The sequence below is a fragment of the Nomascus leucogenys genome, chromosome 4, assembly GCF_006542625.1.
Source record: "Nomascus leucogenys isolate Asia chromosome 4, Asia_NLE_v1, whole genome shotgun sequence".
Taxonomy (NCBI): Eukaryota; Metazoa; Chordata; class Mammalia; order Primates; family Hylobatidae; genus Nomascus; species Nomascus leucogenys.
Genome location: NC_044384.1, coordinates 53,872,641 through 53,944,729, shown reverse-complemented (window position 1 = coordinate 53,944,729; position 72,089 = coordinate 53,872,641).

Here is a 72,089-nt window from a genome sequence, read left to right as displayed (position 1 = left end):
TCTAATATAAGCATTTGATTTAACTCTAAGCACTATATTAGTTTTATTCCATAAATATCGACATGCTATATTTTATCTGTATTCATTTCAAAATACTTTAAATTTCCTTTTGTGGGCTTCTCTGAATCATGAGTGATTTAGATGTTTTGCTTAACTTCTAAGTAATTCAAAATTTTCTGTTTTTCTGTTACTGATATCTAATTTAATTATATTATAATTCTAAACTTTTTGGTATATTAATTTTTTTAATGTTTTATGGGAGAAAATATGGTATATCGATATGGGTGCCTTATCAGTATTTGACACAAATATGTATTATTCTGTTGTGGGGTTAAATTGCTGAAAAATGTAGATTGAGTCAAGTAGGTCAAAAAAAAAAAAAAAGAATTTCTTGGAACACGAGGCCTCCAGGAGCTCAACCTCTGTCCTTCTTTCAGATCTGTCTTACTGGGCATCCAAGACCCCAACCTTTCCTTACAATTGCAAGACTTCACTTTGCCTTTTCTATCTGTTTTGTTTAGGCTACTTAATCTCAGTCTTTTCTTAAGGAAATTTTCTTCCTCACAAAATGAATCCTAATCAGAATGATTTTTTTTCACTCTCCCACTGTTACTATTCCTATTTCTAAATCAAAGCCTGCTATTAAACCTACTCAGTTTTTCCTGGAGAGTCTCAGCAAACCTGATTCCTAGAGTACTACATAAAGCTTTTTAATTTCTTTTATTATATTAAAAAGATGGAATTACAGTAATTCCACTGAGGTTTTCCTCCACCTAACTTAAGAGGATGACATCTTTGTATTGTAAGGGCCCATTCCCCTTTAGAGATTTACTACCAAAAATCTGCCTGCATCTGAACCCTGCTTGGGTCCTTGAAATCTACAACCATAATAGATTATATAATTAACAAGAGAAAGTCAATTTGAGACCATGTTGGGTGAAGAAGGGCATTGGCTTCAATAGCACACGAACAAACCACATGATACCAAGAAAGTGGTCTCACCATTGTTACCTCTTTGACCTGAGAACTGGTTACAAGTCAAAACAAGTTAAAGAACAGGATTTGAAGCAGCCGACCAATAACTGCTACCAATCCCTTTATAATTTAAAGGCTGGAACCATACATACCAGTATTTCTAAGTCCTGGCCTGCAGAGAAACATGTAAAGAGAACAAAATATTTCCACTTACCAAAGCCAAAAAAACTGTACAACAAAAGATACTTTTATTTTATACCCAGTGCACCTGCTAAGGTCAAAAACACAACCCCCCTCTCATAGCTTGTGCCTGATAAAAATAGCCACACACCTGTGACTACCAGCAATAAAGATGTCACAGATTGTAAAGAAAAATCTGACAGACCCACCTTTTCCAAAGCCTTTTTCCAAACCATATCACCAGCACAATGTCTAGGTCCCAGAATGGATGTCTAAACTTGAGACTTTATATCATTTATATAGGAGTTTGAGAAGGCTTCTAAATTGCACATACGCTCCATTCCAAGTTCTGAATCAATATAAGAGTCAAATAAAGATCAAAATACTGATTTAATTACCAGTATAAAGAATGAGGCTGCTTGATATTTACTGAAAAGGAACAAACTCCACGATGCATAGTTAAATTTTAAAAATTGGTGCATAACTATGTGGGGTATATGTCATCTTTATGTGTGCATGTATGTAGACATGACCAGAGATCAAAACAGTCTTTTTACACCATCCCATTACTTCTGGATTTTAGAATATACATGTGGGAAATATGGGACAACAGAGTAGATAATTAACTAGACAGTCACTTAAAAGATTATGGCTCGACTCACCCCCTGTTGAGAAAAATATTAAATAAAGAAAGCCCATACATATGTGGCCACCTGTAAGCCATTATTAACCCCTTTCACTAGAGAAACAATGGATATCCCATCCTTACTGTCTCATCAATCACATTCATCTCCAACTCCCATGGAAACCCAGCAGTGAGAGAGGTGGGGAGGAGAGAAGGTTACTTCTCAATGCTACCGTGATGCTACATAGGAGAGCTAAACAGGTACATAGTAACAGATTTGAACTTAGTTGGCACAAACTAATCTTTGACACAATTAACCAAGTTACAGGTATCTTGAACATGTTACCAGGGTTCAACTAATCCTTATCTGTACAATTTGGCAAACTTTTTCTTAAAAGGACAGATTAGTAAATATTTTAGGCTTTGGGGGCCACATAGCTCCTGTTGCAATTATTTGACTCTGTCCATGTCTTGTGAAAGCAGCCATAGATGACACATAAGCAAAAGGGTGCAGCTTCATTGCAACAGAGTTTTGTTTACAAAAACAGGTGAGCAGGAGTTTGCCATCCTCACCTGCTGAGTGAGGCAACTTTCCTTTTTTACCTAAGAAATTTGACTGATGCAAAAATACAAAGAATATTTCCGTAGCCTAGGCCCTCACTATCTCTTACCCAGCCTATTGCAGTAACCTCTAATTTATCCCTGGCCTCAGGGTGCCCCCACTCCAACTCATTCTATGCACTCCATCATAGTTTTATCTCCAAAATTTAATTCTGATTACCTGACTACCCTGCATAAAAACCTCCCATGCCTTCCAGTTGTTTCAAGAATAAAATGCATCTCTTTACCACGGCTTAGAGAATTCCTATTTGGTTCCAACCAAGCTGTAAATTCTTTCCTTCACATGCTAGCCTCCAGCTCTATTGAGGTGTTGAACATTCCACAGATATGCCACACTCTCCTATGTCTTCAAATATTTCACATGCTGTATCAGAGTAATTAATGAAAACTGCCGCAATAGACACACACAACACAATAAAATTCTATTACTCTTTCACACAAAGTACCATGCAGGTCAAGGAGGGCTCTCTTCTTTCCAGTGACTTAGGGATCCAGGTTCCCTGCTTCTTGTGACTCAGCTGGCTCAACACATTTCTACCAAGTATGTGGCAGCAGGAGAAGGGAGAAATGGATGAAGCATGCCAATGCTTGAGTGCCTAGGATACTAAGTCATGCATCATTTCTGTTCACAACCCTATTCACTAAGGATCCAATTCAACCCTATTCAGTCACAAGGATCCAGTTCAACTACAAAAAATCTAAAAAATACATGGGAGCACATTGACAATTTCTATGCACAAATTTTCTCTGCCACATAAGCTATGACCTTTGCTTGAAATATCTTTCCACTTCTCTTCCTAGAAAACATCTTCTCATTTTCCAGATCCTAATCCAGTATCACCTTCTTAACCTCTTCCGACAATTATCTCCCCCTCCACTATGTCCCTGTAAGTCTCCATACAAATCTGTGCATATAGATCATCCCACTTTACCATTATTTGTCTGCACAACTAACTCCAAGTCAGAAGACAAGACATTATCTTTCTCAGTGACTCACTTCCCAGCACCATGCCAGGCACCTATAAAGGCAGAATATGTATTTTTCTATATGAACAAATGAGCCGCCAAAGTGAGCTATAGAAGGATTTGCCCATGGAAACAAAATAAGCAAAGAGGATTGATTCCTCATGAGTCCTCATGAGTCCTTGTCATGGGTCTGAGTTACCAGTTAAGACTGAAACTACCTATGGTAAGTGAGCTCTCAGAAAGGGTGAGTTCTGGACCAAATATGTTAAGTTTAAAACAGCTAAAAGAGCCACATAATTATAGTGTGACCTGTAAAGTTTAAAACAATATAACCCTTTGATTCTGGAACCGGAAGACTTGGGGCGTTTCCAGTTGGGAGCAGGAGTTATTGCTGAGACCCCGTGTCCTAGGGCTTTCCTCTGAGAAAATGAGAGGGGTAGACGGTGGTACTAATATTTCCAGGCAACCGGCCAAATTAGCGATCCCAGGCATGTGTGTGGGTTGTGAGACCCACTGTCCTTCTCTCATGCTGGCATTTTAGTCCCTTCCCATACCTAGTCATGCTTTTTTTTATCTTTAAAATAAAGATCAAATTCGGAAAAAGTCAGTGGACTCCATCCCATTTCCAAAGCAGAGAAATGTTAGAAACTGGAAGTTTCCAGATGGCTGCCTCACATTTTTTGGTAGCCTGCTGCATTCTGACTGAGGTTAGGTAACCATAACAAAAAGCAAAACGAATGACTTCAGTGAAAAGTTTGCCCGGGGCAAAGCCAAGAGGTACGATATTTCTGTTGGATTACAATCAACAGAAGCAACTTTAACTGATGTCGGTTTTGTTCAGAATTCTGGAGATACGTATAATATATCCAAGGACTTTTAAAGATTTTCAAGCTTTTGATATTGCAGCTGAACAGCTTGGTTGGCCAATTTTTATCCCCCCTGCCCCAAAGCATTTATTAATGAATCTAAGTCATGAATTTGTAGCTAGTGCAAAATAGCTACCTTTATATCAATGTCCTGTAGTTTATAAGTTCACCACTTTCCTGGAAGAATCTAGAATCATATTAGCTGTGACTCTCCTAAGCATGTCTCTCAATGAAACCCTGCCATTAGCACCAAATATTCCAGCAGTCTAACTAGCTGTGGGCAACATCTCATCTCACTGACAAAATCTGCCATCAGCCTCGATTAATTTGGAGAACTTGTCTCATCAGAAAAGCTCCATGACAAATCTACTTCTGGTGCTAATGTTAACATGCTGCCATCAGGGCAACAGTCAAAATACATTTGAGTTCTGGACTCCTGTGAAAACTTATCACTGAAGCACACTCCTTGCTGAAGGACAGGAGCTGCCCTTCGCTGAGGGTGAAAATTGGTTCCATGGGGAAAGCTTCAAAGCCATTTCAGCCATTAAAATGTGACTGAATGTATTAGGAAAACAGGAGGGGTTGAAGCAGAGTGTGGAGGTGCCATGGGGGCTGGGAAAGAACCTGCTCCGGAGAGTGGCCAAGTGACTGACCATGTCGCCATTCTCGGGAGCATAAAGCGTTGGTGCCACAGCCTCATTATAGTCAGGTGGTTTACCATACCAATTATTGGTGTACTGACCACGTTTAGACAGACTTCATATCAAAAATTAATAATGCCAATGAGGAGTGCCACTCTTATTCAGGTGTGGAGCTTGTTGCTCAGAAGGAAAATAAAGATGATGTAGTCTTGAATCTGGAAAGCACTTTAAGTCTGTTTACCAGAGAAAAACTGCTTGAAAGCTTCATAAAACAAGAGAATGTTCAGCTGTGGCCAGGTATGATAAGCGTGGCCTTCTCTAGTGCTGTGGTTCTCGAGGTGCCGTCCTCAAGCAGCAGCATCAGCATCATTCACAAATTGGTTAGAAATGCAGATTCTCACCTGAGGTCAGGAGTTCGAGACCAGCCTAGCAACATAGCAAAATCCCGTCTCTACTAAAAATACAAAAATTAGCCAGGCATGGTGGCACACACCTGTAGTCCCAGCTACTTGGATGGCTGAGGCAAGAGAACTGCTTGAACCCAGGGGGCGGAGGATGCAGTGAGCTGAGATCGTGGCTGCCACACTCCAGCCTGGGCGACAGAGCCAGACTCCATCTCAAAAAAAAAAAGAAATGCAGATTCTCTGGCCCCAACCTAAGCCTACTGATCCAGAAAACCCTTGAGGTAGGGCCCAGTAATCTGCACTTTATGGAGCGCCCTCGCCCCGGCCCCCAGTGTTTCTGATGCTAGCTCAGGTAGGAGAACTGGATTCTAGAGAATACAGAGTAAGCTTTGAGTTCACCCCCTAGCCCAGCTGCCCACTCTACAGATGACCTTATAGATAGACTTCACCTTGCTATCCTTCCATCCTATTCCAACTAGAAAATGGTTAGTCATTCCAAACACTGTGGCCCAAACCTGCCACTCCACCCCGTATCCCCTGGGGTGAAGCATAACCTATTCTGGAAGCCTCTATTTCTTCTGCAAAGATTGCAGGATTACATAGATGTTCTCTGATCTCATTTTGCATAAATCTAGGTCCTCTGAGGAATTGAGCAGAGTATTATTACAGAAAAAAAAAATGTTTTTGTTCTGGGCTTGGAGTTGGAAAAGACTAAAAAACTTTCCAGATCAGAATCCATCCAGATCGGAGTTGGTCAAATCTGGCTGACTGCCTGACTTTGCAAGTTAAGTCTTATGGCGGCACAACCATGCTCACCCATTACTTATTGTTAAAGGCTACTGTTGAGCTACAACAGCAGTCAAGTAATTGCAACAGAGATGGTGCGGCCTGCAGAGCCTAAAATGTTTGGTCTCTGGCCCTTTACGGAAAATATCTTCAGACGCCTTGTCTAGATACACAATCAATCACCACTGAAATAGAAACTCAGGGAAAGAGGTGGCATGTGGGGGGTCAAGAGCCGGAGAGGAGCAAGAGCTTCTGGTTCTACAGCAGAGGAGGCTGCACTGGAGCAAATGACATTTTTCTCGTACCTCAAAGCCCCAGGTTTGAACCTAAAGGCAAGTGCAGGGCACCCAAAAAGGAGTCTGATCTGTCAAAAGCCCCTCTGGGGGCTAGATGCAGTGGCTCATGCCTGTAATCCCAGCAGTTTGGGAGGCCAAGGCTAGAGGATCACTTGAGTTCATGAGTTTGAGAGCAGCCTGACCAACATGGTAAAACCCTGTCTCTACTAAAATACAAAATTAGCTGGGCGTGGTGACGCATGCCTGTAATCCCAGCTATTTGGGAGGCTGAAGCAGGAGCATCGCTTGAGCCCAGGAAGTAGAGGTTGCAGTGAGCCAAGATCACACCACTGCACTCCAGCCTGGGTGACAGAGCAAGACTCCGTCTAAAAAATAAATAAATAAATAAAAATTTTAAAAAGCCCCTCTGGGCATCTCACATATACTGGTCCACAGACCACACTTGGAGAAATGGGGGTTGATCTGGCCCTTCAGATGCAGAAAGATGTAAATATACCCCATTGTGCTTAGAAAGTTCATCTGATAAAAATCTGGTCTAAATCCCCCAACTGCAGCTGTGATTTCTTTTTCCATTTTCTAACAAATTTGGCAAGGAGTGAGGAGAATACGTTTAAACTTTCAGGCTAGTTTAATTAATTCAGCCTAGAATGTGTATAATTACTCATTTAATATTCTTCTCAAAATTTATACGGTGACTATTCCAACTCTATACTTGTAAAGATCATTTTAAATTTATAGAACCCAACTTCCAGCAGACCAGAGAGCTAAATGTAGTTTTGACTTGTACTATCACATAAACAAGTGCTGGTTCCAAATGAAACCTTCAGGCATTTTGGAATTAGGAAGTTCTAATCTCTCAAAAACACAGATGGGCGGATAGCTTACACATGTCAAGGGAATCCTCAGGGTATGGTGAGAAAACTGACTGATACCTCTGAGGTTACAAAGAAAATGTTGAAAATTGTCCACTTTACAAACAAATGCAGAATTGTCTAGAATTCCATAAGAATTCTAAAAGAACTGAAAAATAAGAAAGAATTTTTGTTCTAAAACTGAGCTATTTTAAATGCTTTTTGTTATACAAGCTATAAGATCCCATTATCAAAAATGTATAAAGTAGAGAAAAGAAAATCTACCTGTGGTTCCACCATCCAAACATAGTCACTGTGATGAAAAAAACTCTTGACGTTTAAAATTGCCAAGAATCTGTTTTCCTGCTATAGAGAGAACTGTTTCTAAATTGTCAATGAGCTAATAAGAACCACAAAGTTCAGTGATAACAGGTAACCAGGACCCAAATAATTATTAGTTCTTCATAGTAGCATCAACAACATACTCTCCATAGAGCCCTCCCCATCCCAACCTTCAAGACATAATCTCAACCCCTTTCCTCCATTCTATTCCTTCTCCCTAATTTCTCTTTCTCTCTCCCTTTCTTAATTGGCTATAACATAATTACAACTTATGCTGATTGAGCCTTGTGCTGAGCACCCTGTGAGTAGGTACTATTATATTTTAATGTTACCAGTGAGAATCTGGAAGCTTAGGAAAGGAGTGTGGCCAATTGTTACTATTGTGATTCCAAATTTATTCACAACTCTCTATATGTATGCCTATTCAAAAAGTGGCATCTATTTCTCTAGGATTCCTTTTTTTTGAGACAGAATCTTACTCTGTTGCCCAGGCTGGAATGCAGTGGTGCAATCATAGCTCTCTACAGCCTCGAACTCCTGGCCTCAAGTGATTCTCCCACCTCAGCCTCCCAAGTAGCTAAGACTACAGGTGCACACCATCATGCTTGGCTGATTTTTTTTTTTAAGAGATGGGGTCTTCCAGCTTCATCCATGTCCCTACAAAATACATGAACTCATTGTGGGGTGGGGGGAGGGATAGCATTAGGAGATATAACTAATGTAAATAACGAGTTAATGGGTACAGCACACCAACATGGCACATGTATACATATGTAACAAACCTGCATGTTGTGCACATGTACCCTAGAGCTTAAAGTATACTAAAAAAATTTTTTTAAATTAAAAAAAAAAAAGAGATGGGGTCTTGCTATGTTGTCTGAGCTGGTCTCAAACTCCTGGCCTCAAGCCATGCTCCCACCTGAACTTCCAAAAACACTGGGATTACAGGCATGAGCCACAGCATCCAGCCTTTTAAACCTTAAATTTGGTCTTAGTCATGTGAATTAATTTATTTCATGGGACAATAGCAAATGAGACATAAGTCAAGGCTTGATAGATGCTTGCTCACTGGAGCTTGCCCTCTCTTGCTGCTGAGAACTTTCAGCCACCATATAAAAAAACCCAGCCTAGCCTGTTAGATGAAGAGAGAAGACATAGAGAAGGGCCCTACCCAAGGCCCTAGACATGTGAGTGAGCCCAGCCAACACTGTGTGGAGCAAAATGATGCTGTCCCAGTTGAACCCAGCTGAACTGTCAACCCATCCAATCATGCACAAATACATTGTGATTTTTTTCAGCTACTGAATTTTGGGATAGTTTGTTACACAGCCAAAGCTAACTGACACAAGTATTTTGCTAAAAGTCACACAGGCAGGATTAAGATTCAAGCCCAGATGGCCTTTACTCTAGAGCTCAGGTACTTAACCCCATGTTATACTGTGGAACTCCCATGAATCTAGTTGGTACCATCCATGTAATCAATGGCCAACCATGATGCAGAGTCCCCTTAAAGACAAACATAATGATGAGTTATCTGTCAAGCTGGGGCCAAAGATGGGCTCATTTCATGTGTTGCCGTTAGTAGCTCATTTTTAAATTCAGGCCAGAGGCACCTGGGAAATAATTAGCCGCAGTGTTGCTGTCCTCCCATAACAAATTTGAGGGCAACTCTTTATTTTTGCTAAAGCTAAACAGTTTGTGGCAACAAATGTTACTTATGCTTTTCTAGGAATAGAAATGTATTTACTTTTAATCAGTTGGGGACTCATTAGTGAGGCTGTCTTTATCTCCCTGAGTTTTTGCCTTCTTTGCTTTTTTTTATTGTGGTTTTGTTTTTGGTTTGTTTTCTGCTTTTTTTTTTTTTTTTTTTTTTGCCCTGTATTAGTGTTTTCTTTGTTTTCTACAGAACCCTCTGAAATAAACTATAATGGGCTGAGCAAATCAGAAACTGAAGCAACGTCAATTGCAATTTCAAAGTCAGCCCTTATAACCTACCCCTTTCCACAATCCTTCCCTATGCCTTACAAAAATGAAGGAATAACTGATAATTTAAAATTAAAAGGCTAAAATTCAAATAATTGAGCTGTATGAAGCATCAGTCTTGCGCAAAGCCACTAATGAGAAATTCTGGTAAAGACCATACACCAAAGCATTTCTCAGAAACATGAAGCTTTTAAAATATTTTTCCACAATAACAGACTCTGAAAAGATTTACAGATATAAAACCAAACAGAATGAAATATTTTGTTATATAATAAACTAAGGTCATGTGGAAAAGCAAATTCAGGTTACTAAATTTGAAAAACAATTATCACTATAACTAACTTGGGTAGCCTGAAGTGAATCAGTTTTTATTTTTTTCTCTTATTTTCTCTACCTGTAAAATGGGTCTCATAACCGTTGTGTTGTGGAATGATCAACAGTAGTGTTTCAGATAAAATCCAAGGTAGGAGAGAAGGATATAATGGAAAGTCTTCTGGGAAGCTGTAGCTCTTTTCATCTGATGGGAGCTCATCCAGGCCATCCTATAAAGAGATCTGAGACTATGTGTGAGGAAGAAAATGGAGACCAGCCCCAGGCTGCAAGAACCCAGTGAGGGACCAAGGGTTCAGCTTACTATCTGTGGTGCACAGCTAGATTCTAGTTCCTACCAGGGACCTGGAGGGAAAATGTCTTAGAAAGAGTCTGTCTCTGAAACTCCAGTGATTCTTAAGGATTTTTTTTTTTTTATTTGACAGAGTCTCGCTCTGTCACCCAGGCTGAAATGCAGTGGCACCATCTCGACTCACTGCAATCTCTACCTCCCAGGTTCAACTGATTCTCCTGCCTCAGCCTCTTGAGTAGCTGGGATTACAGGCACCCGCCACCACACCAGGCTATTTTTGGTATTTTTAGTAGAGACGGGGTTTTGCCACGTTGGCCAGGCTGGTCTCAAAATCCTGACCTCAGTTGATCCACCCGCCTCAGCCTCCCAAAGTGCTAGGACTACAGGTGTGAGCCACCGTGTCTGGCCAACTTAAGCATTTTTTAAAATCCTGGGTCTTCCCAGAATTCTACAATGACCTTCCTAACACACACACACACACACACACACACACACACACACATTCACTCTCTCTCTCTCTTTCTCTCTCTTTCAATGGCATCAGTCGCCAGCAAAGAGAGCTCCCCTTGTTCCCTGCCTGCATCAGAGAGCCAGTTCTGGCCATGGGCTTGGGGTCATCCACCCCGCCTCTCTCCAGCAAATGAAGTGTAGACACAGTCTGCAGTTCTCATACCCATCATCTAATGTGCCTCATGGATAGATTTAGTCATTCAGGAATTTCAGGAGCATCTGGTAAGGCTTTCCCTGCTTACCCTCTCTTTATGTATACCCTAATTACCCCTTTTGCCATGGTTTCCAGTGTCCAGTTTTTCCCTCCAGGTCCCTGGTAGGAACTAGAATCTAGCTGTGTGCCACAGAGAGTAAGCTGAACCCTTGGTCCCTCACTGGGTTCTTGCAGCCTGGGGCTGGTCTCCATTTTCTTTCTCACACATAGTCTCAGATCTCTTTATAGGATGGCCTGGATGAGCTCCCATCAGATGATAAGAGCTACAGCTTCCCAGAAGACTTTCCATTATATCCTTCTCTCCTACCTTGGATTTTAATGTGCACTTGCTAAGAATTTAGTACATCCCACTCATTTGGATCCAGTGTCCTGACAATCTGTTCTTCCCTGGGAAGAAAACTGAAATTGGCTCTATGTCCCCAGGAAATTTCCCCTGGGCTCTTCCCTGCACTGATTCCAGTGGTCCAGACTCATCCACTTCCACCTGGCCAAGAGGTGGGGGTACTTCACCATTTAAGGGAGGAAAAACATCTGTTCAGAAACCCTAAGGACTGTAAAGATTGTCTAATACAAGTGAGCCACCCCTGGGGTATCAACAAAAAGAGAAGAGCGCTACTTAGTTCTTGCTTCTTTATGCTAATATTCTCTCCCACCTCCCACGAGAAAAGGACTCTTGGTAAGGAAGAAACTTACTTTTTCTCTTGTGGATTTTGATTGAAACTTTTTTTTCTGATAGCCCTTTCTAATCCTGTGCTTTTTGGCATCTTCAAATTGTACCAAGCTCTCTCCAGAGCACTGCAGAAGATAAGGGCTTGGCTTAGAATCTGCCCTGCATTTAACTGTATAATTGCATTGTTTGCATCCCCTTCCATCCTTGCGTATCTGAAGGAGCTGTGTGCCTTTGATTCATTCTTAAAACTTGTGTCTCATAACCAGATTGTGTGTCTGTTTTAAAAGGGAATAGTTGGCTGGGCACGGTGGCTCATGCCTGTAATCCCAGCACTTTGGGAGGCCAAGGTGGACAGATCACTTGAGGTCAGGAGTTCGAGACCAGCCTGGCCAACATGGTGAAACCTCGTCTCTACTAAAAATACAAAAATTAGCCAGATGTGATGGCAGGCACCTGTAATCCCAGCTACTGACGAGGCTGAGGCACGAGAATCACTTGAACCTGGGAAGCAGAGGTTGCAGTGAGCCGAGATTATGTCACTGCACTCCAACTTGGGCAACACAGCAAGACTCCATCTCAAAAAAAATTAAAAATTTAAATTTAAAATTTAAAAAAATTGAATTGTTGAGTAGTCAGGGATGAATTCATTTTTCTTACCTAGTTTTCTACCTTTCCCCATCTCAACAGAAAGAGGAGACGGATGAGATAAGCTTGGCTATTCAACTGAGATCAGCTTGGCTATTACCTGGTTCCATTAATCCTGTTTTGTGCATGTTCCACAAAATATGTAAGCAGATTCTTTGCACCTCAAACCCCAGAGCCTGATGCCTGTTTCTCAACCACAAACCACAAAATACTCGAGAACTCATAATCTCCTTTTCTTCTCAGTCAAGTGTGCCTTGGCACTATCAAAAACTCTCTCTTAGAGACAAATTTTCCTCTAAGCTCAATTTACATGGAATCAAGGGCCTTGGGCAGCAAGCTGCTGGAATTCTTTCAGTATCATGTTTGCCTGCAAAAGGGCATTTACTCTTGACATTTTTGAAGATATTCATTTTACAACCCAATTTTCACACTCAAATAATCACCATCTGTGTTGTCCAGTGTAGAATGATCACTGAAAGCAAGGGCAAGTTATTTTCCCCTGCACTTTGTGCTGCTTTTTGTTTTGTTCTAACTGGTGGGAGCACCATTAATTTAGTATTTCATTTCTAAGTACTATTGCTTTATGCAAAAAGACAAAGAGAAGGAAGAAGGAAGCGGGGGAAGGAAAAAAAGAAAGGATACCTGGGAAAGAATAAAATGCAGTAAACCCTAGCAAGCTTTTCCTCATGAAACATCATTATTGTTGTTGCTGTTGTTGTTTGTGCCTCTTTTGTTGCATATTTCACCATAATCCACTGAGTCGGAAAGATATTCTTTATCCCAATCTGAGATTCTGTAATGTTTGGAAGCCAACTCAATCTACATATCGCACTTGATTGATAACTCAGTGCACTATAAACATGCTCTACTGGCATGTTCATTTCATAGAATTCTTGGGTTCTCCTTATCTGAGGAAGACACCTCAAAATGGAACAACTGACACCCTATGAGCCCCAGATCTCTGTACTTCCCCTTTTGTAACACTCATCAGATTTTAAATTACTTGTCCTTATTACCCACTAAGTCCTATAATATTATGTACCATACCTGTCTTAACTAATCCTAGAGGCACAGTGCCTCTTCAGATTATGTTTGACACTTTCATGTGCTCTAAAAGCATTTATTAATTGAATTAGATAAATGAGTGAATCTTGATTCTGCTTCCTTTTCTTTCTTAAAAGGGAATCTGAGCCCTTTATATCATAAAAATGCCACAAGAATTATTATCCCTCTTAGACCAAAAAAAAAAAAAGAAAAAGAAAAAAAAGGAGAGCGCTCAATATATTTTGTGTAAAAATCAGAATGGTTTCCTTGAAAAAAATGCATTTTTCATATTACAGTTTATTTGGGAAAATGGCATAAAAGTGAAGAAAGAACCAATATGCTAAGCAATTACAGAATTTCATGGCACTTTCCTGTCTCAGCTAGTTTGATGGTATTTAAGGCTAAGTCTGATGGAAAATACTTTTCAATGAATTTGTGTTTATTTTAAGATGGGACTAACATAAGCTGAACAGAAAAGAGCAAATATAAAATTCAGCGCATTACCACGCTGCATGAAGTGCTCGCAGGACTTGCTGACCACTCCATAGTAAACAGATACTGCACCAAGCCAGGCGAGACAGAGATGGAAACCATATGGGTTTGTAGTAAAATAACACAGTTTATCTCCACAGGTGAGAGGAAGTGCCGATGGGAGCAAATACTGTATGCCATTAAATTTAAACCAAACACACATTAAGAGCTCTGTTTTGATCTTTGTTGGAGGAAAAACAAAGACGTTGGACAACTGGACTAAGTAAGTACCTCTCTGTTCTCTGAGAGGGCGGCGTGTTTTAGACTACATATTGCCCCATTTCGACAGGCCCCGCGTGAGCACATCTGGAGAGGCAGAGCAGTTTAACATCTGTGCTTCTGAAGATTAGAGTTACTGTTGCAACCACATCAGTGACTATGCATGGGTTTCCATTAATAAACCATGTGACTTATTTTAACTATTATTTTTATTGTCTTATACCTAGGTTGGGGTTTTTCTTACAAAAGCAAATTCGTATAAGTCCCCTAAGTAGTACTTCCAGAGGTGCTGGCTAAAGCTGGAAAGGAGTAAAAGATTCAAACTAACTGGAATTTATAGCATTCCTTCACAAGACAAACGCAAATGCCTCAATGTAGAAAGTTAACTCACACTATACAACAGTCCACCAATATCTATGGTTTCACTCTCCACAGTTTCTGTCCCCTGCAGTCAACCACGTCTGAAAATATTAAGTAGGAAATTCCACAAAGAAATAATTTATGGCCGGGTGCAGTGGCTCACACCTGTAATACCAGAACTTTGGGAGGCCAAGGCGGGCGGATTACGAGGTCAGGAGATCAAGACCATCCTGGCTAACACGGTGAAACCCCATCTCTACTAAAAATAAAAAATTTAAAAAAAAATAGCTGGGCATGGTGGCGGGCGCCTGTAGTCTCAGCTACTGGGGAGGCTGAGGCAGGAGAATGGCATGAATCCAGGAGGCAGAGCTTGCAGTGAGCCGAGATTGTGCTACTGAACTCCAGCCTGGGCGACAGAATGAGACTCCATCTCAAAAAAAGAAAAACAAAAGAAATAATTTACATGCCTGGACATGAATCATCCCTTAATCCAGAGTCTCCAAGCTGTATACCTGCCCCTTACTCACTTAGGAGCCATCTCAGTTATCAGATGAACTGCAGTAGTACCACAGTGCTTGTCTTCAAGGCCAACAGTAGCCAGACATGACGTCACACTGCCTACGTCATTCACTTCCTCTCATCACATAGGCATTTTATCTTCTCATGTCAGCACAAGAAGAACGGTAAATGCAGTGCAATATGATAGTTTGAGAGAGAGAGGCCACATTCACATAACATTTATTATAGTATACTGTTAGAATTGTTCCATTTTATTATTAGTTGTTGTTAATCTCTTACCATGCCTAATTTATAAATTAAACTTTATCGTAGGTATGTATGTATAGGAAAAAATGTAGTATATATGAGATTCAGTACTATCTGTGGTTTCAGGCATCTACTGGGGGTCTTGGAGCATATCCAAGGATAAGGAGGGATACTGTACTTAGTTCACATGAACATTCAACACCAGGACTCACAATATCTACCTCTATAACAACACAAGCACCAGAGAAAATGCACAGATGCTCTCCGACTTTAAAATACAGATTTATATCATAAGGAAGACACCCATTTTCATAGCAAGATCATGTAAGATCAGTTTGGAAATTAAAATGATTGACCTTTTGTTCTTGATTAAGTTCTGGTGATATCAATGGCCTTCTAGGGGGCTCTCCACCATCTTGCACTATGAATGTTCATAGTAACAAAACGTCTATGCTTTTTTCCAAGTGAATTATTAATTCATTTGATATAAAAATCAGACACCATCTTATTGGTGTATTAGGGTCATGCTAACTATCACAACAAATAAGCCCCAAAATTTTAGTGGCTTGACACAATAGAATTTATTTCTCATTCATCTACCAATTCCATGAGAGTTTTCCTGGTCATTTGGGTGATTTCCTCCACATGGTGATTCAGGGATCCAGGCTTCTTCCATCTTGTGTTGCCACCATCCCCTAGGGCCTTAGAGGACTCTGCTTCCATCCAGGGGTAAGGAAAATGAGAGACCCTACCTACTTAAAAGCCTCAGCTGAATGTGACTACAAATCCCCTTTACTCATGTTTTATTGGCAAGAACCAGTCACACGGCCACTCATGGATGAAAGAGAAGCTGGATAGCTGTCTCCTAGTGAAAACTCCACATTATCAAACAAGGCACACAAATATTATTTTGATAAACCATCTATACTACAAGTGTCTAATGTAAATCATTCTTGGTTTCCTCATTAACTTCCAAGACACTTAATTTTTGTTGGAGTCAACTGGGGCCAAGGAATAGGTGAACTCTAGGGTTTTTATACCTCCCATTCCTCCACTGACAAAATATCTTGGGGACCAGACTCATTTGAAAACTGGTAATCTAGGTAATGATTCAAAAAATGGGCAAATGTCCAAATGTACCCTAAACAGGTTCTCCTAGCTGCTCTTCAGAACACTTGATAGTTTCTGTAGCTAAAGTTATGCCTTTTGCATTGTCTTATACCTGAAGTTGGGAGCCCTCTACAAATTTAAAAAGGATGATTAGTTATCAGTGCAGGATAACTATAAAGAAAAGGTACTTGCTTTTACTTACTTCCACAAAAGAGCTACTTAAGCCCTGATGTCACTTGGCCCGGTGAGATATATAAATGGTGCTATGGCTTGGATATTTGACCCTCCAAACCTCCTGCTGAAATTTGATCCCCAGTGTTGGAGGTAGGGCCTGCTGGGAAGTGTCTGGGTCATGGTGGCAGATCCCTCATGAATGGCTTGGTGCCATACTCACAGTAATGAGTGAGTTCTCACTCTATTGGTTCACACAAGAGCTGGTTGCTCAAAGGAGCCTGGCAGCCTGCCATCTCCCCTTTCTCTCTTGCCTCCTTTCTTGCCGTGTGATCTCCAGACATACCAACTTCCCTTCACTTTCCCCCATGAGTGGAAGCAGCCTGAGGCCCTTACCAGCAGCTGATACCGGCACCATGCTTCTTGTACAGCCTGCAGAACTGTGAGCCAAATAAATCTCTTTCCTTTATACATCAGGTATTTTTTTATGCAACACAAATGGACTAAGACAAATGGCAAAGGACCAAGTTAATTGTGGCTCTAAGGACTTGGAGAAGGCCAGGCTATAAACAGCAGGAGGACGAGTAGCCAAAGCTTACATTTTGCTTTGGGTCCAAACAAAGCCTTTGCCTTCATTTGCCCTTAAAGGGAAAATTCTGATCTGGATATAAGGGGACACACCCTGAAGAGCTTTAGCTCTTGATCCTTACTACAGAAAAATTGGATGAATATTAACCAAACCTGAAAAGAGAACTAGCTGGAATAAGACTCATTATAGTGTACCGAGAGGCAGACACTGAACATTGGCCATTTGAACTCTTTAAATCCCCAAAGAAAGGTCATGAATAGAGAGTTCCTGAGCAAGCCACTCTCCTAGGAAAATCTCACAGGAAAAGTGCCAATGATATATAAGGGACATTTGCATTTAAGCAAACAATGATTCTTTCCATCTGGCTAAATGCTCTTAGAAAGCATCCTGGAAGTTTCAGCCACTCACCCCTTCTGCTGATTAGGCTGCTCTGTGACTCGAGAGTTCTGCCCTGGAGGACTGTCAGCAAAGCAGTTAGCATGTCCAGATGTGGACACTTCCTTAAAGGTGAAGTACAACAGGGGGAAAAGATTAATCTGTAATGCACTGAAGTCAGAAACTAACCCAGCGATGTGTTCAATGAAAAGGAAAAGATGCTGTTGAATTTTATCTCCAAGTGGTGTCATTATTTCCAACTAACTTACTCCTTCAGGCGACTGAGATAGTTTATTTTCCCAAAGCCCTTTCCCAACATTGCACACGCCCTCCTCTTGCTAGAACCCAGAGAGGAATGACAGCAGCTGAGAAAACATTCCAGTCCCCAGGAAAAGGAAAGACTGGCTGATGATTACTGAGCGGGCGGGGATGGCAGGTTGTCACCCCAGGTGCACAGCTCAGTTTGCATCAGGGAAAGGGGGATTTCAGTTGGGGGCAAAGGCCTTTTTGTTGGCTCTGCAAGTCACAGGGGGTTAAAGTGCAGGGAGATTTTCTTGAAAAAGCAGAAAATAAAATTCTTAATATTATGTATAGTATAGCTAGAATGTGATATTTCCTTCCACTTGTTAAATTGGGATTTTTGTTTTATGTGCTTTGGATTTAGCTCCTGGGTGCTCTCTGCTTAGTTTAAAAGGGTTTCCATCTCCACATTGTCATACATGGAAAAAATATACTGAAGTAGTGCGCCGTACATCGTGACTTTTATTTGGCTGTCAGACTGCAAGTTACAATATACCTGTGTGCATTAAAGACTCAGGGGCTTTAAAACGGGAAAGTATCCCTTCATACACCGTACAAAGAGAACTACAGCCCTAGAGGGAAGAGCTGGCAAACAACTGCTGGCCTTCTTGTGCACATCAACCACACAGCCCAGATTTCGGCAACAGCTCCAATTGCCTGTCACTAGAAAGGTCATTTATTAAAAACACAACAAAAAAGTTTTCATCAGACAACATGGACTGATTTTTGGTTCATTCAGAAAACACTCAACATATTTATTTATTTATGTATTAGCCAGCCATAAGCTTTGGCCAGTTTTGTGTTCTTTTTCAGGAGCAGTGACCAACTCCTGGGGTCCATCCACATCCATACTCAGTGCCCTGACCCCCCATAAGATCAACAGCATGCTTCTCCCACCAGCTGTCACAGGGAGGGGTGCTGGCAGACCCTGGACCTAACCCCTGCGTCTCTCCGTGTGCTCACCACCTGAGCAACTGGCTCCACATAAACAGGGCATGTCTGGTGATGAGACCAGATGCTACCAGGGTCTGGAATTTTTTTTATTATTATTATTCTAAGTCTTATGCTAGCCACATAGCTCCTGGGAGCCATGCAAGAAGTTCTATTGAAGGTCATGAATTACTGACCTTTAGAAATGCCGTGGAAGCTGGAAGATACTCATTACCACCAATGCACTTCTGGAGTCTCTCTTCATGATGGGTAAAAGCTCAGTGTGGAAACAGAATCCCGTGGATTCAGGTGGCCTCTGGGGATGGCTCAGCCTGGGATTTTGCCAGAGATGCCACACATAGAGGGACCATATGCACAAGACATGTCCTCGACCAGTGTGTGGAGACACACGTGTTAAAATCAGGGGAAACAAACCAGATGAGTTCATTCAGTGTAAGCAAAAAAGTGCAAGCTATCAGTCATCTAAGTTCATAAAAGCAATTTACAAGTAAATATTCACCTCAGCCAGCAAGATACCAGTCTTTTCTGTTCTGTAATAAGGTTTTGGGGAAAGATAAACTATTTGTAAAGAGAAACAGAGGAAAGAGAGAAAGAGAGAATGAATAGAAGGACACCTGAGAGAAAGCCAGCAGTAGTAGCAATTGGAGGAAAGAAGGGAAATACGGTTAAAAAAGAACCATCTTTTTCTCCACTGAAATAAATGTACTTTATACACCTTTCCCTTGGCTTTTGGATTCAAAGGTACCCAAAGACAGCAATGCCTGGTGCAGAGCTAAGACTAGTTTTATTTACAACACCAGCCTGTTTTGAACTCTCATTTTATTCCTGGTAATTTGATTGTTTGGTCACACCTCCTAATAAGTAAAATGTTACACTGGAGTATTTGTTTAAACCTCGCAGCTTCGGATACAGTAAGTTGCTGAATGATGTTTGCTAATGGCACACATTCGATAATTCCTATAATGTGAAATCTCAGCCAGATTTAATGTTTAATTTCCCTGGGATTCACTCTGAAATTATTACAGACATTATGTATTCTGCTCCCTGGACTTGGAATTAATTTCAAAACAGAGTAAAATGCATCTATTTTGGTACCTTGTAGGGGTTCACATCGGTAACATTCCATTTGTCCTGAAGTTTCTGAAGTTTAAAATACCTTTTCACTTTATTTCATTTGATCTGGGTTGAGTAGCTACAAGGAACAGTCACCCGGAACCACATCTTTGTTTCTCTGTGTAATAATGGACATGCCATTGCTTGATGAGTTAACACTCCTGCAAAACTGTATTAACCCTCCAAGCTTTATCTGCCTAACTAGAGGGTATATTTTTGTGGTTACCGTGGTACAAAAATATTGCCAACATGCAATAATCTGGCAAAAAAAAATAAATAGCTACATCAACATCTTTTTATAAATATCTGTCACAGAAACAGAATTCACAACATGCATTGCTTTGATTAATCAATCAATGCATTGGCTATGCTTCCAATACCTGGCCCAAGTAGAAAGCTCAGTGGCTGGAAAACCTCCAAACATTTTAGAATAAAGCAACCAGACCTATGTTAGGTTGTGATCCAAAAATTCCCAGACAATAAATCTTTAATTTGCTACCCTGGCAACTCTCACCAAATTTGAATTAAAAGAATATTTTCCACACAAAGATTTGAAAGGATTTGCCTCCTGAACAGTTTTAAAAGTTTAATCTTTAGCTGAGGCACACTTCCTACAGACCAAAAGGAAAAGAAGTGAAAAAAAAAGACATCAAGGGATTAATTCACAAATTTTACCCCAAAATGAATGACAGCTGTTTGGGAGTTCAATTGCACTGACGTCCCATTAGGTTGAAAACATCCTGGGTCTTGCAATTACCTCATAGATTTAATAAAACTTTGTTAGTAAAAATTTTACCTCCCCAGTCTGGGTCTCAGCCAGTGAACTCACACATCTATAACTATATATAACTATTTTGAATGAAATGCTAAGCAGGAAGGGAATTCAAGTAGTTAGTTCATCCCACGAGTTTTCATTTTTATCTGATAGATCTTATTTGACTATATCCCTCCTCCTCCACTAGAAGGATGGGGGTAAGATTAGGGATGTAGAGGTGGTATCTGTAGTTATAGTTTCAAGTGAACAGACCAATGGGTTAACTGTAGCCTAGAAATTTGCTGGGAGTAGTAGAACACAAGCTTTGGAAATTTGCAGCTGCTGTATAATAAATAAGCAAAGACATGGAATTAACCAAGATGCCCATCAGTGGTGGATTGGATCAAGAAAATGTGGTACATGTGGTACACCATGAAATACTATGCAGCCATAAAAAAAAGAAAGAAATCATGTCCTTTGCAGCAACATGGATGCAGCTGGAGGCCATTATTTTAAGAAAATTAACACAGGAACAGAAAACCAAATACTGCATATTCTCACTTATAAGTGGGAGCTAAACATTGAGTACACTGGGATATAAAGATGGAAACAATAAACATGAGAGAATACTAGTGGAGGGAAGGTGGAAGGAGGGTGAGGGTTGAAAAACTAGCTACCCGGGGGATAGGATCATTCGTATCCCAAACCTCAACAACATGCAATTTACCCATGTAACAAACATGCACATATACCTCCCGAAAGCAAAATAAAAGTTGAAAAAATAAAATAAGATAAAACGTGCATTTCTCTGCCCCCCCTTCTAATACTAGGAGTGTCAGCCTTTAATGTTCTATTATTTTGGACAAAAAATCATGTTTTAATTTCCAGTTTGGAGCTTATTAATGAGGTTTATACATGTGAGTGTATTTCATTGACAGCCCGCCATTTTCCAGGCATTGCGTTATATGCTGGGGCTATAGAAGTGTACAAAACAGATATGGTCCCTGTCCTTGTACAACTTCTATAGATGATTAATAAATAAATAAATACCAGTTGCCAAAACGGGTCCATGAAGAAAATAAGCATTGTGTGGAGATAAAGGGCAGTACTGGAGACAACATGTATCTGGACAGCCCAGCTGAGGGAACAGTATTAAAGCTGAGATACGATGGATAAGAAGGCACCAGTCAAGGAAAGAGCAAGGGGGAGGGTCCACAAGAGAGAGGAGCAGCAGGTGCAATGTCCTTGAAGAATGCAGCACAGCCCATGGCATCCTCTGGGAAATGGCCAAAGGCTGACATGACCAGGAGACAGTAAGCAAGTAACAGAATGACTTATCATCAGATTGGAAAGGGGGCCAGGAGCCAGATCATGTAGGGCCTGGAGGGCTTAGAGGACTTTGAATTTTATGCAAGTGCAGTTAAGAAGCCACTGAAGGATCCAAAGCAGGGAATGACTGATGCAACATATGGGTTTAAAAGATCATGTGGAAAATGGACATAAGGAGACATGGGGAGCTGCAGAGGTAGCTGTTTGGCAATTGCTGCAGTGGAGCAAGTGCAAGCCCAGAGCAGGGCAGTGGGGATGAGGAGGAAGGGCAGGCGGAAGGTCCGTTTTGGAACTAGAACTAGCAACATCGGGAGATGGACAGGAAGTGGATTTTAAATAAGGGAAAGGATGACTTCTGTATTGCTGATTTGAGTGATGGAATAAATGGTGATGTCATTTGCTGAGATGGGGAGGCCTAAAAGGGGAACGTGTTTGGTGATAGATCAAGAATTCCAGATTGACACAATTTATAAGAATGAAAACACAAAGCAAGCTGACTATATGGCAATTGAGATGGTCATATAAATTACGGTATAAACATATATTACACCCTCCATAAAATCATGATTTTGAAGAACAGTTACTATATAGAAAATATTCATGTTAATTGAAAAAGGAACACATTATTTTTTATACAGGATGATACATACAAATATAGGTTAGAAATAGAGATAGACTAGAGATAGAAGGAACAAAGAATGAAATATACCAAAATGTTTATAATGAATATATTTGAAAGTAAGATTACAAGTATTTTTTATTTTCTTTGTCTTTCTTCATTTTCAAATTTCTCCTATTAAATCTATATTATTATTATTATCATTATTATCATCACACCTAGAAAAGTTATTAAAAACAGTAAGTGCTGGGTGCAGTGGCTCACACCTGTAATCCCAACACTTTGGGAAGCAGAGGTGGGAGGATCCCTTGAGGAGGTCAAGACCAGCCTGGGCAACGTAACAAGACATTGTCTCTACAAAAAATTTAAAAATTAGCCAAGCATGGTGGCACACGCTTGTAGTCCTAGCTACTCAGGAGGCTGAGTTAGTAGGATCACTTGAACCCAGGAGCTGAAGGCTGCAGAGAGCTATAATCACGGCACTACAGTACAGCTTGAGTGACACAGTGAGACCCCGCCTCTGAAAAAATAACACAAAAACATCATTCTATTTATCAGCAGCAGTCCACGGTTTAGTTTGGGTCAAGTTATAATTAAACCAGAAAATCCAATGGAAATAGATAAAACACAGTGTTGTGCTGTCATGTCTTAGCTGAAGGCCTTGAAGATTATCACTGTTATTTTACTTCCAGACACATGTTTCATCAAATGAAATACATTACTTGAATATTTCAAGGCTAATTGGTGGAAAACTTCAGATTAGAACTCGTCTCCTGGTTCACAGTCAAATGCTTCTTCCAGGGGCTCTTAAACGACCTCAGCAGCAGGCACCCCCATCTGATCTCATCAAGGACACTGAGACCAGCCAAGAATTCTGAGACTTGCACAGGGCCAGCCATCCTCACAGGCAGTGTAGAAAATCAGCAGTATACTATGATTTCAGGGGCACCTAGCATTTCCATCCTTCCACTGCCCCTCTCCCATCTGCTTGACTAATATCTTAAATTCCTTTAATGAGGATCAGTTCCTTTTATTCCACAATTAAAAATAAGGCTTAAAAGTGCATGTTTTCAGGAGCGGTCATCTCTTGATTAAATTCACCCTAGGAGTTTAGGACTTCTATCAAATACAATTGGCTGTCTGTGTTCATGGGTTCTGCATTCGCGGATTTCGTGGATTCAACCAACCTCAGGCCAAGAATATTCAGGGGCAGGAAATAGAGCAAAATTCGAAAAAGCAAAACTTGAATCTGCCTGCACCACATACCACATTTAATCCATGCAAGTGATGCATAGGCATTGTATTAGGCTTTATAAGTAATCTAGAGATGATTTATATTATATTGGAGGATAGATTACAGGCAAATACTATGCCATTTTATAAAAGGGACTTGAGTCTCCAAGGATTTGAGTATTCATGGGGTGTCCTGGAACCAGTTCCTCACAGACACCAAGGGACAATTGTACTTTATGAGAAAAGGTTTTGAAGGGGCCACCTGAATACTGAATGCCTAAAAGTTAGAGATTTTCAAAACAAGGGGAATACAGAGACGGGATGAGACTTGGGAGAAGTAGTAAAAGGAATAAATATTTAATGAGCCCTTTCTGTGTACTGTCCACTCGGCTAGTTGTTTCACATGTATGCTGTATTTAACCTACCACTCCAGCAAGGCAGGGTTATTACTCCCAATTGACATTCATTCACTCAACAAATATTTACTGAACATGTGCTAGATACGCTCAGCAGTAGTCTAGTTCCTGGAGATACCGCAAAAATGAAAACAGGCAAGTTCCTTGCGCTCGAGGAGCTAACTCAGGCTACTTGGAGGGGATAGACAACACATATTCTTAAAATGAATGTATAGTATAACAGATGGTGATAAGTGCTATGAAGAAAAATAAGGCAGAGTGAAGGGATAGCAAGGCACTTTTTATGGAAGGTAATAAAAACTATGTCAAGATCATACAGCTGGCAAGTGCCTGGGCTAGAACTAAACTCGGTTTCCTGAACAGCTGCTTTCTAAAGCCCCTGCTTTTCTTCTACGTGGTACTGCCTCCCTAGAAAGCTCATCCTACCTGGCAATTTTGCCTGGTGTTAGTCCTGCCAACAACCCCCAAATATCCTAAGGGGCAAGGCTTTGGTAAACAATTGTTAGCCTACTGTGAGTCGAGTAAAATCTATTTACAGGTAATTGTTCAGCATGATTGGTTTTTGCTTGTGCATGAATTCAAAGTTCCTTCAATCCTGGTGTCTTTCAAAAATAAAAATAAAAACCTCAGCCCATAAATGAAATTAAACAACTTTCCCCTGAAATTTTTGGAGTCCCAAACTTGAGTAAGTATAAGCAACATCAATATCTATTTCAGCAAAAAAGAAAAGAAAAATGTGAATACAATGCAAACTTCAATCTTACAGGGTTATTTTTATTTCTTCTGCCTTTTTTTAAAAAAACTACTCGTTCAATCATTTTTTTCCCTATGCCAAAGAATAGCGGGGAAGGGTAGGGGGAAAAAATTAAAGCAAAAGTGGCATTTTGTTTTTGTTCAGTGCACCTTTACATGCTTATAAAAGTCCATCTTCAAAAATCTTACCCACCAAAGGGAAGCAGAGCAAGATGGCCAAATAGAAACCTCCAGCAATCAGCTCCCCTGCAGGAACGCCAAATTGAACAACTTTCCACACAAAAAAAGCACCTTTATAAGAACCAAATTTCAGGTGAGTGATCACAGTACCTGGTTTCAATATCATATTAAGGAAAGGGTAGGTAAGGCAGTCTTGAATTGCCTACACCACCCCTCCCCAGCCCCCAGCAGCAGCGGCATTGTGCAGAGAATCTGCATGGTTGAGGGAGGGAGAGCACAGTGATTGTGGGTCTTTGGATTGGAACTCAGTTCTGCCCCATCACAGCGGAAAGAAACACGGGGCAGAGCTCAGCCAGCAACCATGGAGAGAGCATACAGACCAGCCCTCACCAGAGGAGGATTACTCATCCCAGCAGTCAGAAACTGAGTTCTAGCAAGTCCTGCCACCATGAGCTAAAGTGCTCTGGGGTTCTAAATAAACTTGAAAGGCAGTCAGGTCCACAAGGACTGAAATTCCAGGGCAAGTCCTGGTGCTATAGTGAGACATCAGCCTGGTGAGGCAAAAGAGTGTTTGTGTCGCCCCTTCCCCAGGCCCAGCCAGCACAGCTTGCAGCTCCAGAAAAGACTCCTTCCCTCTGCTTGAGGAGAGGAGAGAGTGAAGAGGATTTTGCCTTGCAACTTGGATACCAGCTCAGCCACAGAAGAATAGAGCATCAGGCAGAGTCATGAGGCCTTCCTTCATTCCAGGCCCTAGCTCTCAGATGACATTTCCAAACATGCCCTAGGCCAGAAGCAAGCCCACTGCCTTGAAGGAAAGGACTCAGTCCTGGCAGAATTCACTACCTGCTGACCAAAAAGTCTTTGGGCCCTGAATAATGACCAGTGGTAGCCAGGAGTACTTGCCATGGGCCTTGGGTGGGACTCAGAGAGATGCTGGCTTCAGGTATGACCCAGCACATTCTCAGCTGTGGTGGCCATGGAGAAAGAACTCTTCATCTTGAGGAAAGGAGAGGGAAGAGTCAAGGGGCCTTTGTCTTATAGCTTGGGTTCCAGCTCAGCTGCAGTGGGGTAGAGGAGCAAGTGGGCTCCTGGGGTCCTCGAATCCAGGCCTTGGCCCCTGGATGGCATTTCTGGACCTCCTCTGAGCCAAAGGGGAGCCCAGTGACCTTAAAGGAGAAACTCAAGACTGGCAGCATTCACCACAAGCTTACTGAAGAGCCTTGGGCCTTGAGTGGACATTGGTGGTAGCCAGGCAGTATTTACTGTGGGCCTGGGTTAGTGATGGGTATGGGGAGAGACTCTTCTGCTTTAGGAAAGGGGATGGAAGAGTGGGAATAACTTAGTCATCCAGCTTGGATGCCAGTTCAGCTGTAGTGGAATAAGGTAGGAGGTTGATTCCTAAGGTTGTCAACTCCAGGCCCTGGCTCCTGGATGGCATCCTGGGGCTGAGGGGAACTCGTTACCCTGAAGGGAAAAACACAAGTCTGGCTGCATTTGCCACCTGCTGATTGTAGAGCCCTAGGGCCTTGAGTGAACATTGGCAGTAGCCAGGCAGTGGTCACTATGGGCCTTGGGTGAGACCCAGTGCTGTGCTGTCTTCAGGCCTGACCCAGTGCAGTCCCAATGGTGGTGGCCACAAGGGTTCTTGTGTCACCCCACCCTCAGCTCCAGGCAGCTCAGCACAGAGAGAGAGAGAGAGAGACTCTGTTGGGGGAAAGTAAGGGAACAGAACAAGAGTCTCTGCCTGGTAATCCAGAGAATTCTCCCTGATCTTACCCAAGACCACCAAGACAGTACCTCTATGAGTCTGCAAGAGTCACAGCATTACTGGGCTTTGGTTGCCCCCTAAAGCAAATACAGCTTCAGTGACCAAAAACTTAGATCACAACACCCAAGTCTCTTGGAATATCTGGCCTTCCCAAGAAGAACAGGTACAAACAAGCCCAGACTGTGAAAACTACAATAAATACCTAACTCTTCAATGCCTAGGCACCAACAAATACCCACAAGCATCAAGACTATGCAGGAAAACATGATCTCATCAAACAAACTAAATAAAGCACTAGTGGTCAATCCTGGAAAGACAGAGGTACATATGCGACCTTTCAGACAGAGAATTCAAAATAGCTGTTTTAAGGAAGTTCAATGAAATCCAAGATAACATAGAGAAGGAAGTCAGAATCCTATCAGATACATTTAAGAAAGAGATATAAATAATTAAAAAGAATCAAACAGAAATTCTGGAGCTAAAAAATGCAATTGACATATTGAAGAATGCATCAGAATATGTTAACAGCATAATAGAATAAGCAGAAGGAGGAATTAGTGAGCTTGAAGACAGGTGATTTGAAAATACACAGTAAAAGAAGACAAAGGAAAAAAAGAATAAGAAAGAATAAAGCATGCCTATAAGATCTAGAAAATAGACTCAAAAAGGCAAATCTAAGAATTATTGCCTTACAGAGGAGGTAAAGAGAGAAATTGGGGTAGAAATTTTATTCCAAGGGATAATAATAGAGAACTTCCCAAACCTAGAGAAAAATATCAATATTCAAGTACAAGAAGGTTAGAGAATACCAAACAGATTTAACCCAAATAAGACCACCTGAAGACATTTAATAATCAAACTTCCAAAGGTCAAGGATAAGAAAGGATCCTAAGAGTAGCAAGAGAAAAGAAACAAATAACATAAAAAGGAGCTTCAATACATCTAGCAGCAGACTTTTCAGTGGAAACCATACAGGCCAGGAAAGGGAGGTATGACATATTTTAAACATTGAAGGAAAAAAAACTTTTATCCTAGAATAGTATATCCAGAGAGAGTATCCTTCACAAACATGAAGGCAAAATAAAGACTTTCCCAGACAAACAAAAGCTGAGGGATTTCATCAACACTAGACCTGTCCTACTAGAAATGTTAAAGGGAGTTCTTTAAACTAAAAAAAAAGGATGTTAATGAGCAATAAGAAATCATCTGAAGGTACAAAATTCACTGGTAATAGTAAGTACAAATAAAACACAGACTATTATAACACTGTAACTGTGGTAAGTAAATTATTCATATCTTGAATTGAAAGACTAAGAAATGAGCCTATCAAAAATAATAACTAGAACAACTTTTAAAGACATTGGCAGTATAATACATAAATAGAAATAACAATAAGTTAAAAAGAAGGGAGATTAAGTGTAGAGTTTTTATTAGTTTTCTCTTTGCTTGCTTGTTTGTTTATAAAATCAGTGTTAACTTGCCCTCAGTTTAAAATAATGGGTTATAAGATGTTATTTGCAAGCCTCATGGTAACCTCAAATAAAAAAAATCCATAACATACACAAAAAACAAAAAGCAAGAAATTAAAACATACCACCAGAGAAAATCACCTTCAATAAAAGGAAGACAGGAAGGAAGGAAAGAAGGAAAAGAAGCCCACAGAACAACCAGAAGACAAATAACAAAATAGCAAGACTAAGTCCTTACTTATCATTAATAACATGGAATGTAAATGGACTAAACTTTCTAAAGACATAGAGTGGCTGAATGGATTTAAGAAAAAAAAAAAAAAGACCTAATGCTGTCTACAAGAAACACACTTTACCTATAAAGACACACAGACTGAAAATAGGAGAACGGAAAAAGATATTCTATGCATATGGAAACTAAAAAAACACTATATTTATATAAGACAAAATAGATTTCAAAACAAAAGTTTCAAAAGAGACAAAGAAGGTCATGTCATTATATAATGATAAAGGAGTCAATCCAGTAAGAGGATGTAACAATTGTAAATATATATGCACCAAACACTGGAGCACCCAGATATGTAAAGCACATGTTATTAGAGCTAAAGAGAAATTCCAATATAATAATAGCTGGAGGCTTCAACACCCCACTTGTAGCATTGGACAGTTCATTCAGACACAAAATCAACAAGGAATTTAATCTGCACTGTAGGCCAAATGGACCTAATAGATATTTGCAAAACATTTTATCCAACAGTTGTAGAATACACATTTTTCTTCTCAGCACATGGATCATTCTCAAGGATAGACCATATGTTAGGTCACAAAACAAGTCTTTAAACATTCAAAAAAATTGAAATCATATCAAGTATCTTCTCTGACCACAGTGGAATAAAACCAGAAATTAATAAGAGGAATTTTGGAAGCTATACAAATACATGGAAATTAAACAATATGCTCCTGAAAGACCAGTGGGCCAATGAAGAAATTAAGAAGGAATTGAAAAATTTCTTTAAACAAATGATAATAAGAACACAACATATCAAAGCCTATGGAATACAGCCAAGGCTAAGAGGAAAGTTTGTAGCTATAAACACCTGCAAAACAAAGTAGAAAAACTTCAAATAAGCTAATGATGCATCTTAACGAACTATAAGACCAAGAAAAAATCAAACCCAAAATTCTTCAAGGAAAAGAAATAATAAAAACCAGAGTAGAAATAAATGAAATTGAATCAAAACAAATGCAAAAGATCAATGAAACAGAGTTGGTCTTTTTGAAAAGATAAAATCAACAAAACTTGAGCCCAACTAATTAAGAAAAAAAGAGGAAAGATCCAAATAAATAAAATCAGAGATAAAAAAGGAGACATTACAACCAATACCACAGCAATTCAAAGGATTAAGAGGCTGATTTGAGCAACTATATGCCAATAAATTGGAAAATCTAGAAGAAATGGATAAATTCCTAGTCATATACAACCTACCAAGATTGAACCATGAAGAAATCCAAAACTTGGGCAGATCAGTAACAAGTAATAAGAGCAAAGCCATAATAAGAAGTCTCCCAGCAAAGAAAAGCCATGAACCCAATGCCTTCACTGCTGAATTTTACCAAACATTTAAAGAAGAACTAATACCAATCCTACTCAAACTATTCCAAAAAATAGAGGAGAAGGGAATATTTCCAAATTCACTCTACAAGGCCAGCATTTTTTTTTTTTTTTTGAGATGAAGTTTCACTCTTGTTGCCCAGGCTGGAGTGCAATGGCATGATCTTGGCTCACCGCAACCTCTGCCTCTCAGGTTCAAGCAATTCTCCTGCCTCAGCCTCCCAAGTAGCTGCGATTATAGGCATGTGCCACCACGACTGGCTAATTTTGTATTTTTAGTAGAGACGGGGTTTCTCCATGTTGGTCAGGCTGGTCTTGAACTCCTGACCTCAGATCCTCCTGCCTCGGCCTCCCAAATCCTGGGATTACAGGTGTGAGCCACTGCACCCAGCCTGAGGCCAGTATTACCTGGATACCAAACTTAGACAAAGACATATGAATAAAAGACAACTACAGCCCAATATCCCTGCTGAACATTGACGCAGAAATCCTCAATAAAATACTAACCAAATACAACAACACATTTAAAAAATCATCCATCATGACCAAGTGGGATTTATCCCAGGGATGCAAGGATAGTTCAGCATATGCAAATAAATCAATTTGCTGCATCATATCAACAGAATGAAGGCCAAAAAAGTGATCATTTCAATTGCTGCTGAAAAAGCATTTGATAAAATTCAACATCCCTTCATGATAAAAACCCTCAAAAAATTGGGTATAGAAGGAGCATATCTCAATACAATAAAAGCCATATGCAACAGACCCACAGCTAGTCCCACTATTATTTGACATAGTACTGGAAGTCCTACCTAGAGCAATCAGACAAGAGAAGGAAATAGAGGGTATCTACATTGGAAAGGAAGACATCAAATTATCCTTGTTTGCCGATGATATGATTTCACATTTGTAAAATCCTAAAGACTCCATCAAAAAACTATTAGAACTGATAAACAAATTCAGTAAAGTTGCAGAATACAAAATCAACAAACAAAAATTTGCAGCATTTCTATATGCCAACAATGAACAATCTGAAAAAGAAATCAAGAAAGTAATCCCATTTATGATAGCTACAAATAAAATCAAATGCATAGAAATAAACTTAACCAAAGAAGTGAAAGATTTCCACAATGAAAACTATAAAACATTGATGCAAGAAACTGAAGCAGACACCAAAAAATGGAAAGATATTCCATGTTCATGGATTGGAAAAAATCAGTGTTGTTAAAATGTCCATACTACCCAAAGCAATCTACAGATTCAACGCAACCTCTATCAAAATACCAATGATGTTCTTCACAGAAATAGAAAAAATAATCCTAAAATTTATATTGAACTACAGTAGACCCCAAACAGACAAAGCTATCCTGAGGGGGAAAAAAATGGAGGAATCAAATTACCTGACTTCAAATTATACTACAGAGCTATAGCAACAAAAATAGCATGGTACTGTCATAAAAACAGGCACACTGACCAATGGAACAGAATAGAGAACCCAGAAATAAATCCATACATATATAGTAAACTCGTTTTTGTCCAAGGAGCCAAGAACATACACTGGGGAAAGGGCAGTCTCAAATAAATGGTGCTAAAAAAAAAAAACTGGACATATCCATATGCAGAAGAATGAAACTAGACCCCTATCTCTCACTATATACAAAAATCAAATCACAATGGATTAAAGACTTTTAAAGACTTAAATCTAAGCCCCAAACTATGAAACTACTACAAGAAAATGTTAAGGAAACTCCAGGACATTGGTCTGGGCAAAGATTTCTTGAGTAATAGCCCAAAAGCCTAAGCAATCAAAGCAAAAATGGACAAATGGAATCCATCACATTAAAAAGCTTCTGCACACCATAGGAAACAATCAACAAAGTGAAGAAACCATCCACAGAATGAGAGGAAATATTTTCAAGCTATCCATCTGATAAGGGATTAATAACCAGAATACATAAGTAGCTCAAAAAAACTCTATAGGAAAAAAAATCTAATAATCTGATTTAAAAATGGGCAAAACATCTGAATAGACATTTGTCAAAAGAAGACATACAAATGGCAAACATTTGTGGTACATATAAACAATGGAGAACTATTCAGCCATTAAAAAGAATGAGATCCTGTCATTTACAACAACACGCATGGAACTGGAGATCATTATGCTAAGTGAAATAAGCCAGGAACAGAAAGACAAACTTCACATATTATCACTTATTTTGGGGAGCTAAAAAAAAATGCTAACAATTGAACACATGGAGATAGAGAGTAGAATGTTGGTTATCAGAAACTGGGAAGGGTAGTAGGGAAGGGCAAGGGTGGCTGGGAGAAGTAGGGATGGCTAATGGGTACAAAAATACAGTTAGATACAGTGAATAAGATCTACCATTTCATAGCACAACAGGGTGAGTACAGTCAACGATAATTTATTGTATAATTTAAAACAACTAAAAGAGTATAATTGGATTGTTTATAACACAAAGAAAGGATAAATGTTTGAGGTGATGGATACCCTATTTACCCTGATGTGATTATTATGCATTATATACCTGTATCAAAATATCTCATGTACCCTGTAAATACATACACCTACTATATATCCACAATTTTAAAAATATCTTACCCACTAAATATAAGACCTTGGAAATACCTACTCTAAATCCATCAGTGGTATCACAGTACTCAAAGGTCAGCCCAAGCCCACCTGGAGTTTCCAGGTTCTTTGTGGACAAAGGTAGCCTAATCATGAGCTGGGTGACAGAATATGAGACTCTACTCTGTCTTCACAGAGAAAAGGAGGCACAAACAGAAATAATTTTTTTTTTGAGACAGAGTCTTGCTCTATTGCACAGGCTGGAGTACAGGGGCATGATCTCAGCTCACTGCAACCTCCGCTTCCCAGGTTCCAGCAATTCTTATACCTCAGCCTCCCAAGTAGCTGGGACTACAGGCACCCACCACCACACCCGGCTAATTTTTGTATTTTTAGTAGAGATGAGGTTTCACCATGTTGCCCAGGCTGGTCTCAAACTCCTGGCTTCAAGCGCTCCACCGACCTAAGCCTCCCAATATGCTAGGGTTACATGTGTGAGACGCCATGCCCTGCCGAATATTAATTTTCATCAAGAGAAAATCAAATTTGTCCAAGAACTCTATTGACAGAAGTGAAATTAGTTTTTCTCTAGCAAATAGTTAGTGGAGTTGGAGGATTAGTCTATTGCCCAAGAAAGAAAGTAAACCCACTGGAGTCCGGAAACATTCATGTTGTCAATAATGCATTTAACTCTCAAAAACAAATAAGATTTGTCTCTGCACTTTTACATTTCAAAAACAGCTAAGACTAGATGATCTAATGCTCTCCTCTGCTAAAAATCAGATTATTAAAACAAGTTCCTTAAACTCATAAAGCTCAAGACAATTGTTAAAATTTTTATTTAATGTCAAGTGCCAACCCGGGCAGAGTCTCTCTCAATTCAAACAAAATTCACTGTAGACAGTAGCAGGCACAGGCTTTTCAGCTGATGGACTACAGCAGAATTCAGTTACCTCCTAGTGTGAACCATGGGCCTAGCACACATAGACTATTTTTGTAGGGAAACAAAATAGGATTATTGTATTTTCCGGATGTTCTCAGGATTAGGCTAGTAGAAATGATGTTGCAGAATGCTATGGCTTTAGACCAGCTTGTTAATATTCCCACAAAATTCATTCTCCTAGCTTTTGGTGATTTGGAGTACAATGGAGGCCAGTTGAAAAATAGTTTCAATCAAGTCGGTGGGGAAAGAGGAGGTGAAGCCTGGATTGCCAGATTTCTGCTTAACAGAGTCCATGAATTTCCTTGTAGCCTTGCATAAACCAATGTTCCTGTCAATTAGAAAGAGCAGGCACTAATCTAAAACTAGAAATACCATTTGATCCAGCCATCCCATTACTGGGTATATACCCAAAGGACTATAAATCATGCTGCTACAAAGACACATGCACACGTATGTTTATTGTGGCACTATTCACAATAGCAAAGACTTGGAACCAACCCAAATGTCCAACAATGATAGACTGGATTAAGAAAATGTGGCACATATACACCATGGAATACTATGCAGCCATAAAAAAGGATGAGTTCATGTCCTTTGTAGGGACATGGATGAAACTGGAAACCATCATTCTCAGTAAACTATCGCAAGGACAAAAAACCAAACACCGCATGTTCTCACTCGTAGGTGGGAATTGAACAATGAGAACACATGGACACAGGAAGGGGAACATCACACTCCGGGACTGTTGTAGGGTGGGGGGAGGGGGGAGGGACAGCATTAGGAGAGATACCTAATGCCAAATGACGAGTTAATGGGTGCAGCACACCAACATGGCACATGGATACATATGTAACAAACCTGCACATTGTGCACATGTACCCTAAAACTTAAAGTATAATAATAATAATAAATAAATAAATGAAAAAAAAAGAAAGAGCAGGCACTAGAACCCTAATTATATAACTATGAAGACCCTGAACTTGGTCTGAACTTTGAGTAATTTCTATCAGAGAAACTGAGTTCTCTATAATCCTTGTTTGTATCTTCCCTCCCCAAAGTGAGTGATTTACTTAGGATGAAGGACATAATAGTAGACACAAAGGATCAGCAACTGGTGCAGAGACAAGTCGATGAAAGGGAAGAATGTGGCCAGAGCTCAAGCTGCTAGGGGTTTTACCAGTTCCCCGGTGAAGAGGGATTGGAGTTGATCCCATAGCCACTTTATCTCAATTGTCATTTTTGGTACATGAACTTAATTTTAAATTAACCGGTAAACTCTAAATTATGCACTCCAGAGGATGGGTTCTGCCAGTCTCAACAAACCCTTTTACTCTTTTTCAAAGTTAGAGGACTCCTTCAGCTACTGTTAAAGATTGGTCTGGGACCCAAGTGGGCCATCAGGTTAGTAGGGTTCTTTGCAAAGAACCTTAACATATTTTTTTCTGCCTGAGTGTGCTACAATAAGGGGTACAGCTGTTAAGATAATATAAATGAAAGGAGTTTGTAAACTGTAACAACACTTAAATATCGTCGCCTGCCAACAGAATCACAATATTCTCCATTCCAAATATCTCCTGATTTCCAGCTAGAGGTCTCACACATTAATGGACCTTACAAGCCCATCAACCACCTTTACTTTCCTATAAATCAACCCCAACCACAATACTGTGTTCATACTGTTTCAATTGAATACAGCCTGTCTGACTAATATTCACTAGGGGTTATAAAGTAAGAATCTATCCGTCTACAGTGATATTCATTTACCTTGAGGAATACACACTCATGAACACAGATACATACTGTTTTTCAAAAACACGGACATTTTTTCAAAAAGAAAGCCCTAATAGTTTGAAAGTAGGCATTCAATATTTGGTATTTCTTTTTAAAGCTTTATTTTTACCTGGTCTCCTCCCTTAATTGCCTCCAATGCTGTATTCCTGTTTGATTGCAGGGCTTCACCTAGCAAAGTTGTCCTGATACATACAGCTGAACGCTGTGGGCAGAAGTAATGAGTATGGGAATTCCTCCTACTTATAACTAACTTCTGTTCCTTTCTTGGGGTTTAAGATGATAGAATAGGCCCCAAAACTACAGAGAATAAATCATTATGCTCAACATATTACTTTTGTTGGTATTTCTAGCACTGTGATCCACCAGCTACCCGTAGTGGGATTTCAAAAAGTTTTTTCCAAGAATTTCACTCTCCTTTGTCTCCAGAATAAATAAAGTGCAGAGCAGAATAAGCACAAATGGGATTTTGAAATTCATCCCCAAACCACATGAATAGGAAGGTCCCCTCTCATGGCAGAACAACTTAAGGGGCGTTTTCTGTGATTTTTTGTCCTTGCTCGAAATGTCATTTTAACCTGATCTCATCTGATATAATGAAAAGGAATGATAATTCATGGTGTGTTAGTGTAAGGAACATTGTATCACAGTAAGGATCTATAACTATAGTTACACCTGCCAAGGGACAAAGTAGCTGATTAGTTTCAAGTTGAAACGTGCATGTGGAGGCAAAACAGCCTGCTGTTTTTATTAGAGTCACCTCTGACATTCCTGATTTCCTAGAACCAAACATCTTTGCTGGAGGAAGGAAACGTGGTGGCATATGAGCTGTATGTAGGTAGTAGAGTCTGGTTCCTGGGAGCCCTGTAGTGCCAGCCCATGCTAGATTCAGTTGAAAGATGCTCTCTGCAACTAAAAGGGAAATATATATAAATATATATATGAAAGTTAAATATATGTTATAAATGCCTGCTCAGGAGTAAGTTTATTCCCAGCCTCATCCCAAAAGCAGGGGAAAGAATGTTCTTTTAAAATCCCATATCTCTGTTTTCTTCGTTTTGTTTTGTTTGTTTGTTTATGACAGAGTTTCTCTCTCATTGCCCAGGCTGGAGTGTAATGGCGCTCTCTCGTCTCACTGCAACCTCCACCTCCCAGGTTCAAGTGATCCTCCTGCCTCTGCCTCCCGAGTAGCTAGGATTACAGGTGCCTGGCACCACGACCAGCTAATTTTTGTATTTTTAGTACAGACAGAGTTTCACCATATTGGCCAGGCTAGTCTCGAATCCCTGACCTCAGGTGATCCACCTGCCTTGGCCTCCCAAAGTGCTGGGATTACAGGCGTGAGCCACCGCGCCTGGCCCCATATCTCTGTTTTTTAAAGTTGATGTCCAGCTGCTCTCTTTCCTCCTCCAAAAGGCCAAACTCTTCAGCCTGGCATTTAAGCCTTTTCTTGATATGTCCCTAAATTCCAATCCAACTTCATCCAACTCTTTCCCTATATGTATCATAATTCTTGTCAAGCTGAATTACTCAGGGCTCCAAAAGAAACCAGGGTGCCTCCAAGTCTTTACATGCAAGCCATATGCACCACATAGAATGTCCTTCCTTCTAACTCTTCATTTTAAAATCCTACACAAACATTAAGATGCAATTCAAATGCACCTGTTCAGTGAAGCATTCCCTGATTCCCTAACCTGGAATTTTCTTTCTGAACTCCCACTGGAAGAGAAACATCTTCCTCAAACACATTTTCTCCTCTTTGAGGAAGGTCAGAGAAAAACCTTGACATAGAGACAAAGAAAGGCAACAAACTACAGCCCTATTAGGGGCTTTACAACTATCTCATTTAATTCTCAACAATCCTGCAAGGCAGGTATTACTGTTCTTAGCAGATACTGAATCTGAGGCTCAGAGAACTTTTTGAATGAAATCTTTGCCTGTCAGACTTAAAAGCACACAGTTTCCACCAATCCACCCTATTTATCATTACTCGTGTTTATACAGCTTTTAGAATATTAACTGTGGTACTTTGTGAACATTTCTTTTCTCCCTTACTGGATGGGGAGTTTGTTTTGTTGTTGTTTTGAGATGAGAAAAGAAGCCATCTTATTCACTTTCCCCACCCCCCTCACCCCTGTATAGTAAATTTCTTGCTCAAATTTGTGTTAAATTAATACACATTCTTTCAGAGGGAAAATTTTTAAAAGAAAAGGAAACAAAGATAAATTTCTCTTTCTAATTGCTCATCTTGAGGACACAGAAAAGAAACTAACTAACAAGAAATTTGGCTATTGTAAGTTCGAAAATGAAGGCAACTATTTTGGTAACAACAGTAGCTTCCATTTTTTGAACTGTGATTCAGTGTCAGACCCTGGAGAGACTTTTTTTTTTTTTTTTTTAATTCTTTGAGACAGTCACACTCCCTTGACCACGCTGGAGTGCAGTGGCACAATCTCGGCTCACTGCAGCCTTGACTTGCTGGGCTCAAGCGATCCTCCCACCTCACCCACCTCAGCCTCCCAAGTAGCTGGGATCACAGGCATGTGCCACCATGCCCAGCTCATTTTATTTTATTGTTTTGTACAGACAGAGCATCACCTTGTTGCCAAAGCTTATTCAATTCCAGGCTCAAGCGATCCTCCCACCTCTGTTAAGTGATCTTAACTACTGAGTTGTCTCACCTTTATGTCCCCTGGCGTATTGAACATTCACTCTCAGGCAAGACTCTGTTGTCTTTCTGCCACCTAACAAAACAAACAAAACAAAAGCCTCTTTCCCCTGTGCTTTTTCTCAAATTTATTTTCATGAATCCTCAAATAATTTCCCATATTTAGAGGACAGAAACCCTGAGCACTGATTGAGGAAAAGCAATGCTACTGTCTTCCTCTATACAGTAACGTGAACAAAAATCATTCAAAGGAATCCTTTCTGCATCCAGCCAACACAGCAACGCCCGTACTACAATCGGTACTTCCCCCGTGTAGGTAGCATGACCCCTAGTGGGCACCAGTGGTAAATATCTAGATTTTAGCATTGATAGAAATACTGTACGATGGTTTATTTTAATAGGTGGATAGAAAAATAGGTCAAGATGTTGTCATCATAACTATATTAATGTGACCACATATTTTTGTTGGCTATGAAACACAAAGGAAAAATACCAAAATATACTTTTTAAAATATGTATTCAGAAACCAATTGTAAAGTGAGTTTTTATATTTTCTTTTGTTACCACCTTTAGCTTTTATAAGTCTTAATTAAATGCTCTCCACCTTCAACCACATTTCTTCGACAAAGATAACTTGCACAAGAGTGCTTTCAAGAAAGGATTAAAAATGGTGAGGTTGGGACATTTTCAGTTTGTCTAGATGAAATACTCTTACGAATGCATCATCTTAAAACATCCCAGTCCACACTCAGTGTTACTCGTAATTTCACTGATGCTTAATTTATTTCACCACATATTATAGTTTAATTAAACACCAGACAGGAGCTTCTCTGGGATCACTCTTTCTTTCCACACAGCAATGTTTAAGTTCTCTACATTTAAAGCTAACAACAAAAGTCGTAGTCAAAGGAATACAGAACTATGTTTTATCTAAATAACTGGGTCATATATATTCCCATTTTATTACCAACAGAGAGTCTGTATTAGTCCTTCATCTCCCAACTTTTTTTAAGTAAGTAGTAATTCTTATTAACAGCAGTGGCACCTGCACGGGGGTGGACAAATCTGGTGACCAGCAGGTCCCCCTGCTGTTTTGCTCAACTGGCAACATGCTCTCAACCCTGGCAGCTGCTCCTGTTTTGTTTTTTTTCTCCCAGGCAAATAGGAACTTCATGGACATTTAGAAATTCTTTTCTCTGAACCAAAACTTTGGCTTCAGAAAGTAGCAATGAAATTCACAACAGAGGATAAATTTTTCTATATGTATTTAATTACATAAGGACATGAATACACTTCCATAAAAAATTTAAGCCACACAGAAATGTCTAATCCGTGAACACCCTTTTATACCCCACCTCCATCTTTCTCCCCCCACCAAGTGTGAGGAGGTCCAGAGAATTCTCTCCACAGAAATGAATATAAAACTGGACATCCTTACTAATGAGAGCCATTTCATGTCACTTAGAATGACCACAGGCAGAAAACAACTCAAGATATTTGTTGTCTTTCCTTGCAGTCCTGTGTATATGCATAAATAAATAGCTTGGGTTTGTTTCACTTTACAAAAACATGATCTTCCCAAATGCTTGCTCTGAAACTTGCTTTTTTGCGTAACATTATGTATTGACCATATTTCTATATCGCTGCCTATAGGCCTCTTTCATTCTTTTTTATCTGTTGCACAGCATTGAACAATAAGATGTATCATGGTTTATCCGGTCATTTCCCTATTGGTTTAAGGTTGTTTCTAATATTTTCCCATTATACACAATACAGTAATGAACACCTTGAACTATCTTGATATACTTATGCAAGTACATCTGTTGGCTAGATATCCAAAAATGAAACTGCTGAGATGAAGAATGTGTAAATATTAAATTTTAAAAGATAGTGCCAAATTCTGTTCACAAAGGCAGGAACGTTTAAGGAGTTGCCAGGCCTTTGGAACTAATCATAAATGTTAGCACAGGAAGGGTCCTTAAAACCGTCTAGCCAAAAAACCTTTGTTTTTTAATGATCAGTTTGGTAATATTTATTAATGCAAACATAATTTTTAATAATGATAAAAAGATGCAGTGAAAGAAAAAATAGCTATTTTAGAAAAGTGCATTCCATGTCCTCTTGTTTAGTTTTTCATAAAAAGATTGCTTTTTTAATATATACATTAAGTTCTGGGGTACATGTGCAGAACGTGCAGGTTTGTTACATAGGTATACACGTGCCATGGTGGTTTGCTGCACCCAACAACCCGTCACCTACATTAGGTATTTCTCCTAATGCTCTCCCTCCCCAGCCCCCCACCGGCCAACAGGCCCTGGTGTGTGTTGTTCCCCTCCTGGTGTCCATGTGTTCTCATTGTTCATCTCTCACTTATAAAACCTTTGTTTTTTAAGACAATACTAAGGTTTGTAGAATTTACATGACCGGTCCTGTTTCATGAACCCAGGCTCCAATCCAGGTTTTCTGACTGCCCCGCCCAGTACTTCTCCCACTACAACATATTTTATGGGGGCAAAATTAGACTTGAATTTTGGAGTAATCGTTTCCAGAGAAGTAGAATGTTTTTTATAAACAATTAAAAACATCTTTTCTTCCCTTGGAGTGTTCAGCAGTATAGAGAATGACTAGGATTTATGTTATGAATCAAACATTCAGAGTGCAATAGCTCTACAAAGCAAGCAAACAGGTAGGTTCTGTATCAGAACACAATGCTAAAAGTTGAAACCTGTAAATGGAATTGATTTCCTTACTAAATGATGTTAGAAATGGAAGCTGCAGTTCTATACTCAGGCACCCATCACTTTAGGGAAATTATTCCATTTGTCATACTCCAAAGCTCCTCAAATTATTTTTTACTATAATAAATTACCTCAAATGTAGGGGCATTTTAAAAAGAATTTTATCATATTCCTGGTTCTGTGGGTCAGGGGTTTGAGAAGGGTACAGCAGTGGTGGCTTCTCTCTGCTCCACAATGCCTGGAGCCTCAGCTGGGAAGGTTCACACATGGGGGTGACTCAACAGCTGGGGCTGGGATCATCTAAAGGCAGGTGGAAGCTGCTTGTCATCTGGGATCTCAGCTGGGCTGTTGGCCAGAGAACCTGCACATGGCCTCTCCATATGGCCTCTATGCTGTTTTATGGCACAGAGACGGGGTTCCAGGGACAAATGTTCCAAAACTTATCTTCCAGTAACAGTGTTGTGAGGAGATTAAGAGAGTGCCCTCCACAGAAATAAATATAAGACTGGACAACCATGTTTTTTTAAAAAATAATCAATTTCAGGTCACCGGAAAATGACTAAAAGTAGATAACATCTGGAGAAGTATTTACTCATGAAAACTACCAGTCAGGCCAGGCACAATGGCTCACACCTGTAATCTCAGCACTTTGGCAGGCCAAGGAGAGCAGATCACCTGACGTCGGGAGTTCAAAACCAGCCAGGCCAACATGATGAAACCCCATCTCTACTAAAAATACAAAAAGTATCTGGATGTAGTGGTGCACATGTGTAATCTCAGCTACTAGGAAGGCTGAAGCAAGAGAATCGCTTGAACCCAGGAGGCGGAGGTTGCAGTGAGCCCAGATGGTGCCACTGCACTCCAGCCTGAGCAACAGAGTGAAACACCATCTCAAAACATGAAAAAAGAAAAAGGAAAAAAAGAAAAGAAATAAAACTACCACTTGGGTAAATTAAGTGACTCTGTGGCTTTCTTTCCTGAGAGCATTCTAAGCTCAGGTGACAAAACCCTCAGCTCCACCTCCCAGAAGGATCTGGGCTCAGGATGGGAGACAGAGCAGCTAAAACAAGGCAATACTGGAAGTGAGAGAACCTTAGAAGGGCAGGGGTAATGAAAGCTCCACACATCTCTGGCTGACTGCTAATGGACACATGCCTGAGGGAAACCCCAAAATGCCCAGCAAACATTGCAAGCTCGAGAAACACGCACATGGAGGTGAGTAGCCGCGGGGCCTTAGAGACAATGGGAGCATCCTTCACTAAAGGAACGAAGAAACACATTGCGGAGGATATACGTTCCGGAATACTATGCATCAGGTGGAAGCTACCATCTGGATGCACATGAGACAAAATGGATACATCTTAAAAACATATTTGAGGGACAATAATTATGATAATGTCAACCAATACTTATATAGAACTAATCAGAAACCCCCATGAGTCCGGGACTTTTCTAAAATATGTCCATATATTAACTCATGTAGTCATCAAAGTCATAAGGTTGGTGCAAAAGTAATTGCAGTTTTTGCTATTACATTTAATGGCAATTAAAAGGCGATGTGGTATAGTTAGGATTCAACCAGGTAAGTATTACCAACAGGATATGTATATAGAAATATTCACATATGTATTTAATTACACAACTACATGAATACACTCCCACAAAAACGTTAAGTACTATAGAAATGTCTAAAACTGTGAACACCCCTTTATATCCCACCTCTTTATGCCATTCTTCTTGTCCTCCAAACATGCAGAAGTTTATCTATTATATATCTTAATATACACCTATAGATTATATATATCTTATATACCTATATATTAAGAGATTTTTTACAAGAAATTGACTTACACAAATTTAGGAGCTGATGCCCAAGTCCAAAAACAGTGAGGAAGTGAAGATCATGGGCACAGGACAAAGTTCTCACCAACTGGGAGGCAGGAAGGGAGGACGACAGGCAAGATGGAACTCCATGGGCATGGGCTGAAGCTGTCATCACAAGTGGAATTTCTTCTGTGCAGGTGTGGTAGGCAGAATTCTAAGAATGAACTCAACTGACTTTCAGCCTTGGCACCTCCCTTTTGAGGGGTGGTGGAAATCTGTGAATATGAGAAGCCATTATTCCCTTGATTATGTTACCTTATGTAGCAAAAGGGAGATTACTGAGGTGGGTCTTATCTAATTACACAAGACCTTTAAAAGCAAAGAGTTTCCTCTGCCTGGTAGCAGAAAAGGAAGTAAGAGATTTGAAGTACAAGAGTGACTGCTGGCTTTGAATACAGAGGGGATCACATGCCAAGGCTCTTTAGGAGCTGAGGAAATCTCTCAAGCAACAGCCAGAAAGAAAGTGAGGCCTTTGGTCCTACAGTCCTACAACCACAAGGATCTGAATTCACCAAACAACCTGAATGCACTTGGAGGTAGATTCTTCCCCAGAACCTCTAGATGAGAACCTGGACAACACTGTGACTTCAGCCTTTTCAGGCCGTAACAGATAATGCAGCCAAGCCTGCCTATACTTCTTACTTCAAAAACTGAGATATTAGCCAGGTGTGGTAGCATGCGCCTGTAGTCCCAGCTCCTTGGGAGGCTGAGGTGGGAGACTCATTTGAGCCTGGGAGGCAGAAGCTACAGTGAGCCAAGATCATGCCACTGCACTCCAGCCTGGGTGACAGAGATCCCATCTTAATAAAAAGAAAAAAAAACTGAGATAATAAAATGACTACATGGTAAGCTGCAAAGTTTTAATAATTTGTTAGGTGGTGTTATATATGGAATGTATGTGTCCCCCTCAAAAATTCATATGTTAAGGTGTAGCTGTATTTGGAGGAAGGAAGTAATTAAGGTTAATTAATTACTTAAGGTCAAATGAGATCAAAAGGGTGGACCTCTGATATAAAAGAATTCGTGTCTTTTTTTTTTTTTTTTGAGACAGAGTCTCACTCTGTCACCCAGGCTGGAGTGCAGTGGCATGATCTCCGCTCACTGCAACCTCTGTCTCCCCGGTTCAAGTTATTGTCCTGCCTCAGCCTCCTGAGTAGCTGGGATTACAAGCACACACCACTCCACCATGCCCGGCTAATTTTTGTGTTTTTAGTAGAGAAGGGGTTTCACCATGTTGGTCAGGATGGTCTCGAACTCCTGACCTCGTGATCCACCCACCTTGGCCTCCCAAAGTGCTGGGATTACAGGCGTGAGCCACCTCACCTGGCCAAGAATTAGTGTTTTTATAAGAAGAAACACCAGATGGCTAGCACTCGTTCACAAGTGCCCTCTGTCTTGCATGCTCTCCCTCCTTCTCTCTCTCTCTCTCGCTCTCTCTCTCTCTCTCTGTGCCATATGAGAACACAGCAAGAAGGTGGCCATCTGCAAGACCAGGAGTAGGCCTTCACCAGAAATCAACTTAGCCAGATCTTGTACTTGGACTTTCTAGCCTGCAGAGCTTTAGGAAAAGAAATTTCTATTGTTTAAGCCATGCAGTCTAGGATATTTTGCTATAGCAGGACTAAGATAGACAGCAATGGGAAACTAATATAGGAAGCTACTGTATTATCATTATCCATGTGTTACAGTGAGGAAACTGAGTAAGATTCTATCACACTTCAACAAGAGCACCGAGTTGCTTCAACAAATGGTGTTCTTTTGCACTGCAAAAGAATAAAGTTGAACCCTTATCTTGCACCTTGTAAAAAAAATTCACTCAAAAGTAATTAAATACTTAAATGTAATACCTAAAACTGTAAAACTCCTACAAGAAAACACAGGAGAAAAGCTTCCTGACATTGGACTTGGCAATGATTTCTTGGATATGACACCAAAAGTACAGGCAACACAAGCAAAACTAGACAAATAGGACCGCATCCAACTTAAAAACTTCTGTGCATGAAGGAACAAAGGATACAATAAACAGAGTGAAAAGGCAGCCTATAGAATGGGAGAAAATATTTACAAATCATATATCTGATAAGGGGTTAATACCCAGGATATATATAAAGAAATCCTACAACTCAACAACAGCAAAAAAAAAAAATTAATTAAAAAATAGACAAGGCTGGGTGCGGTGGCTCATGACTGTAATCCTAGCACTTTGGGAGGCCAAGGCAGGTGGATCACCTGAGGTCAGGATTTCGAGACCAGCCCAGCCAACATGGCAAAACCTCACCTCTATTAAAAGTACAAAAATTAGCCAGGCATAGTGCCGGGCACCTGTAATCCCAGCTACTCAGGAGGCTGAGGCAGGAGAATCGCTTGAACCCAGGAGACAGAGGTTGCAGCGAGCCAAGATCGTGCCACTGCACTACAGCCTGGGTGACAAGAGTGAGACTCTGTCTCAAAAATGAAAAAAAAGAGACAAAACGTTTGAATGGATATTTTTCTAAAAATGATACACAAATGGCCAAAAATGTATCTTAAAAAATCCTCAACAGCACTAATCATCAGAGAAATGCAAATCAAAACCAGAATAAGTTATTACCTAACACCCGATAGGATGACTGCTATTAAAAAAAACAAAAAGAACGACGGTTTGCAAGAATATGGAGAAATTGGAACCCTTTTGTGCTATCAGTGAGATTGTAAAATGACACAACTGCTGCTACAGAAAACAATATGGAAGTTCCTCAAAAAATTAAACATAGAATCACCATGTGATCCAGTAATTTCATGTCAGGGAATATATGCAAAAGAATTGAAAGCCAGTCTCAAAAAGATATTTGCATACCTGTGTTCATAGCAGCACTATGTATAATAGGCAAGAGATGGAAGCAACCCAAATGGCCATTGATGAATGACTAGGTAAATAAAATGTGGGATATACATACCACGGAATACTATTCAGTCTTAAAAAGGAACAAAATCCTATCACAAGATACAACATGAATGAACCTTGAGGACATTATGTTAAGTGAAATAAGTCAGTTATAAAAAGGATAAATACTGTATGATCCCACCTATCATATGAGGTATCTAAAGTAGTTACATTCAAAGAAACAAAAGTAGGATCTTGGTTACCAGGAACTAGGGAGAGAGAGGAAAGGGTAGTTATTCTTTAATGGGTGTAGAGTTGCAAAGTTGCAAGCCAAAGAATTCTGCAGATTCATTTCACAGTGATGTGAATTATGCTTAATACTACTGAACTGTACACTTAAAATGATGAAAATGGTATGTGTTATGTGCTTTTTAACAACAATAAAGCATATTCGCCACAGAAATTTAGTTAATATCTTATAACTAAACATGTATATATGTTGCTTGTATAATCACTGTAAAAAATTATATTACAATATCATTTACGTAAATGTAAGGACCATTTCTACACATAAAGTATATATTTTACAGGAATGCATACATGTTAGGAAGTGAATCAAAGATATAAAATGGGTGTCCAGGTGAGTGAAAGGAAAGGATATGAGGCAGGTTGAAGATAAGGAGATAGGTGGTGGGGGGTAGAGAAGAGACAGAGACAGATGGAGCAAAAGAAAGGCCTTGCATATACAGAAGAGAACGATCACCATTTTCTGTGCCTAAAGTACAAAGAAAACAAAACAGCCTGGGTAGCATGATCCTACTGCTTCTCAATATGTTATGTATATTTGCAAAAAGAATATCTGGAAGCATAAATATCAGAATATTAACTGTGGTTTTCCCTAATGCTTGGAAGTATGGATGATTCTTGTGTATATTTCCTAATTTAACTGTAGTAAAGGTGTATTGTTAAAAATAATCTTTAACATCCAATACATATAAATATATTATAGGCATGTTCATGTATAATATATATATGTGTCTATTATATATAATGTTAATGTTATATGTATATTACACATACAGTCACCCGTCATTTAATGAGGGGAATACATTCTGGAAAATGTGTTATAAGCCAATTTCATTACTGTGTAAACATCATAGAGTGTACTTATACAGACCTAGATGGTATACCCTACTACACAGCTAGGCTATAAGGGATAGCCTATTGCTCCTAGGCTACAAATCTGTATAGCATTACTGTACTGAATACTGCAGGCAATTGCAACAAAATAGTAAGTATTTATATATCTAAACATAGAAAAGGTATAGTAAAAATACGATATTATAGTTTTACGGGACCCCCATCGTACATGCAGTTTGTCATTGACGAGTACATTTTGTGGCACATGACTGTATATGTATGTGTCTTAGTTCTGTTGCTATAACTGAATACTACAGACTGGGTAAACTGTAAGAAATAGAGATTTATTCAGCTCATGGTTGTGGAGGCCAAGAAGTCCAAGATCAATGGGCCAGCACCTGTGAGGGCCTTACTGCTGCACTATCTCATGGCAGAAAAGCAGAAGGACAAATGATGCATGCCCTCATGACTCAATTGCCTCCCAAGGGCCTCAATTCTCAACACCACCACAATGACAACCCAGTTTCCAACACATGAACTCTTGGGGGACACATGCAAACCATAGTAGATTGAAGGACAACACGGTAAACCAATCACATATAACTATAATTATTTTTAACAGCTCTGAGATATAATATATATGCCATTAAACTCACACATTTGAAATATAAAATTCAATGGTTATTAGTATATTCACAGTGTTATGTAACCATCACCACAATCTCAATATAGAAGATTTTTATTAAACAAAAAGAAACTATGTATCTCTTAGCAGTCGCTCTTCATTTCTCTCCAAACACCCAGGCCTAGGCAACAACTAATCCATTTTTTCTCTATAGAATTGTCTTTTCTGGACATTTAAAATAAATGGAATCCCACAATACTTGGTGTTTGGGGAATGGCTTCTTTCACTTAGCAAAATGTTTTCAAGGTTCATCCATATTGTAGCAGTACTTCATTCCTTTTTATTGCTGCATAATATCCTAAGGCATTATGCCACAATTTATTTGTATAGCTGAATAATATTCTATTGTATTGAAATACTACATTTTGCTTATCCATTCATCACTTACAGACATTTGAGTTGTCTTCTCTTTTTGGCTATTGTGAATAATGCTGCTATGAATATTTAAGTACAAGATATTGTGTGAATGTGTGTTTTGTTTTTCATGGGAATATACGTAGGAGTGGAATTGCTGGGTTATGATAACCCCATGTTTAACATTTTCAGGAACTGCCAAAATATTTTCAAACTGCACCATTTTACATTACAACCAGAAGTGTATATGGGTTCCAATTTCTCCACATCCCCACCAATATTTGTTATTATATGTATTTTTATTATAATTATACTAGTGGCTATGAAGGGGCATCTCATTGCAGTTTTGATTTGTATTTCCCTAATGGTTAATGATGATGGACATTTTTTCATATGAAAATTGGTCATCTGTATACCTTCTTTGGAGAAATATTTACTCAGACTCTTTGCCTTTCTTTTTTTTTTTTTTTTTTTTAACAGACAGGCTCTCTGTCTTCCAGGCTGGAGTGTTGTGATACAATCATAGCTCCCTGTAGCCTCAAACTCCTGGGCTTGAGCTCTCCTCCCACCTCAGCCTCCCGAGTAGCTGGGACTATAGGCATGCTCCAGCATGCTTAGCTTTTTTTTTTTTAATTTGTTTTTGTAGAGGTGGAGTCACTTTGTAGCCCAGACTGGAATCAAACTCCTGGCTTCAAGAAATCCTCCCACCTCGGCCTCCCAAAGTCCTAGGATTACAGGCACAAGCCTCCACATCTGTCCTCTTTACCCATTTCTACAGTGGGCTATTTGTCTTTTATTCTTAAATTGTAAGAGTATTTTATACCTCCCAGACACATGGCCCTTATAAGATATATGATTTTTAAATATTTTCTCCCATTCTATAGTTTTCTTTTCACTCTATTGATGATGTCTTTTGAAATGCAAAAGATTTTTTATTATAATGAAATTCAATTTATCTAATTTTTTTGGTCACTTGTGTTTTGGGTGTCGTGTCTAAGATGGCTTTACTTAATATGAGGTCACGATGATTTACTCCTATGTTTTCTTCCAATAATTCTATAGTTTAGCTTTTACATTTAGATTTTTGCTCCATTTACACTTAGTTTTTGTATATGGTGCAAGGAAACTATCTAAATTCATTATTTTGCATTAAGTTCTCCTAGCATCATTTGTGGAAAAGATTATCCTTGGCAACTTTTTCAAAAATCAATTAACATTTAATGTGGTCATTTATTTTTGGATGCTCAATTTTACTCTGTTGATCTATATGTTTTTCCTTATCACACTGTCTTGATTACTGTAACATTGTAGTTAGTTTGGAAAACAGGAACTCTGAGTCCCCAACTTTGGTCTTCTTTTACAATATTGTTTTGGCAATTTCAGATCCCTTGAATTTCCATATAAATTTTAGGAATAGTTTGTCAATTTCTGCACAAAAAAAGGCAGCTGAGATTTTGACAAGGATTGTGTTGAATCTCTAGATCAATTTAGCAAGTATTGCCATTTAAACAATACTGTCTTCCAATACACGAACATAAGATGTCTTTCTACTTAGATCTTCTTTAATTTTTCAACGTTTTATAGATTTAAAATACATGTTTTTTACTTTTACGTCTGCGTATTTTATTCTTTTGTGGTATTGTAAATAAAATTGTTTTCTTAATTTCATTTTTGGATTGTTTAGTACTAGTATATAGAAATACAATTTTTTATGTTGATATTCAGTTGGTGCAAACGTAATTGCAAAAACTCCAATTATGTTTGCACCAACCAAATATATACTAAAAGTTTGCTGAACTCATTTGTTAGTTCTAATTTTTCTAGTGGATTCCTTAGGATTTTCTATATATGAGATTATGTCATTTGCAAGTAAAGATGGTTTTACTTCTTCCTTTCCAATCTGGGTGATTTTGTTTCTTTTTATTGTCTAGTTGCCCAGGCTAGAATCTCTCCAGTACAACCTTTAATAGAATGGCAAGAGTGGACGTCCTTGTCCTTTTCCAGATCTTAGTGGGAAAGCATTCAGTCTTTCATCGTTAAATATAATGTTACTTCTAAGCTTTTTATGAATACTCTTTATGAGATTGAGGAAGTTCCCTTCCATTCCTAGTTTGCTTAGTATTTTTATCATGAAAGGGTTTTGGATTTTGTTCAATAAACTTCTGCATCAAACAAAGTGATCATGTATTTTTGTCCTTTATCCTATTGATATGGTATAATACATTAACTGATTTTCAATTGTTAAACAGATCTTCCTTTGGTAGGAAAAGTCCCACATGGTCATATTTGGTTTCCTAATCTTTTGCTAAGGGTTTGTTTGTTTGTTTGTCTGAGACGGAGTCTCGCTCTGTCGCCCAGGCTGGAGTGCAGTCGCGCAATCTCGGCTCACCGCAAGCTCCGCCTCCCGGGTTCACGCCATTCTCCTTCCTCAGCCTCCTGAGTAGCTGGGACTACAGGCGCCTGCCACAGCACCTAGCTAAGTTTTTTGTATTTTTAGTAGAGATGGGGTTTCACCATGTTAGCCAGGATGGTCTCGATCTCCTGACCTCGTGATCCGCCCGCCTTGGCCTCTCAAAGTGCTGGGATTACAGGCGTGGGCCACCTCGCCCAGCCTTGATGAGGTTTTGTGTGTGTGTGTCTATATTTAGTGAAAATATCAGTTTCAGGTTTTTTTCCATGTGATGTCTTTGGTTTTTGGTATCAGGGTAATATTGGCCTCATAGAATGAGTTGGGAAGATTTCCCTCCTATTCTATTTTTTGAAAAAATTTGTAAAGAGTTGGTATTTATTCTTCTCTAAATGTTTAACAGAATTCACTAGTAAAGCCATCTGGTCCTGGGCTTTTCTTTGTGGGAATATTTTCAATTACTTATTTAGCCTCATTACCTGTTATAGTTTGATATTATCAGATTGTCTATTTTTTCTTAAATTATTTTTGGTAGTTTGTATCATTCTAAGAATATGTACATTTCTTCTAAGTTATCTAATTTATTAACATACAATTGGTTGTAGTATTCCCTTATAATCCATTTTATTTCTTTAAGGTTGGTAGTGATATTTCCTATTTCATTTCTGATTTAGTAATTTGAGTCTTCTGTTTTTCTTGCTCAGTCTAGATAGCTTTGTCAATTTTGTTAACAATTTCAAAGAACCAAATTTTTTGTTTCATTGCTTCTCTCACTGATTTTTCAATTATTTATTTATCTCTGCTCTATGTCTTTATTTTCCATCTTTCTGCTAGCTTTGGATTTAGTTTGCTCTTCTTTTTCTACTTCCTTAGGATAAAAAGTTACATTACTGATTTGAGATCTTTCTTTTTTTGTAATATGGGTATTTAAAGTTATAAATTTTCCTCTAAGCACTGCTTCAGCTTCATCCCATAACTTTTGGTAGATTGTGTTTCTATTTATCTCAAAATAGTTCCTAATTTTCATTGGTTATTTAGGAGTGTGTTGTTTAATTTCCACATATTTGTGAATTTCACAAATTTCTTTCTGTTATTAGTTTCTAATTTCATTCCTCTGTGTTCAGAAAACATAATCCATATGATTTCATTTATTTTTATTGTTTTTAGTTTTTTATGGCCTAGCATGCGGTATATATATTGAAAAATGTTCTATGCAAAATTAAGAAAAATGTATATTCTGCTGTTGTTGGGTAGAGTGCTCTGTAGATGCCTATAAAATATAGCTGGTTTCTGATGTTCAACTATTTTATTTCATTAATGATCTTCTTCATAGTGGTACTATTATTGTTGAATTATCCTTTTCTTCCTTCAATTATGTCCGTTCTAGCTTGACATCGTTTTAAACTCTGTTCTTAGGGACACAGACAGACACACACACGCACACATATATATACATGTATCTTCCTGATGATCTGACTCTTTTATCATTATAAAATGCCCATCTATATCTCTAGTAACATTTTTTGTTTTAAAATATGTTTTATCTGATGTTAGTATTGCTACTTCAGCTTTCTTGTGGTTACTATTTGCAAGGTAGATGTATTTCTCTTTTTTTTACTTCCAACATACTTGTATTTTGTGTCTAAAGTGTGATTTCTGCACACAGCATATAGTTGGATCTTGCTTTATATCCAGTTTGCCGATCTCTACTTGTTTCTATTGTTTAATTTATTGAGATTGAATGTTATTACTGATATGGTTGAATTTACACTGCTATTTGACTTTTTGTTTTCTATAGGTTTCTCTCAAGTCTTTTTATTCTCCTATTCCTCATTTACTCCTTTCCGTTAAACAAATACTGCCTTGTGTAACACTTTAAATTTTTAGTGACTTTTTAAATACTTTTTTATTTTTATTTTTTGTTCTTCCTCTAGGACTTATCATACACATCTTAAGTTTTAAGAATCTACTTCAGATTTATCTAACTTAATTTCAGTGAGATATAGAAATGTTATTTCTTTATAGCGCTATTTCCTCTTCCTCTTTTTTGTACAAATATTGTTATATATATTATATTACATGTTATAAACCCAAAGAATATATTGTTACATTATAACATTATATAATCTTATGTCTTTTAAAGAAGCTGAGCAAATAAATGAGACTATTTATTTATAAAGTTTATTATATTATATTAACCTTCTTATTTACTATTTCTTTTCACTTGTTCCCATGATTTCAGTAACCATCTGGTGTCATTTTACACCAATACAACTTTGCTTAGCTGTATGGTGGTGCCTATCTGTAGTCCTAGCTACTCAGGAGGCTGGGGAAGAAGGAACACTTGAGCCCAGGAATTCAAGGTTGCAGTGATCTATGATCGTGCCATTACACTCCAGCCTGGGTGACAGAGCAAGACTCTGTCTCTAAAAAAAAAAATTAAGAATAGACAAATAAATAATTTAAAGTAATCATTTTACTCTTTTGTGTACCCATCTGCTTTGTGCTATTATTGTCAAATAAATTACATCTTTTTATGCTATAAGTCCATAAATACAGATCAAGGTGGGGGTGTGGGAGAGAGAGAAAGAGAGAAGATACAAGTGTTTTTAAATTACTAAGTGAAGAAAGGTGAAGTTGAGTATACTCACAGTAAACCAAAGATGAGAGTGATTTTAGCAGGATTCTGTTTGTCTCACTCCTTCATCTCTCTTTTAGTTTCCTAACAGTCTGCCTCTATTGGTATCTCACTCAGCTGTTTAGCTACGTGAATTGCCAGCTGATTGCCTTATTGTTCTCAGCAATGCTCTGGGCCATAAATTGCTCCACAGCCTAATCCAATTAAATTTGAACCCCCTTGCAAAAACAGTCTTTGAGGCTTGTTTCAATCCCAGGAAAGACTTTTGTTAGCTATCTCTTTCCCTAATTCTTTCTGTTCTGTGGTTTAGCTTATTGCTCTCATGAAGCTACCAGCCTCCTCATAATTGCTTACTACCAAAATCTCCATTGCTTTTGATAGCAGCCTTGGACTTCAACTTTACCACTCTTTGTTCCAAATAAAATCAGTGCCCTTAGGGAGAGCTATGGAGTTCTCTATTCTCACAGCCTGCCTGTCCCCCTGGGAAAAACCTCTGTTCCACTGCTCTAGAGCTGAGGGAAGGAAGAAGGGCCTGCTTCTGTTGGGGTGACATCCCTGTTTTATGTGTGGGGCAATGGGAGGAGGTGGTAGCCCTGATCTTCTTTTGTCTTCTCTCCTGGCATGGAAACAGGACTATAAAAGTGAGTTAAAGTGAAAACCACTGGGCCCAATATTCTTGGTCTGCCCGTAATAGAGCTTCTGCAACATGGAGCTGGGGAGTGAGGAATAAGAAATTCTAGCAGCTTGCTTCTCCAGGAAGAAACTGTAGCCCTAGACTGGAGCTTGGGGGAGTAGAAGCTCTTTGTTCCCGCCCACTCCCACCTAGAGCAGAGCTTCCATCACAGTGAGATGGAGTTTGTTGTAAGAAGGGGGTGGAATTCTGCATAAATGTCACAGACTCTTACTATTCTTATAGAGACTTAGTAAATTTTCTTTCTTTATTATTATTATTATTATTTTGAGATGGAGTCTTGCTCTGTCCTCCATGCTGGAGTGCAATGGCGCAATCTCGGCTCATTGCAACCTCTGCCTCCTGGGTTCAAGCAATTCTCCTGCCTCAGCCTCCCGAGTAGGTGAGACTTACAGGCGCCTGCCACTAAGCCCGGCTAATTTTTGTATTTTCAGTAGAGATGGGGTTTTGCCATGTTGGCCAGGCTGGTCTCGAACTCCTGGCCTCAGGTGATCCACCCGCCTCAACCTCCCAAATCAACTTAGTAAATTTTCTTAAATATATATATTTTTTCATTTGCTGTATGCCCTTAGGACAATTTCCAGAAGCCTTAAATGGTGTTTTCAAAATGTTTACCAGAATTGGTTAGCTGAGGCCAGGCATGGCAGCTCACGCCTGTAATCCCAGCACTTTGGGAGGCCGAGGCGGGCAGATCACCTCAGGTCAGGAGTTCGAGACCAGCCTCACCAACATGGAGAAACCCTGTCTCTACTAAAAATACAAAATTAGCCAGGTGTGGTGGCGCATGCCTATAATCCCAGCTACTTGGGAGACTGAGGCAGGAGAATCACTTGAACCCTGGAGGCAGAGGTTGTGGTGAGCCGAGATCATGCCATCGCACTCCAGCCTGGGCAACAAGAGCAAAACTCCATCTCAAAAAAAAAAAAAAAAAAAAATTGGTTAGCTGAGGAGAGGATCAGTGGAGCTCTTCCTACCACCATTCTAGAAGTTTCCCTTCTGTATTTCTTTAAAAGATAAAATTTGCCTAAGGCTAGGAGCCAGGAAACCAGAAGACTCAAAGAGGAACCTAAGGTTGGAATCCACCAAGACTGGCCTGCAGGGCGGTGAAGATTGTGCACTCTGCTTGCCAAGACATGTGCCCATGTAGCTGTGTTAATCTAGAAGAAATGGCACATTTTTCTAATGTGCGCAGGAAGAGGGGCACCGCTTTCTAATTCACACAAAGGCACCAATGTACTTGCACAGCCCCAGAAGCCATTGAGACTCCAGTTGATGGGTTATGTAGGATGAGTCAACCATCCAGAGCGGTGATTCCCAATTTTGGCTGCTCATTAGGATCACTTGGGGAGCTGTTGAAAAATACCAATGTGAGGGTCCCTCCTAGACCAATTAAATCACACTCTCTTGGGATGGGGCCCAGCCATCAGTATTTTTAATGGCCCCTCAGAGGATGCTAATGTACAGTCAGGATTGAGAACCACTGATCTAGAGCTGGGAGCCAGGGGAATGGGATTCTTTGAACCTAAATACCTCAAGAGGATATCAGCTGACAATGGAGCTCCCATGCCGGCAGCTGTAAAATGCTGTAAAAGTAAATAGTGACTAAAATTGGCAGAGCAAAGTAAGTCAAATTTACAGTAAGTAGTTTCTTTCCTGAAAGCAATTGCTGAAGTTGTCCCCAAGTAATAAGAAAAACAGACAATGACGCTGTAAACACAGTTTCCAAACACCCCCACTGCCAGTCCTCACTGATATGGCTCACCCAAGCCTGGTCAGTTATGTCTCCTTGTGTCATGATGATGCTATGGTGGCAGGCCCTGCCCACTCATTTGGCCACACTCTACTCCATGCTATTCTTGGCATGGATAGGACTGGTGGCTGTCTTTACAGAGACATTAATTTCCAAAAGCCAGAGAATATAATGCCTTCAATCCCAGGGACAGGCTATTGTCCTTTAACAAGGGGACTCTACTTAGTCCTAGAATGTTCTGCCCAAAACATAGAAATAGAAACAATATTTCTATTGCATAGAAAGGAATCATTAGTCCAAAAAAAATTGGTAATGAGAGAATTTATAAAATGTTATGGAAATTCTCTGGGTCATTTGCCAACCCCTTTCTTGTCTTGGATGCTCTGGCTTGTAGGAAGTCCCCTGTGTGCTCCATAAATGCTGTTTTGTTCCCTTCCTTCCTTCTTCCAGAGACCCCCCTTACTCACTCGAAAGCACCATAGCACAGTAAAATTTGAAAGGTTGGTAGAGATCTTCTAAATGAGGGGAGGCATACACATGGCTTATGTGACCCACTTCCTCATCCTTTGCCGCCTACAAATACCTATGATTGATTCATGGTACTCTTTCCTGGGAACCCAGGCAGCCTCTCCAGAATTGAAACATGAGTAGAAACTTCTTTGCCGTCTCTGAATCAAACTAAAATAACTTGGTACAGTAAGATGAGTTTGACCAAGAATCAGACTTAGATTGAAAATTTAGCCTAGCTACTTTAAGCTGTTGACTTTAATAAGTTACTCCATCTCTCTGAGTCATATCAGCTAAATGGGAGAACTAATGCCTACCTGGGTTATTGGATTAAATAATCTCAATGGTCCACCTCACACTGTATCTATCAGGTACTCATACTTCTCTTGCTCCTATAGGGGAGGAAAACAAAACTCTTCCTCTACACTCCTAGGTTCTCAGATTAGCGACCTGAAAATTAAATGGACAAAAGAGAGATAAACAAGAGGAAAACAAACAGAGAGTATTAACATGTGCAATGCATATACATGCAGGAGAAACTCAGAGATGAGTAATTCAAAGGGATGGATAGAATTTGGGGGCTTGTATAGCATCTTCACAAAGAACAATAAATTTGTAGAGAAGGATAAAGGGTTTAGGCTTTTAGGGGCAGCAAGCTGTGGGAAGGTAAATATATGGGGAAAATAAGGGTTATTTCAGTAAGTTTTGTTATGTAAATTCTTCTAAGTGCTGTCCCAGGGCTCATAAGTCTAGAGTTATCTCCAGTGCCAACGAAGAACCTAAGCCTGCTGATCGGCAAATGGGAGGAAGGCAGAGAGCTTTATTCATTCGGTCATTCATTCACTTATTTTTGGCATCTGCTGTTTCTCAGTTTTCTTCAGCTCAAAATAATCTTCATGCCAAAGTGGCATACTTTAAGGTAACATATTCTGATCCCCTACACTCACCATCCCAAAGCACGCACATACACATACACAAACACACACACACACACACACATTCTTCACAAGAAAGGAAAACAGATAAGCCTTCAGTGATAAAATGACTTGCTAGTTAGTGACACCTTAGTCAGTGGCAGAATTACTAGAACTAAATAGACCTGATTAATGAATAATAACAACCTCAACTCAGGACAAATAGCTTTTAAGTGTTACCTAGTGTATTAGTCCGTTCTCACGCTGCTGTAAGGACAGACCTGAGACTGGGTCATTTATAAAGGAAAGAGGTTTAATGATTTACAGTTCCACAGGGCTGGGGAGGCCTCAGGAAACTTACAATCATGGCAGAAGGGGAATCAAATACATCCTTCTTAACATGGTGGCAGCAAGGAGAAGTGCAGAGTGAAGTGGGAGAAAAGCCCCTTATAAATCAGATCTCCAGACAATTCACTCACTATCACAAGAACAGCATGGAGGTAACCGCCCCCATGATTCAGTTACCTCCCACTGGGTCCCTCCCACGACAGGTGGGGATTATGGGAACTACAATTCTAGATGAGATTTGGGTGGGGACACAGCCAAACCGTATCACCTAGATTGATCTAACTGAAAATATACTCTGCCAGAATTTCCATATCATTTTAAATGTCTTGGTGTATCCCACACAACTTCCCATTCAGAGAAATACTAGCAGCCATTGCACAGGAAGAGTCTGGACATGCAGACTTCACTTGTGCGATACAAAAAAAAAAAGCACTGGATTGCTGGGCCTGGTGATGAAGCTTCTTGGGAGGAAGGTGGTGCTCCTTTAAGCAATTTAAAAAGACATTTCTTTCAGTGGCTTTGGTCAAGGCTTCTCTCTTAGCTCTCAGAATGCCTGGCTCATAAAGAAGGGCCCCAGGAATTCTAAAGTCATTGGGAGCCTGTGCAGATCTGAGAACAGCCTTCCCACCCTCATCCCCTGCCTCACCCTGTGCATTTTTCCATCTCCCAAGCTCTCTTGTTTTCTGCACTTTTAAAACTTCTTTATATTTATTCTAGCAGTAGCCTGCCACACAATAAAAGAATGAGGGAATCTCGTTAAAATTGTATCAGAAGGAAAAAGACGAAGTAGAGCTTGAAATTCCCGCAATCTACACACAATAACCTAATCAACTAGAATACACAGGTTAAATGGAGTCCACCCTGTGGTGAACCTAGAAGATTGAACTCCCTCCCGGGGAATTGCTACATTCAGGGCACCTAGTGGTAGCTATATTAAAATGCAGGCATGAAAATACCTCACATTTTAGAGCACTTTTAACTTTCCTACTCACTTGCACAACTATTTATTTTACTGACTTCGGTACAAAGGCCCAGGAAGGAGGAAAAGTTACTGCTATTATCCCATTTTGAGATTTAAAGCAAAAGAGGCAGTGAGGTTTCTCTGAGGTCATCTCGTTAGTGGTGGGATAAATCCAAGCCAAGAGTCCAGTCTTGCTTCTTCCCACATACCCACATCTTCTCTTACTTAAAATGAACCCAGGCTGAAACATAGTCAGATGACTGACCTAACAATTGTGAGATCATCTTTCTCTCCCTCGGCTTCTGGTTTGAATTTGACATGAGCCTGAGTAAGCAGGAGATCGCAGTGTTTGCTCAGAACTAAAAGTGACATCTTATAAATCTGCCTTAGCCTGGAACTGAAAAGGACCCAATAATCTCACAGATAGTTTTTAGTATAAACATATAAATTGACCCTGCTGGTCTTAAAGCTTGAACCTTACATTCGTTTTATCTCAGCTTTTTCCTCAGGAAAGGACGTTCAAGCCTCTCAAAAAAAAGTATCAAAGACCTGAAACTCACCAGATCACGGCATCCAGACAATGAGATGCTGGACCCCTCCTTCATCATCATCCTTCCTTGCCCCTCCCTCGCTCTTGTTTTCTTACACATTGTTTCATTTCCTCCCTCCTGTATGAAACCCTACCTTTAGTCGGTCAAGGAGAGGATTTGAGACTGATCTCCCATCTCCTTGGCTGCAGCACCAAATTAAAGCCTTCATCCTTGGCAATACTGATCATCTCAGTCATTGGCTTTCTGGGTGGTGAGCAGCAGGACCTAGACTGAACCCCTGGTGTTTCAGTAACAGAACCACAGGAGTGGCAGGAGGACCACAAGTCCATATGGACAGCAACACTGACTGTCCGGAGGCAGGATAAACACCCTGCTAAATTTGAACCTATTCCATACATTTACATGTCCTCTATGTACAGAACAATATGTCCTGACCATAACTACATTAAGTCATAGTAGTTATAGTCAGAACATATTTTCTCAATCAAAAGATACTAAAAGTTTAATATGCGAGGGCAGTGGGGAGATTGGCAAATTTTTTTAGCATTGAAAAAGGGCCTGCAGAAGGTAAAAATCACCACTTCAGACTCTTTCTTGGCTGACCTCCACTCAAAATTCACCATTCCTGATTTCCATTCCTTCAGGGGCCTGATCTCTGCTTTGAAATGATAGTAAGCTAATATGATAATATGTATTAATAATTTAATGCTTACCCTTCTTAGGTAATATATGTGCATTTTTAAATGAGCCGTTTTAGACAACACACTTTAATCCAAAGCAAACTTTCAAACCCACGTTTCTGTAGTGATGACCTCTTACCTGAGTCCCAGACCTATATATTCTCAGCTTACTAAACATTTCCATTCAAATCTCCCAGAGGAATTGAAACTCAGTATGTCCAAAATTGATCCTCCACTTCTAGCCCTTCCCCTCAGTCAGTGCCACCACCAATCATTCACTTAAATCCAGAGACCTGGGAGTTATTCTAGGTTCTTCACAACCCCACCCCAGCCAAGATCTGGTCCAGTCTGTCTAACTCAGCATCTCCCAAATGGTGTCTTATGAGCATCATGTCGATAGGCAAAATACTTTCCCTGATCAAACAAGTTTGGAAAACATTGGTTAGACAAAGTTAAACCTTTTTTATAGAACTAAGGGTTTCTAATATGTTGCCCTGAATTACAAATATCCAAAAAAGAAAATATACCACTTAATGTTCCAAACTCATTTGCCCAGGGAACTCTTATTTTCTTTGCAGAGTATCTTGCAGGATCTATGTATTACAGAACATACTTCGAGAAATGCCATGATCAGATATTTTTGAACTGTGTTTTATTATCACACATTGTCTCATGCAATTTCTGTGTTGTAGATAAGTAGTGTTGTAACAGTGTACATATAAGAAACTGAAAGTCTCAGGCATTACATGATTTGAAAGCCAGCAATGTGAACGAAAATGTTTTCTTACAAATATTTATTGAGAAATCCCAGTCAAAATATCACTGGGATTTGGGGGCACTTCATGAAGTGTGCTTATGCTTAAGAGTAGGAGAAAGTCCAAAAGAATCCTAAACAAACAGCTGGCAGGAGCGATGGCTGGAATGTGCTGTTAAGGGTGGGGTTTTGGGGGGGTGGTTTATTCTCCACTGGTTTGTATTGTTTGAATTTGTTATAGCAAGCTTATGTTATGTTTATATTTATTTTCTTAAAACATCAATACAGAAAAAAAACAATAAACAAATCAAATGCCTGGCTGGCGATAGTACTGTTTTAAAAATCCATCTGAAAGAACCAAAATGAAAGAAGAGCCAGACATTCTTGGAAAGTGTAAGAACTTGTGCTACCAATTATTACAATGTACTTAGAGCTGTAGTCATTTTCTTTTTTTTCCCGAGATGGATTCTCGTTCTGTTGCCCAGGCTGGTGTGCAATAGTGCAATCTCGGCTCACTGCACCCTCTGCCTCCCAGGTTCAAGGGATTCTCCTGCCTCAGCCTCCCGAGTAGCTGGGATTACAGGCACCTGCCACCACACCCAGCTAATTTTTGTATTTTTTGTAGAGACAGGGTTTCGCTCTGTTGGCCAGGCTGGTCTCAAACTCCTGACCTCAGGTGATCTGCCTGCCTCAGCCTCTCAAAGTGCTGGGATTACAGGCGGGAGCCACTGCACCCGGCCAAGCTGTAGTCATTCTTAAAGTGAGCTAGTGGCACAGGTATATAGACCAACAGATGAGTTAATCCAATAGAAACTCCACAAATAGAGGCAAGGAGATATTGGCACCACACTCTAACCAAATGAGCTAACAGGCCATCGTGTGAGGCAAGCAGACATAAAAATTTAGTAGATGATTAAGGTGGCATTTTAAAGCAGTGGTGAAAGGTAAACTCAGTAAATTTTACTAAAACAATAGGGTAGCTATGTCCCAAATAAATAAGCTTGAATTCCTAACTTATTTATTATACTAAAATAAATTCCACATAAATCAAAGACTTAAAGATTATTATGAAGCCTTGAAAATAATAAAAGAAAACATAGGTAACTATTTTTATAATTCTAGTTTTGAAGGAAGCCTCTTTAAACGTATACAACAGCCAGAAATGATCAAATCAAAGACTGTACATTGTACAACACAAAAATTCTCTAAAACAAAAAAGATCACTGCAAGGTGATTTACAAACAACATATAGAAGAAAATGTTTGCAGCATAAATGACAAAAAGTTAGCATATTAATATATTAATATAAAGCCCCCTGGTAAATCACTAAGAAAAAGAAGACTACCAGTAAGCCACAAAAAAAGTATAAGCCCAAATTTCCTTGATTTAGCCTCAATTAAAATTAAAGTTAAAATCAGAGATCATAAGGGTTTTTTTTTTTTAAGAGCTGGGGTCTTGCTATGTTGCCCAGGCTGGTCTTCAACTCCTGGGCTCAAGCAGTCCTCCGGCCTCAACTTCCCAAGTAGCTGAGAGTGCACACCACTGTGCCTAGCTACAAATTTTTAACAGCAGGACTATAAAGAAAATATTGAGAAAAACCACTGAACAAGTCTTTCACATTTTATTGATAAAGATAAGGAAGAAACCTCAAGATATTGAAAACTCAGATACCTCAAAGAAACCAAGAATATAAATACTACCCAGGTTGGAGTGAAGGTTTTTTCTTATAATCTTTACACTTAATCAGTATTTTGTCACGATGACATTGAGCCCTGGGTAGATCATTTGCCAGAAGCTCTCTGGTGAGGTTCTACTTTATAAATAATATTTTATAGGCACATAATCTTTAACTTTGAGATTAATAAGAATGCTTATTTGTTTGATATGGAAAGTGTTATTCATTGTTTATTTAGCATATGAAAATGAATTTTAATTAACTCAACAAGTTAATATTTAACCCACTGATTTTTACTTTACCGACATTATTTTAAATAATTCAACTAGGAAAAAAGGAAGAAAGGAAGGGAGGAAGAGAGGGGAGAGAGAGACAGAAAGTGTGTTCCAGTTTTCTTGGAGTTGGAAAACCACCACTTTTTCTCCTTGCATAAATTACAATGCAAGTAAAAAAAGAAATAGTAAGTATAGCCAAAACAACGTGAATTTCAACTTTTTCCTCAACATGATTTGATACTGAAAGTGACAAAGAACATTGTATCAGTCAGGATTGCTTTTGGCTAAAAGCTATAGAAATTATAACATTGTCTAAGCAATAAATACATTTAATTACTTCAAATGACAAGAAGTCTGATAGGAAGTTCTAGGAATTGATTCAGCCTCTCACAGATGTCAACTTGCTGAGTCAATATCTCCATGATTCTCTTGCAAAATTCACCTCTTAAAAAAAAAAACCAAAGCAGTAGGTAAGCTTCACCAGGTGGGAAGTCCCGCAGATCCCCAAAAGCTGACTCATATACCCCTTTTGCTCCCAGTGTACACATCACTGGCAGCACCTGTCAGACTGTACTGTGATTTTTCAGTTTTCCTGACTGTCTTCTCCATCAGCAACAGTGAGGGCACTCCCATCTGATTTCTAGCACCAAACACGTGCCTGGTGTACGAGGAGGCCCTTAATAATTGCTCTTTGGATGCTGAATAATGGTAAGCAAGTGGAAAGAGTTAGGGGAGCCCAGGCACTTTGAAGCATCCTTTTGGTCCTGCTCAGAACCTTCCAACTAAATGGTAGAAAACAAAGGGGAACAAAATGGTAAGGAAATTCTGAAACACCACAAGACCAGGAAGAGTGCACAGAGACACAGTCATTGCCAGGCGGGGCCCAATTCAAATCCTGAAAACTTGAACCCAAAGATGCTCAGGCTGCCAGCGGAGGTCTGACCACAGACAAAACTGAATGTTGTGCCAAGGTAAGCCTCAGTGGACTTCACATCAGCGTCTGGCTTCCCTTTGACATATCCCAGGAAACATGTTAAAAATAAGGGCATCCTTCATTCTTCTCTTTCAAATCTCTCAGGACGGCCCCTCCCCCACATAAATTGGCCTTGCTTTTTTTTTTTTTTTTTTACTCTCCTTCTCCAAAACCAGCCCATGAGGATCCTTTACTGACCTTTGAAAGAAATTCTCCCCCCTCTTCATCTTTGTCCCTCAAGGTATGCTTCTATCATAAAGACTTTGCTCGTGATACCTATAGCCCAGATTTCTGCCTTGGAAACACAAAAACCAGAGACCAGAGTCCACAGCAGATGGCGAGGGCTGCCAGAGTGAGAATTATGGAGAGAGAAACAAACATCAATGCAAAATTATCTTCTATCACATTTGTTATTCTGGTAGATCTGAGCATTCCTGCAAAAGAAACTTACTCTTCCTCTGTATGTCCCCAGCAAACTGGGTCTCTGCCCCAAATTCAGTTTTTTGGAACTGTAACTCTCTAGCAAAATATTCCATGGTACGGCGGGTGCTAGCTTCCCCAGGCTCAAGTACGGAAGCCCTTTTGCAGAGCGAATTTCTTGCCTCAGTTAGCTGGGAATGGCTTATCTAGGAGCCCGTCAGCTTCTCCTTTCTGCATTTACTGCCCCATCCACCAGAGGGAGTCTGGCACCGGACTAAAGTGAATTTTGTGCGAAAAGTAAAATGGACACCCCGTCAGTGCCTGGCTTCAAGATGGTGGCTATGAGGGCAGCGAGTTCGCTGGTTCAGATCTCCAGTCTGCTCTCTTCCTCCTCAGTTGAGGCTGGGTGGACACCTTATGCAGGAGGTGGAGAATTCTCTCTCACCTGATCTTCTATTCTCAGGAATCAAGAGACCACATGCTATGATCTGTCTCTCCTTTCCCAAGACCACCCCGATTCTACCTTAGATTGGTCAGTGCCAGCAGCGGTGCTCTAGAATATGCCATGAAAATTTCACTTTTTTTTCCTACAAGAAAAGCAAAAGGAAGGAAATCTGTGTTTCCCTAAACTCTTGCAACGCTCTTCAAAACATTGTCCTTCTGAGCCTGGGCAGTGTTCCGCAGACTCCTGCTTCAGCGTCTGTCTCTCCGGCTCCAAGGCACAGTCCCCCACTCTCAGCAAGTGCCCTAGGCCACTGCAGCAAGGTGTGTGCCTGTTTGAGTGTCAGGCCAGATGGGGCAAGCGAGATTCCACCTGCCCATCCGAAATGTCTGAGGAGAGTGAGGGAGTGAAGGACGACCCATCCCAAAATGTGCTGAATTGCTATACTGATTATTTCGAGTTGCAAACGTTGGAGAAACTGTAGTTTCAGAAAGGGCTAGCTGACCTGTCTCTTCCTACAGGCAGCAAACCATAAGGATTCCTCTGTGAGGCCGGCACAGTGGCTCATACCTGTAATCCCAGCATTTTGAGAGGCCAAGGCAGGCGGATCACTTGAGGCCAGGAGTTTGAGACCAGCCTGGCCAACATGGCTAAACCCTGTCTCTCCTAAAAATACAAAAAAATTAACTGGGCATGGCGGCACGCTCCTATAGTCTCAGCAGGAGAATTGCTTGAACCCAGGAGGCAGAGGTTGCAGTGAGCCTAGATCGTGCCACTGCACTCCAGCATGAATGACAGAACAAGACTCAGTCTAAAAAAAAAAAAGAAAGAAAGAAAAAGAAATCATGGATCCAGCCCCACCCTGGACAAGTACAAATCGTGGTTTATACCGCTTTATTTTCATTCATTAACTGTTTTTACATTAATTCACTTAATGTCTGTGTTAAAACCACATTATTGTAGGGTGGTAGGAGCGCAGTCCTCATAAATTTGGAATCACCCTCTTTCCCCAGGATTATGTGTAAGTTCTGAGGGGGGCCTCACAAAGTTCTAAAATGTTTGGCCACTATAGGAAGCCATGAAGTGATCATTCTTCATTCCTTCCTACCCCCAATCCCCCCACCCTGGGCCCACTTGTGTCTCCACAAATGCCACAGCACTTGCGGGGGCACAGGAACACCTTGCTGTTTGGGTGCCACCTTGTTCGTGGTCTGTTCAGGCTAGCACTCTAGCCACCTCTCCCCGTACTGCCCCCGAAGTGGGGGCACAGAGCCCCCCTCCAGCACCCACCAACAGCTTTGCTCTCCTCCCTTCCCCTAGCCATCCCCTCTCCACTCCCTGGCCCAAGGGAGTTGTCTCTTACTCCAAGAGAAACCCCCTCTCCTCAAATCCTATTCCACCAAATTCTTAACCTCTATCCCAAATCTCAGTTCTATCTGAGGCTTAGGTTTTGCAAATCAAAGCGACTTCCTCTTTCTCTTGGACACCTTTTCACATCACTTCCTTGAGGCAATGACCTAGAGAAATTACTTTAATGGAGTGGGGAAGAAGAGGGAAAGGAGATACTAATGGTAGGAGAGAGAGAAAAAACATCAGTTAATATTTTTAAACACCACCACGTTGCACCTGCTATTACCTGATTTAAAATTGCATTGTTCTTAAATCTCAGATGACAACGGTGATTGAAAGAAAGATGCCTTCCCTGCAGGCTATTGTCCTTTATTCTCCCATCCTGAGTACTCTGTTTAACCCCAGCCTGGAAGTTTGCTTTACACCTTCACCCATAAGCCTGGACCCATTTTTACAGCAACCACCTCTCTGTCCATTATTCCACTTAGCCATTCTTCTGCCTACAGCTCTTCAGAGCACTTAACATTTCATTAGGTGCTTCATCAGGAAGACAAGGAAGAAGTGGGGTATCTCAAAATGACTGGCTTCATTTGCCAATTTCTTTGTTTTGCACTAGAAAGCATTTCTGCAACTCAGTTGGCATATTCAACCACAGTCAAGAGAAACTCCTCTTGTCAATTCCAATTCCACTCCATTTACTGGCACACATAGTTGAATGGGCTGTTTAAGTGGGGTTGTTATCAAATGAAACGAATTTGAATTTGCATTACATATACTTTCAATTATTTATGGTTTGGGGTAACCCATATCAGTGACTTTTCCCCTCTACTCTCCTGAATCATCAAGGGAAGGCAGAAGGAAAAGTAACTCAGCACTTTTTGCAAGGTCTGATGGTGATTACTGCTTACTATGCTAAACTGATCTTCATTAAGAGCTTCGTATCCGGGCTTCTTCCCATAGCCTTTCAGACCTTTGAAGATCTTTGGGTCTAGGGCCACCACTCCATGGGGCTAGAAGAGACCAAATGTGATTGGAGAGGCCCTGCTAGGTCCCAACTGTTCTACCCTCCTGAAATCCCCAACATGGAAGCTGCTTTTAAGGCTGCTTTCAGAAAAAAAAGTCTTAATTAGACACTATTTGAGTAATTCTTTTAGGGTTTAGGACATGGCCCTTTAAAAGGGTCACTGTTAAAATGTATTTTCGTGGCCTGCTTGCCATGAGGAGTCTCCCCTAATTTTCTCCCATTACCAGCTTAGTTAACCATCACCCAGGAAGGCTCAAAGAATCTGGCTCTTCAAGGGAGGGTTTCTGTGTAAATAACCTCAGGACTGTGTCCTTAATGGTGAAAGGATAGAGCTTGATATTCCATTATTAAACAGCGTATTAAGTTCATGCACAGACTCTGGAGAATGTGTACAACGGGACCTCAGCTTAGAATACAAACAAAAGGTCTAAGTCTTCAGTTAAACCTAGGAAGCTAAGCACAAAATAATCAAGTTAGGCATCCCTTCCTTCCAGGTCTGGAGATAAACACATATTCTTAAACCAGTTCTTTGTTTATTTAATTCATTGTCATACAACTCATTTCCAACAAAGTTTATGCAAGCATTTTGGTGATTTTCTTAAGTCTTTTCTTATATAAAGAAGAGCCATATTGGAAAATCGCGGCGGTATATCATTAAAAAACAGATAGGAAATTATAAAGAACTGATATGGTAACTAAAAGTAGATTACAGAATAAAAGCCTAAAGAAAAGGAACATAAACAAAATTAAAGGGCAGCATTTGGAGGTCCGTTAATTGCATGGTAATTGGGAGTCAAAGCAGAATCTATTTAGAATCCACAAGGCCTATTAGGAGTCCAGAGGACCAATAGCAAGTCAACCAAAATTAGGAAAAGAAATCAGATTTTAATTGTAAACAGAAGACTAATCATTAGCTGTTCCCTTTCCCTAGAGTAAGTCATGGATAGTTGCCTGACATTTTACATTTTACTTTAAGTACAAAGAAAAAACTACACAAGTGGCCTACTCATTAGCAGGTTTTCCTGCATTAGTGGCCATCATAAATGTAGCTAAAATCCAAGATTTAAAAACATCTTCTCAATTTCTTCCTAACAGCATACTTTCAAAATTGTCTTTTATTCACTCCAGGTCTACTATTGCAGACAGAAGACCCCACTTTTCATACGTACATAAGAGCGCACCCATGGCTTCAACCAAGTCACAGACCAATCAGCCGTACATTGAAAATCCAGTTAACTCCAACTTTCAGGAGTGTAATTCACTGCTAAGAGGCAAAAAAACTGTTCAATAGCTGTCATGTTCATTTGGTCGAGGTAAATTAGGTCACCATAAGCCACAATTACATACATTATGAGACAGGATCAAATGATCCTGAAGTTGGTGACATCTTTTAATAACCATGCTTATTACATAGGAGTTAAATATGACTTTTAATACTTATTCTTGCTATAATATCTTTACCTATATTAGGGCTTCAATAGCCAAATACATTGGAGTAGCCCATTGATGAGTTAAAAATGATAAATTATTACAGACATTGTTGAAATGACAGATTATACACTAGTCCCCTTCTCGCTGCAGTTTTTTGTTTTGTTTTTTGAGACAGTCTTGCTGTGTTGCCCAGGCTGGAGTGCAGTGATGCTATCATGGTTCACTGCAGCCTCGGCCTCTTGGGCTCAAGCAATCCTCCCACCTCAGCCTCCCTTCGTAGCTGGGACTACATGCACATGCAACCATGCTCAGCTAACTTTTTAATTTTTTTGTTTTTTTTGTTTTTTTTTTTGTTTTTTTGTTTTTGTTTTTTTTGAGATGGAGTCTTGCTCTGTAGCCCAGGCTGGAGTACAGTGGTGCAATCTCGGCTCACTGCAAGCTCTGCCTCCCAGGTTCAGGCCATTCTCCTGCCTCAGCCTCCCGAGTAGCTGGGACTACAGGTGCCCGCCACCACGCCCGGCTCATTTTTTTTGTACTTTTAGTAGAAACAGGGTTTCACTGTGTTAGCCAGGATGGTCTCGATCTCCTGACCTCATGATCCGCCCGCCTCGGCCTCCCAAAGTGCTAGGATTATAGGCATGAGCCACCGTGCCCGGCCTTAATTTTTTTGTAGAGACAGTCTCCCTATATTACCCAGACTGGTCTCAAACTCCTGGGCTCAAGCAATCCTCCCACCTTGGGCTCCCAAACTACTGGGGTGAGCCACTGCTCTCGGCCTTATCCACAGTTTTAGTTTTCAAGGGTTCAGTGACCCACGGTCAAATGTGGTCCAAAAATATTACATCACTACTCTTGCACTTTGGGGCCTCTGTTAAGTAACATAAGGGTTACTTGAACAGTACAATAAGATATTTTGAGAGCGAGACACTACATTCACATAACATTTATTACAGTCGATTATTATAGTTCTATTTTATTAGTAGTTATTGCATTTAATATCTACTGTTCCTAATTTATAAATTAAACTTTATCATAGGTGTGTATATGTAGGAGAAAACATAGCACAGGTTGAATATCCCTAATCTGAAATCCAAAATGCTCTAAAATCTGAAACTGTGAGCGCTGATATGATGCTCAAAGGAGATGCTCATTGGAACAATTTGGACTTCAGATTTTCGGGCTGGGAATTCCAAACTTGTAAATACAATGCAAATATTCCAAAACTTTAAAAAAATCCAAATTCAACACACTTCTGGTCCCAAGAATTTTGGATAAGGAATACTCAACCTGTGTATATAGGGTTTGGGCATCCACTGGGGATCTTGGAACATACCCTCTTCAGTTAAGAGGGGACTACTATATTGAAAAGCAACCTTATTTGATTTTACTTTGATACCTCTATATTGTAAGATCAATATTGATCTATGCAGGTTCTAGGACCATTTCTATGGTATATAAAGGAAACAGAAATAGCTCTACTTTTTAAATTTCATTAAATATAATATTATTAGTATTAACTACTACTTTCTAAGTAGAGTTTTTAACTTTTTGTTTGACTTTTTTTTGTTTGGGCACAAACTTTATAACCCAAGGGCTCCATGTTACATTGTTTTGTTTTTGTTTGTTTGTTTGTTTGAGACGGAGTCTCACTCTGTCGCCCAGGCTGGAGTGCAGTGGCACAATCTCGGCTCACTGCAAGCTCCGCCTCCCGGGTTCACGCCATTCTCCTGCCTCAGCCTCTCTGAGTAGCTGGGACTACAGGCGCCCGCCACCACGCCCGGCTAATTTTTTGTATTTTTTTTTTAGTAGAGACGGGGTTTCACCGTGGTCTCGATCTCCTGACCTCGTGATCCGCCCGCCTCGGCCTCCCAAAGTGCTGGGATTACAAGCGTGAGCCACCGCGCCCGGCCTAATTACATTGTTTTTTAAAAGACTGTACTGGCTGGGTGTGGTGGCTCACGCCTGTAATCCTAGCACCTTGGGAGGCCGAGGCGGGTGGATCATCTGAGGTCAGAAATTTGAGACCAGCCTGGCCAACATGGCAAAACCCCGTCTCTAGTAAAAATACAAAAATTAGCCAGGAATGGTGGCAGGTGCCTGTAATCCCAGCTACTCGGGAGGCTGAGACAGGAGAATTGCCTGAACCTGGGAAGTGGAGGTTGCAGTTAGCTGAGATCGCGCCACTGCACTCCAGCCTGGGTGAAACAGAGAAATTCTGTCTGGAAAATAATATAAATAAATAAATAAATAAATAAATAAACAAACAAACAAACAAATAAATACTGTACTAAGTATTTCATCCACTTTAGCACCTGGTAGGTATAAGGTACTGGGATGGGCATTGGAAAGACTATTAAAATGTATAAAGTAGCATAGGACTAATAGAATAAAAGAAGTACCACAGGAGCTCAAAGGAGGAGAGGTGGCTTCCAGGGCAAGGATCAGGAAAGACTTCATGGAAGTGATAGAATAAGAACTAGACTAAGAAGAGTGAAAAGAATTCTGGTAGGCAGCTGAGCAGATATTTCATTCAGTTACTCAGTGTATATTTGCTGAGCCATAACTGGTGCTGGAAAATGTCATGGGTGAAGGTGCAGAGGCAGATACACTCAAGAATGTTGGCATAACTGCCAGCAGACGGGCTAAATTAAATGCAGCATAGTTATATAGGGCTGTGGTGAGAAATATGGCTTGGGACTGACTCATGAAGGTCCCTGAACATCAGCTGAAGGAGTTTGGACTTCACTTCTGGGTAACATGAAGCCATTAAAAGGTTATAGCCAATAGGGACCACTAGAGTGACAAGAGAATAAGATCAAAGAGACCACACCAGAGAATATCAAATTGAAGGAGGAGACAGTGGTCAGAAACGTAGAACTGGAAGAAAATGATGTCTCAGACACCAGAAAGTAAAGGTTCATGAAACAGAGAGTGAGCAACAGCACCAGATGCTACAGCGGGGTACACAGGATGGAAACTGAAAATGGGCAATTGGGAGCACTTGGTGAATCAAACGTGAGCAGTTCAGTTGTTCTGTGGAAGCAAGAGCCAGAATGCTGTCTATTTGGAAGAGCAAATGAGAGGCAGGAAGGAGACAAAAGCCAGGGCAGAAAACTCTTTCAGAAATAGGCCCATCATGGGCTATATTGAGGGACAGCTGTATCTTGTCCAAGGACAGAATTTTTTAAGATAGGGTGGATCTGGGAGTGTGTGGGGAAGGAGCCAGAGGACAGGCGAAGTTTTAAGAGACAATGGGGAAAAAAATGAATCTGCTGATAAAGTCAGAATTTATAATCTAGGAAGTCCTTTATAAGAAGCAAGAAGAGGCCAGGCGTGGTGACTCACACCTGTAATCCCAGCACTTTGGGAGGCCAAGGAGGGTGGATAGCGTGAGGTCAGGCGTTCGAGACCAGGCTGGCCAACACGGTGAAGCTCCGTCTCTACTAAAAATACAAAAATTAGCCAGGGTGGTGGCGTGTGCCTCCCAGCTACTCAGGAGGCTGAGGCATGAGAATCACTTGAACCCAGGAGGCAGAGGTTGTAGTGAGCAGAGATCATGCCACTGCACTCCAGCCTGGGCAACACAGCAAGACTCCATCTCAAAAAAATTTTAAAAAGAAGAAGCAAGAAGAAGAGAACAAATGCCTTGGTTTTCCAGCACTCCGAAAGCATACCACCACAGATGTTGAGGAAAAAATGACAAAGGAAACAAAAACTGGAAACTCCAATCAGGGCCAGAAATATAAAAAATGAAACACAGTTGTCCAGTATATAGTGATGAGAAACCTCCCCCAAAGTGACCTGAAGCACAGTCCAGGACCATATTTCTGTACACCTGATTGCCTCTGTGGCTGAATGGTTGCAAGTGTTCCTGACAATAAAATGAGTTCTGGGCTGGACCCTAGCCCCTCTTGTCAAAGATTGGCACTTGTAGGTGACCCTCAGAAAGGGTAGGAGGGATTTCCCAGCTGTGGGCCTGATGGATTCAGCTAGGTCTGTGGAAGTAATAGGAAGAATGAGAAAGGATGTTTATGTACCAAAAAAGTGGTAACGCATAGGCTGTCTCTGTTCATCTATCCTTGGCCAAACTGGTATAATTCTTGACGGAATTTTAATTAGTTAAGTAGAGGAGAATTAGAATGAGTAAGCAAAATTTAGCACATTATGCAAATGATTTCAAATAAATTCCTAAAAAAAGTGACCCCAAATATTTCACTGAAAGAGACACAAATCTCTGAAATGAAGTAAATTTGCTGTTGAATTTCTGGAGTGAATGCTTTGAGGGGAGGGCTTGTCCCTAGAAAATCTCCAGTTGCTACCACTTCCCAAAGGACACCCCCCCGTAGACCGCTGAGCAAGGTTATGTTGTGAAAGACTCAGACTGAGGACAGGGCTACAAAGAGGGCTACAAGGTCTTCAAATTATCACAAGGCCTCTCAGCTCTGCCTATTAGAAGGTTAATCCTAATTCCTGTAAATGAACCAGATTTGAAAATGGGTGCTTATGAACGGAACCGGCCTCAATGCCACAGCTCACGAAGCAGCCAGGCGAGTAGCCTGTTCAGCTCACCGTTCAATGATAATAGGTTTACCAAGTGAAATAAAGGCTAGGCTGGGGATAGGGGAGAGTATTTTACCCTGTTTGACCTCTTAGGAAAGTCACTCAGTGTGTCCTAGGGGAAAAGAGCTGATAGGAGAGAAATACAGACATGCTCTCTTATCTGGGTTAATAATCCCTTGTTACAGAACCAAAATAGAAACAATAGATTCTGATGACTTTTGTGATTG